This window comes from Mustela erminea, chromosome 9 (genome assembly GCF_009829155.1).
Source record: "Mustela erminea isolate mMusErm1 chromosome 9, mMusErm1.Pri, whole genome shotgun sequence".
In the NCBI taxonomy this organism is placed as follows: Eukaryota; Metazoa; Chordata; class Mammalia; order Carnivora; family Mustelidae; genus Mustela; species Mustela erminea.
This window is the reverse complement of record NC_045622.1, coordinates 103867978-103924254: the sequence shown is the minus strand read 5'-3', so window position 1 is coordinate 103924254 and position 56277 is coordinate 103867978. Positions and strand designations below refer to the sequence as shown.

The 56277-nt window shown below is 49.8% G+C and overlaps 1 long non-coding RNA gene across 1 annotated transcript; it reads left to right on the top strand.

The window, feature by feature from the left end:
* Positions 1–1586: 1586 nt before the first annotated feature.
* On the top strand, positions 1587–51469 carry LOC116599097. The gene is made up of 3 exons (XR_004289240.1): positions 1587–1720; positions 50009–50466; positions 51223–51469. It is a non-coding gene; the product is annotated as an uncharacterized LOC116599097 (long non-coding RNA).
* Positions 51470–56277: the final 4808 nt, after the last annotated feature.

Here is a 56277-nt window from a genome sequence, read left to right as displayed (position 1 = left end):
AGGTGGCTGGGTTTCTGCAAATTAGCTGGGGGACGGGGGTACCTAGCTCAGGGGAAGGGCTTCAGCCCCTGGGCCCTGGGCTGGGTTTGGTCCCTCTGCTCTCCAGGACGGGACAGACCCTGACCTGGGCTCCTTGGGGCTTTTCATAATGTGAGCCACACCAGGAGGCACACAATGGTTCAGAGACACCGAGCTGACTGTGAACAAGCGTGAAACCTGAAATGAGTGTCAAGGCCTCCCAGCCACACCCTTCTGACCCTCTGCAGCAGCTCTGGCTCCTGGGCCCAGCCTTCCCTGAGCATCCGGCTCCCCAGCATTCCACCCTGCCCCATCTTCCCTTGGGGGACTCCAGGTGCTTGCATCTGCTCACCAGAATGCAAGACTGGAGCCTGGATCAAAGACTGAGGACCTTGTGACAGCTGTCACTAGGGGCCCAGTGACCACCTCACAGGAGTAGGACACTGCGTTAGCATCAGCCTGTCCTCCAGGCCCTGCCCCCTGCCCTCACACCTGTCCTCCTGTCTTCGGACCCTGAAAATCCCAGACTTTAACATTTTTTTATTTTTTATTTTTTGGAGAGAGCACACATGCGTTTGAACAGGGGTGGGGAGGGGCAGAAGGAGGGAGAGGGAGAGAGAGGATCTTGAGCAGGCTCCCTGCCCAGCATGGAGCCCAACTCTGAGATTACGACCTGAGCCACAATTAGGAGGCCAACGCTTAACCCACTAAGCCACCCAGGCACCCCGGACTCCTAGACAAATTAACTCACTCATTCATCCGTTCAACAGAATTTTGCCCCATGCTAAGCGCCAGGGATGCCGATATGAAGGAGACAGACATGGGTCCCCTTTTGCTTACACTCCGAGGACCCCTCTGGATGATTTTTCTCTTACAGTCTCAGTGTTCAGCAAGTGTGTATTGGTCACACGAGCCCCGCGTGGCAAGTGGCCCTTCACAGGCCCGGTTCTCACTGGGTTTAGAGAGCTGTGCTGTGAGAGGGAGACGGCATTTTACCGAGCGCCTCGGCGAGCCCGGGGTGTGGCCTCTTTTATTTTTCCCAATCATCGCAGGCAGAGGGCGGCTTTCCATGTCCCTGAAGACACTGAGGCTCAGAAAGCAATGCACTTGGCCTCCGGAGGCCGAAACTAAGACTTGAACGCAGGTTACTCCCTCTCCCTGCCACTCCCCCCGCCCCCACAGACCCAAAGCAAAGAAAACAAACAGAAAATTTGGCTTTTTATGTGATCTCAAGTCTTCCTCACCAGCAAAGGTGGGGGTTCCAGTTTTTTGTTTTGTTTTGTTTTTGGAAAACTGAAGGCAGCTCAGGGCCTGGGGTCTTGGTCCCTGCCCTGTCCCACTGGAAGGGCACCTCCACCCAGGCCTTCCCCACTCCCCAGACCTGGTGGGCTCCCTCTTTGGCCTCATCCAGCCCTTCCTCCGGGTCCCATCCCCCTGGAGTCACCCCTCCCACCTCCAGGCTTGCTGTCCCCAGCTCAGGCCCCGGATCCCAGGCCAGAGTTTCCTGTTCTCATCACCACACTTTCCATGACACAAGAGGAAGTCAGCTGGGCTGGGGTTGGGTTTTCCAAGCAGCCCAGCAGCCGTGGGGCCAGAGGTGGGGGGCAGGGAGGGGGTGAGCCACCCCCAGGGCCCGGGCCTCAGTACCTTCTCGGCCTCTGTGAGAGAGGCACCTGCCTGCGCTGCCCTGGGCCCACACCAGGTAACCCCGGGTTGTGCGTGCGTCTGTCCGCTGGTCAGTCAGCCCCTCTGGGTTCTGTGACTCCCCAGTGTCCCCAGAATTGGCCCTCTTGCCAGTGCTAAGGGGCCACGGGGACAGATGCAGGGGGAAGGGGAGGAGCTGAGCACTGGGAGGCAGGGAGGACTGGAAGGAGGCCCAGAAATGTGACTGGTGCCTAGTAGGTCCTCAGTGTTTGTCGAATGAATGAAGGAATCTGGGGGATGGTCTGGTGGCCGGAGGAGAGGCCTCCGCTCTGTGAGTATTTGTTAAATGACTCAGTGACCTGAATCCTTGAGAACCTTGGAGAGGGGGGGCCCGCTGCGGGGAGCAAGCTTTGCAGAAGCACCCCGCCCCCCTCCATATCAGGAAGTGCATCCTTCCCCCAGCTGTGTTCCCGCTCAATCAGATCATTGGTGGGGGAGGGCTGGGGGGAGGAGGGAGAGCGTGGGACAGGATAGGATCGGATTCTGGTTCTGGATGGACAGTTCAGGGGCACGCAGGCATGGTGGAGGGGCTCTGGCCCAGGCAGGCACCTGCACGTGAACCCCAGCTCTGCCCCAGATGGCCAGGTGGATGCTCAGAGCCTCTAGATGACTTGTCCGCAAAATATGGGGTTGGATGATCCCGAGGTCCGTTCTCTTACTGTAGGAACCCTCTGGGGTTGCGTATCCGTTCTCTGTTCTGGGACCTGAAGGGTCTGACTTTTTCTCTTGTGTGAAAGGTGTCAAGTGCTGGGCTTTTGGTGAAGGGCCAAGGACTGAGGACGGGAGGTTGTGCAGATAGGGGTGTGCTGGCTCTGTGAGGTGGCTCGGTGTGTGCATTTCCCCCTGTCCCAGGTAGGTGGGGCTGCCCTCAAGGCCCTGTCCAGCCTGCAGGGACAGGTCAGGGCGCCTTTCCCCCAGTCTTTTTTTTTTTTTTTTCTTTAAGATTTTATTCATTTATTTGTCAGAGAGAGAGAGAGAGCGCCGTGGGTGAGCTCACAAAACAGCGGGGTGGGGGGCTGTGGGACAGCAGGCAGAGGGAGAAGCAGGCTCTCCACTGAGCAGGGAGCCCGATGTGGGGCTCCATCCCAGGACCCGGGGACTGTGACCTGGGCTGAAGGCAGATGCTTAGCCCACCCTACATCTCGCCCAGCCCCTCCTGGGAGCCTGGTTGTGCTCTCTGCTAATACTGGCCTCACACCCCGGTGGTGAAATCTTGGGGCCATGACTCAAGCAAGTTCCTGAGACTCCTTATCTATCAATCATGATGTTTTGAAGATGAAGTAGAATAAAACGTGCAAAGAGCAAAACGCACTCCTGATGCCTAAGAAGGCTTCTGGGAACCTTGATTATATTGTGGTGAACGTTTCGGGGGCGGGGAGTAGAGGGGTTTGGGGGATCTGAAAGCTGGCTTTCCCCTCTGACTAGGTGACTTTAGGCAGGTTGTTTTCCCTTTGGAAGGCTTCCTTTGTAAGATGGAGTAGGGAAGGAGCCCTGGTTCCCATCATAATGACAGGAAGGGTGTGTAAACCCTGGTGCATGCCCCTGAGTGTGAGGGCCGGTCAGCGGAGGTCTACACCAGCCAGCCCCAGGATCTCTTCACACTTCCTCACTGGGGCTGTGTGCGTGGAGGCCCAGCAGATGCCCTTGAACGGACTGATCTGGGCTTTCAACCCGGCCTCTGCCCCACACCCCCAGACCTGCAGCCGGCCTCCCCACGGCGGGTGTGTAAGAAACACGTCCCCAGCCCCTGGCCCACGGTGGGTGTGAATCATATATGTCAAGGACTCAGCATTCACGGTTTCTCTTCCATTGCTCCCGAAAATAAGAACGGACTTGTCACACCGTGGGGCACGAGTTCGGATTGAGAAAATAAGGCCACCTAGCAGAGAGAGTAGGACAAGTGTTAACCAAGCCCATTTTTCAGATGAAGTAATTGAGGATCAGAGAGGCATGGTGAATTCCCCAAGGCACACAGCCAACTGGCAGTGAGGTTTGGCCTGAACCCCCAGGTCTCCTGGGCCGTGGGCCACCCTTCCTGGGCACAGCCTCTCTGGCATCTTGGGCTGGGACCTCCCCTGGCCCCTGGGGACCAGAGGGTCCCACTGTGTTACAGTAGATTGTGGGGGTATGAGGGACCCACAGGTCAGCTGTGTGTCCTTGGCCCACAGCCTCTGCTCTCAGACACTCCCTTCTGATGGAGCATGGAGGAGGAGATAGGTCCAATCCAGCCTCTGGGAAAGTCAGGAAGGCTTCCTGGAGGGGGTGACATCCAAATGAGGCCTGAAGGGCAAGTCGGAGTTTGCCAGTTTGGCAAAGGGATGTTTTTCAGGCTGAGGGCAAAGGCTTCTGGGTCATGTTAGCACAGTAACTGTGTAACTACAAGTGAGAAGAGTTGAGAAGTTGGGGGGCCTGGGGGTCAGTCCTGACTCAGTCCCTCACTGGCTCTGTGTCTGGGGTGGAGTGTTTCCTCCAGGCCTCAATTTATTTATGAAATAAAGGGGCTGCACCAGATGGTCCCCAAGATTTCTTAATCTGTGAATTACGACTTGAGATCTTATTTCAAGGAATCTAAAAAATCGATACGGCCTTTTTTTGGGGGAAAGAGTATCAAAAGCCACAACATTAAAAAAACCCAAACCCTCATACACAGGGTTACCTTTAGAAAGCTCTCTTTTTCTCTCCCCCTGGGGGGGAAGGCAATACACACAAGAGGGTTTAGGTCACTTAGGGATCATGAAAACAGGGGAAAGCAGGGCAGCGGGCAAGTAAATCCCTTCCAAGTCCACTCTGGAGCAGGATACAGCAGGATACAGGAAGAGGACGTAGATCACAGTGTACCCACTCGGAGACACGGCCCTTCTGCTCAGGGAAAAGACTCACAATGTGCAAACTGCAATCTTACTTTCATAAAATAAAAATACAAGTGAAGTGAACAGCTGGACAAAATGTTTCTGTATGCACAGGAAAATGTTTTGTAGGACGTTCATCCAAATTATGATAACGGAGTAATTAATGGTCGGGGACAGGATTCGGTAGAGATGGGGGAAAGGCTGGGCTGGGCTTTCTTTTTTATTTTATGCACTTATGTATTGTTTAGCTGTTTTCAAAGAATGTATATTACGATTTTATGACAAATTAAAAAAATTATGTAAAAGGGATTTGCAGAAAAGTTTTTAAAGAACAAAGTCCCATGTGTGGTTATGTATCACATATCACATTTTCATATCATTTTCTGTTTTCCTTAAGAATAAAAATGTGTGTTTATTGAGAAAAATCAGCAAGTAAATAGAGTATAAAGAAAAAAATAAAACCACCTGAAATTTTACTGTTCAATATGACCACTGTTAATGTACTAGAGCATAGATTTGTATTATTTTTTCTGTTTATAATAAATATACTTTGTTTTAGGATTAGTATCACATATGTGATGAAAGTTTATATATATAAGATATGTATATAGGTATATTTTAAGATATATACACACAAAGATATATATATATAAAATATATATACACAAACATATGTATATATTTGTAACCTGCTTTTTTCTCTTATAGTATATTTTGAATGTCTTCTCATGTCATATACTTATATACCCTGATTTTTTAAAATGTTCTATACTAGCCAACGTATAAAAGTCCTGATGCTTATTTAACTAATCCCTATTAACTGGACATTTGTGCTGTTTACTTTTGTTTTCTACTATTAAAAATAAATCCATGATGAATATTTCTGCACAAGCATCTTTATTTTTTTTTTTAAAGATTTTATTAATTTATTTGAAGAGAGAGATCACAAGTAGGCAGAGAGGCAGGTGGGTTGGGGGGAAAGCAGGCTCCCCGCTGAGTGCAGAGCCCGGTGTGGGGCTTGATCCCAGAACCCTGGGCTCATGACCTGAGCCGAAGGCAGAGGCTTTAACCCCCTGAGCCACCCAGGCGCCCCTGAACAAACATCTTTAAAAAATATCCTTCCTTCCTTCCTTTAAGTAGAATTATTTGAATCAAAGATTATAGCCATTTTATTTATTTACTTATTTATTTATTTATATTTAAATTCCATTAATTCACATATCGCACATTATTAGTTTCAGAGCTGGAAGTCGGTGGTTCATCAGTTGCACAGGATGCCAGTGTTCGTTACATCACGTGCCCTCCTTAATGCCCATCCCCCACCCGCCTCTCCTCCAGCAACCTTGTGCGTTTCCTAGAGTTAAGAGTCTCTTATGATTTGTCTTCCTCTCTGATTTCATCTTGTTTTACTTTTCCCTCCCTTTGATTATGGCCATTCTAAGTACCAAAAGCCTTCGTATAAAACTGAATTAGTGACCCCCTTCACTCCCAGCTTAGTTCTAATAAATGCTCATTGACTGCATTAATTAACAAGGGTTGCACCCAGATAGGTAGACAGGTAGTAGGGTTTTCCTGTTCTGCATGTGGGCGCTCTGGGTACCTCCTGACAGTCTGTAGGAAGAGCCCAGGCACACCCCACGGGATGAATGTCAAATAATATTGGCACATTTTTGATGATTTACTGAGTGTTCAGAGCTCTCCTATGATGATTCCTGTGTGTCTAATGATCTGGGCCCATCCGGTGAGAGGTTGGGAGGGCTGGCTGTGATGTAGAGATGAGAGAGTGAAGCTCTCAGGGATGGGGGGTCAGGCCCGGGTGCAGACAGCCTTGACCTGCAGGAAGAGACAGGCCAACACAGGCCTCTGGAGAGAGACTCGCTCTGGCCTGGCAGAGAGAGTGGGAGGGTACAGCCTAGTGTTCTCTGTCCAGTGTGTACCCACATGGAGCCCTTACCTGGATGTCCATCTGAGCAGTCCCAGAACTGTCCTGAGTTCTTTAAGCTCTGCTGACGTCAGGGCCGTGTCGGGTTGGCCCCATGAGATGGATGGAAGCAAGTATTTACTGATTCTGTGTGTGGTGATAATGATGATGGTGATGGTGATGATGATGATGGTGGTAATGGTGTCAATAACAATGATGACAATGGTGAAGATGATGATGGTCATAGTGTTGGTGATGATATTGGTGATGATGGTGGTAATGACGGTGATGAGGTGGGTGATGATGATGGTGATAATGGTGAAGATGGTGATGGAGTTGGTGATGTTGGTGATGATGGTGAAGATGTTGGTGATGATGGTGATGATGACAATGATGAGGGTGATGTTGATGGTGATGACGATGAAGATGTTGGTGATGATGGGGATGGTGTTGGTGATGTTGGTCATGATGATGATGATGGGGGTAATGATGGGCACCACTTGCTAAGGGCCCTCACAGTCCTAGGAGCTCTGACTAACCCATTACCTTGGTTCTTCCCAGTGTGAATGTGCAGCCATCACTAAATTGGAGGATAATTGGAGGTGGCCCACAGATGACCATTTTTATCTTAATAATTATGTATTTAACATATGTCAATTGAATATATTAGAAGGTAGATAATTACCATACCAAATGCATGATTTTTGAGAGCAATATAAAATTTCACTTTTATGTTATTTAGCGAACACGGCTGAGTTCATTTAAAGGGAAAATACTAATACTTGGTGCTGGGATAAGGTCAATACGAAGGTGGAATTTAAATAGTTGACATTTAGGACCCTTAGAGGCAGAAACCACTGTTATCCCCATTTTGCAGAAGTCAGAGTGGAGAGAGTTTCACTGGCTGGAGGTCACACAATATGCAAATACTAGAGCTGGGTCTTGGCTCCTGATGCCGAATTTAGAAAATATTTTATTTAAATAAAGGAGACACACAGAAAAGGGCATGTATAGCTTCAGTGACTTCACAGATCGGACAAAGCCATGTAACCAGCCCCCAGAAGCCCCCCTCCGGGGCATCCTCCCAGCCCCTCACCACCTGCTCACCAGGGACCCACCAGCTGGACTTCCAACATTGCAGATTGCTTTTGCCCGTTCTTGAACTTTATCTAACTGGTATCACACAGTTTGGACTTTTTCTTGCCTCTGGCGATATTTTAGCCAACACCGTGCCAGAAGATTCATCTTTGTTAGGGCATATGGCGGGGGCTGGGTTTTCTTCCTTGCCATATAATATTCCACGGCCTGCTGTGGTCACAATTTTACCCCTTCTCCCACGACGGTCACTGGGGTTGTGCAAAGTATGAAGATCTCCTGCCCCACCCAGATACCTGCACACCACACAGTATACAGGACTTTCTCCAAGGAGCCAGAGACTAAGCAGGGTGTGAAACACACAAACCCACAATTATAGAACCGGTGCTTTCCGCAGTGCAGGTTGGCCTTGAGGTGGCCAGCGTGGTGAGTGGTTGGGACCATCATACTGCTTGTCTTGTGGCCTTGTACTTTATGAAGCGCTTTTCCCAGCAGCGCCTCGCAGCCCTGTCTGGTGGCGGGTGTCTGGGCTATAAATGAGGAAGGGGAGGCCAAACAAAGCGACTCCACCAGCACGTGGGGAAAAGGAAACAGAGCCCGGACCTGAGCTCAGATCTCCTGCCCCTAAATCCTTGGCTATCTGTACCTCCTCCCAGAGGCCTGCTACGTCTTGGCAGGGGGGTTGCTTACAAGGCCAGGGAGACCCCTGTGGCCCACGGGGGAGAGGGTTCCAACTGTTTTCTGAGAAGGATCTAAAACCAAACAGAGCCCCTGGCTTTTTGGAGTGAGAAGCTACCTTCCTTTGAGCCTGACTTCATTTCCTTTGCAAAATGGGGGGGGGGTGTCTGCCCCAACCTGGGAGGGCTGTGGTCACCAGGACCGACAATGCCTACGTGCCGCCCTCACTGAGCAGAGCCGTGAACTTTCACATTCGTTGTTGTAAGATCTCATAACCACCCTGGGAGGAAGGCAGGGCATGTCGCGTTTGCCCTGTATTTCAGAGGGGTAAAGTGACTCGCCCATAGTCACAGGGTCCTGGAAGGAGCCAACAGGGAGGGACTCAGGGCCCAGTGGGATACTCCCTTTTCTGCTATACTGGGCCTTGTCCTCTAGGGGAGCCCTGCTTTTAGGACCTAATCCGAACTGGGGCTTGGGGCCTGAAACACAGTGACGTGGGGGCCCAGTGAGGTGGGTGGTCTGCCTCGGGACACAGCATAAGAAGGGTCTGGCCAGCTGAGAACCCAAGGCTCCTGCATCCCACCGCCTGCAGGATGGGGCTGGGGTGGAAAGCCTGGAGCATGAGGGTCAGCAGAGAACCCCAAGACACATTGAGTCTAGGGTGGCCTGCCTGGTGGGGATAGGGGTTAAACGAGCTTCTAGAGCCCCTTTTTTTTTTTACTACCTGGAAAGCTCTGCCTGCTGAGTAAACTCAGTAAGATGAGAAAAAGAAAAGTATTTTCTGGATTGTCATGAGGATTAAATGAGTCAAGGCCCAGACCGGCCCCTAGCGCCGAGCACTCCCCCAGCCCAGCCCGCTAAGGAGGGCAGCTCAGGACGCGCATGCGCACGGCTGCCCTCTGTGCCCCCGTGAGGTTGGACTGATCGATGAGCAGGGCGGGCCCAGGCGCCCGATGAGGCAGGCTCTGGGGAGGAAGGGCTGGACCCAGGGCTGGGGCAGTGCACCCAGGGGTGAGGTCTGGGTGGTGCGTGGGAAGGAGTGTGGGGGCGGAAGGAAGCTGGAGCTGGTCCTGCCCCCACTTCTCCCCTCTGAAAGTCCCCACTTTCAGCTAGGTCTGGGGCCAAGGCTTCGTCCCCCAGGAAGCCCTCCTTGGTTTCCCTTCTGCAGTGCCCCATCTTCTTTTCGCCTCTCAGCTCCCTTCTGACTTCCCCTCTCTGATGAAGGGGCTGGAAAGAAAAGCCAAACATCGACAATTCTGTGAGCCCGAGAGCTCACCTCTTCCCAGGCTCTGCTAAACGCACGGTCAGTGTGGCCACAGGATGGACTGCGGGGTTTCTGGGTCAAATCCGGATCCCAGCTGGTGGAGAGAAGGGCATATTTAAAACACGAATGAGGATTTTTCTCAAGGGGTCCATTGTCAGCTCTGTGCCCTCCTGTGCCTGGTGCCTGTGTCCCTGAAGAGGGAGGCTACAGGCTGGGGGGGTGTGTGGGAAGGGGGGTGTCAGGGAGCAGAGGGGCTTCCGCATCATGTCGAGGTCCAGAATGCGGCAGGGCACAGAGCTGCCGTCTCTGTGGGTGGGGTCTTTCAGCCCGAGCTTTTGGGGATCCGGTTACCCACTGATTTCTAGTTGTAAGTGAATTTAAAGGGGGTTTTGGTGGCCAACTGAGGAACCCCCTTTTTCTGCCCGAGGGTTTGGGGGTCCTGGGAGAGGGGATGAGCCAGTCTGGGCGGTCAGGGCCCAGAGCTGGAGAAGAAGCTCTCAGCTTTGCACATCACAGAGAGCTTCCCGCCTCTAGCCTGGTGTCTGCCTCCTCTGGGGGGGGGGGGCGGCCCCAGGCTGGGGAGATTGTCCAGGGTGCCCTGAGCCCAGGGTGGGCGGGGGTCCTGACCACGGGGTCCACATTTGTACTTCAGGGTTCCACGAGCTGCCCAGTGTCATGGGTATTATTTGTGCATGGTTTTTGGGTTTTTGTTTGTTTGTTTTTTGTTTTGTTTTGTTTTGTTTTGTTTTGTTTTCCTGGGGAAAGGGCCACCCCTTGGGCCTTCATGCCTCCCTCGCACCTCACGAGGTCCCAGCGCCTCTGGTGCAGGACCAGGCGTGCACTATGGAAGTGTGGTTTCGTGCTTTGTTGGTTTGCTGGGTTTTGCTGCAGACAATGTGCCTTCTCTCCACTTGGCAAACCACGGCCGGAGGGCGCAGGCTTCGTGCTTTTTGTCTCTATTGCCGGGCTCTGTGGGCATCGATTGTTCTGTCCCAGATTACGGCTCAGCTTGTGCACGCACTTGTCCCCTCCCTGAATCCGGCCCGAGGAGCCTTTAGCACTGTTCTGGGCCTGGAAGTGAATTGAACCCGGGTGCACAGAGAAGGAAACTGAGGCCCCCACGGTCGGGTGGCCAGCACCTGTCCGGAATGGTGGCTGAGACTTCCTCTTCTGAGTCCTGGGTCCTTTTGTTCCAACATTTCCCAACCTCTCTGCCTTCCACATCGCCATGGCAACAAGAGACCCGGGGTGAGGGAGTTCGTATTTACTAGTACTTTCCATGCTCACCACAGCTCTGCAAGCAGCCTGGGATCTTGTCTCCGCTTCGTGGTCCCTGCCCAGTGTGGATGCATCAATAACCAGGCTTCGGTCCTGTTGTCTGGCCCTGGAGCCCCTGAGAGTCCCACAAAATCCAGCTGCTGCCTTGCATTTTTGTGACCTCCTCCTGCACCAGCACGGCCTTCTCACATGCCCAAGGGCAGCCCACTTGTTTCAAGCAAAATTCTATCTTCAGTGCCTCAGCATCGTGCAGACTGAGCAGGTCTGCTGCTGAGCCCAGTGCTCTGCGTTCCTGGTTGACAAACCACCTTCCCCTACTTTGTCTGATGCCCTGTGGGATCTGGGGGAGCTCGGGGATCGGAGCTGGAATCAGACAACAGAGCTCTGCCTGGTAGAGATGGAGGGGCCAAACCCCATGGGCGGGGGGAAGGGGCTCATGCCCCTTCCCATCATGGCCCTTTTGGAAGTTAAAAGGGGGGGGGTTGTTGTTATTTGTTTTTGTTCTTTTGCTTCTCTGCAACCTGTGGGTTTGACCAAGCTTGGAATGACTGGGCTGAGATCTGGAGGGGTCCTGGGGGGCCGGGTAGGGACAGCCACTCCCAGGTGCTCAGGGGGACAACGCTAAGGGGCAGAAATGGAATCATCTCTAATCAGCTACGTGGATCCTGATACATACATTCCTTTCCTATTTGCTCTCGTGGTGAAAAAACTCACAGACGTCTCATGGGGAGCTGGGAGAGAAAAAAGGGACACTTCCCAGTCCCGGTTAGCTGGCCTCATCTCCTGGTTGTGTTTGCAGCTGTGCTGTGTTCCAGGGTAGACGGGAGGACGGGGTCCAGCCCCCGCCTCAGGCTCAGCAGCCCCTGTGACTGTCCTCCTAACACTCAGCGCCACCCCCTCAGCTCCTCTCTGTCTGACTCAGTTTCCTCCCCCAATCGGTGTCAGGGAGCCTGCTATTCTTTTTAATTACGTGTGTGTGTGTGTGTGTGTGTGTGTGTGATAAGAAAAATTAAGACCTATTCAGTAGACACATGAAATACACAGAAAACAAATTTAAATCACCTCCCTGAACCCCATCACCCAGAGACGCAGGCTTAAATCTGACCTCCTGAGCACGGCCAGTTAAACTTAACATATTTCAGTGTCAACTCTTTGTTTTACAAGCATTTTTATTGTTGTAAAGTTTGCACGCTCACTGAGGAAAATTGGGGAAGCATGGAAAAAGGAGATTTTCTCGTTTCTTTAGCAAAGAAAGGAAACTCATAATCCCGCGACCCTGACGTGATCACTGCGTTTAGAATTGCTCCTAATCAGCTTTTGAACATTTTTTAGAGCGTATGCCCAAAGCGCATGTTTCCGCAGTTGCGAGGGTGTTATATAAAGGATTCTGGGTCCTGGTCCGTCCTGCAGTAGTGTGAATAACCATTTCCCATGTTAATAAAAATAGTGGCTTGTATGCTCTATTGTGTGCTGATGTTGCCCAGCCCTTTGCAGGCAACCGCTCGCTTAGTGTTCTCGTGACCTTTTGAGGCAGGGGCTGTTGTTCATTTCAGAGGAGGAAACTGAGGGGACCTTGTCTGAGGCTGGAGAGCTAGCCCTCCTGCCCCAAGGTCCGTGTTCTTAATCACTCCATTATGTCTCCTCCTCTGAATTTTTTTTTTTTTAAGATTTGTTTATTTACTTGACACAGAGAGAGAGAGATCACAAGTAGGCAAAGAGACAGGCAGAGAGAGAGGGGGAAGCAGGCTCCCCGCTGAGCGGAGAGCCCAATGCAATGTGGGGCTCTATCCCAGGACCCTGAGATCATGACCTGAGCTGAAGGCAGAGGCTTTAACCCACTGAGCCACCCAGGTGCCCTGTTCCTCTGAATTTTTAATAAGGTTTCTAGTTCCATAGAAAAGCAGCAAATGATCATCATTAACAATTCAGAAATTTCTGAACAACGTAAAAATATCCAGGACCCGTTGCACTGTGATGTTTATTTCTGACCTCTGTCAGCATTTTGTGCATATATCCTCCCCGTTTATTTAGAGTCTATATTATCCTAGCTGACTAGTTTTGAAATTTTTTTTTTTTTTTAAATCTTGTATCTTCGGTAGTTCCCAAGTCACCAGACCCTCTCAGAAAAAGCTGATTTTTATTGGTGATTCATCAGTTCATCGAGTGGGGGGGGGTCTTCAGTGGGTGTAATCACTTCCCAGGGGCTGGACTTTTAGGTTGGGTGATTTTTCTGAATTTATAGAGAGCCCAGAGATAATTAACTTGCTGCATAAAACTGTTCTGTATTTCTATTTTTTTTTTAAAGGATATATTTCCAGGAACTCAATCACCAGGCCAAGGGTTTTTGTTTCTCTTAATTTCTAGGCCCAATTATTTTACAAATGGTTGGTAACTCTGTTCTTGAATTAGCAGTGTTCACTTTACTCCTGAATAGATGGATATAAACTATGTTTTTTGTTTAATTTGCATTCCTTTTATTCCTAATGAAATTGAATTTTTAAATGTGCTTTTTAGCCACTTGTATATCTTCTTTTGTGAATTGTCCAAGCGCTTTGCAATCAAACTTTTTTTTTAAAAAGATTTTATTTATTTATTTGGCAGAGAGAGAAATCACAAGTAGGCAGAGAGGCAGGCAGAGAGAGAGGAGGAAGCAGGCTCCCTGCCAAGCAGAGAGTCTGATGTGGGGCTCGATCCCAAGACCCTGGAATCATGACCTGAGCTGAGGGCAGAGGCTTAACCCACTGAGTCACCCAGGTGCCCCTGCAATCAAACTTTTAATGAGGATAGGAATGATCTGTATCTAGAGTGTCCAATAGGGCAGCCACTCACCAAATGTGGTTATTGAGACTTGAGATGTGGCTAGCTTGACTGAGAAACTGAATTTTCAATTTAACTTAATCTAAATATAGATTTAATTTAGTTTGAGGATTTAATTTAAACCTAAATTTATAAATATAAATTTAAATGACCACTTGTGGCTGTTGGCTCCCGTATTGGATAGCACAGGTCTAAACCTTTCCCCAATTATATTCTGCAGTCTCAGTGGGTGTTTTTTATTGATTTGTATGAGCTCTTTATGTAGTACAGCTCTTAATCTTACATTACAGCTATTAATCTCTTATTGTATTTGTTGCAGATAATTTCCCCAGGTTGCTACTTGACCTTTACTTTTGTGTTCATGTTGTTTACAGAGTATCAAAATTAGGTAGCCAGATCTCGTGATCTTCTCTTTTGTGGTTTCTCCCATCGCTTTAGGCTTAGAAAGTCCTCCCCCTCACAAAGGTTTGATAAATTCTCTCATCAAGTTTATTCGAGTCTTTCTGTGATTTTTTTTCCCCTTTAGCTCTTTAATACACCCAGAATAATTTAGCTTTGTGTTATGTGGTATGGCATGTCTTAGTCATCTCGGTGCCCAGGGTAGAATAGATGTTCAATACATTTTATCTCAGATGGGATGCTTTGGTGCCTGTGGGTTAGGTTGGGTGGGGGGTAGTAGGTAAGCTGGGTGAAATTGAATAGTGAATAAAATACCACTACTTAAAGCAATTGTGATGTTTGTGAAGGAGTTAATGAATAGGAAAATGCCTCTAATACGGTGTTATTTTCCAGGAAAGATAAAAATCATACCTACAATGGACTATCAACTCCAATTTATTTATTTATTTATTTAATCTATTTGACAGACAGAGATCACAAGTAGGCAGAGAGAGAGGGGGGGGGAAGCAGACTCCCTGCTAAGTGGAGAAGCTGATGTGGAGCTCGATCCCAGGACCCTGGGATCATGACCTGAGCTGACGGCAGTGGCTTTAACCCACTGAGCCACCCAGGCACCTCGTCAACTCAGTTTTAAAAAGGTGGTGAAAATATTGGAAAAAATGTTCCAAAATATTAATAGTAACTACTGGTGGTCGGTATTTTTTTTCTTCCTGCTTCTTAGCATTTCCATACCAAGTACTGACTCCAGTATATGAACGATCAGAAATGTTAAGTGTTAAATACAGCTACAACGTGTTAGTACTGACTCCCACAGCCGTGGGGCCACGCTGTGGTCCAGGACCAGAGGGCTGCGGTGGGGAAGGGTCTTTTCTGGCTTTTGGTTTGGGCAAGCTGAGACTGAGTTCCTTCTTAACATTCATAGCATGTGAGTGTCTCCAGCAATTGACATAACCAGGGACTGTTTTCTTATCTCTAGAATAAAATTACTAGCGATTTTGTGTGTGTGTGGGGGGGCTTGTGAGTACAATTTTGCTGTTAATTTCTTTCTCTCTCTCTCTCTCTCACACACACACACACACACAGTATATATATGTACAAAGTCACATGTATCACTGAAACAAAGAGCCTCAACATAAATTTATTCTACAAAATGGGATTATAATCTACTTCTTACTATAAAATTGCTCCCCCCACCTGCCCACCGTGAATTGTGACTTTTCACGGCAGGACACAGGGATTATATCATTCTTTGTAACACCTGCCCATCACCCACGTTACAAATGTGCCATGATTTCTCTTATCTTTCTCTTTGTCAACATGTATCTGGTTCCTTGTTACAAGGAGAGCACAGCAAACAGCCTTCAGGCAGGTGTGTTTAGTTATCTTTTAGGATATGTTTCCAGAGGTGGTATTGCTTTGTGCCCAGATGCATTTACAGTTTTGGAAGGCGATGCCAAATGGTTCTTCTAAGACAGCTGAACAGGTGGACAGGATCACTGTCCAGATAGGAACTCTCCATGCCCCCGATGTCCTCAATTCTGGGTGCTGTTGGTAGTTTCAACTTTGATCACTATGATGAGTGTAAAACATCTTATTGTGTTTTAAATTTTAATTTATTTAATTTTCAGGGAAGGTGAACCCTATTTCATATGCTTTGTGGACATTATATTTTTTTCATTGGTTATTTATCTATTCTTTGCCTGGTTTTCTTCCGGGTTGTCTGTCTCATCCTTATTGATTCATAGAAGCTCTTTCATGGAATGGATGTGAATTATTTGTCTATTACACATGTTGCAAGTATTTTGTCCCAGCCTGCTCTTTTGTTTCCGACAATTTCTTTTTATGGTGTCTTTCACTATTCCTAAGTTTTAAATTTGTATGTGATCAGAATTCTTTTTCTTTCTTTTTACGGCGTCTGGTTTTTATATCAGGCTTAGAAAGAGCTTTTTCACACTGAAAATACAGAAATTTTCCTCTGTATTTCCTTTTAGTACTTTTGCTGTTTTGTTTTATTACACAGACACCTTTAACCCCCCTGCCTGGTTTTTGAGTCTGAGTGTGAGATGTGGCCCATATTAATTATTTAAAATTATCTTTAAAGTTTTTGCATTTTAATTCTTTTCCTCCCAAAAGGAAAGCATTTGCTTCAACATTGCTATTTGAAAACTGCATGTCTCCCCCCTTCTGATTAGAAACACTACCACACTATTGAATTTCCTTATACATTTGGGTGGGTTTTTTTTTTTTTTGGATTCTTTCTTATTTTCCGTAAATTAACCTGTTCCCCAAAATGATACACACAGTTTCAGTTCCTATAAATCTGTAGACTTAACTATTCTCTTGATAGGTGGAAGGATATTATTCTTCTTCTCAAACATTTCTTTATTCTCACTCATTTTCAGATAAATTTGTCAAGTCTCCCACCCTTGAAATCCCACTAGGTTTAAATCTCAATGAATGTACAGATGGATTTGCAGTAGAATTGACGTGGTAACAATGTGGGACTTGCCCAGTTGAGGCTCTCTTGCTAGATGAAGTGAAATTTATACACCGGGCCTCAGTTTCTCCATTTGTAGAGAGAAGATTGGATCAGACGTGAAGTGTCCTTTAGGTTCTATAACTGAAAATAACAGTAATACTAGCATTATGGACCTGAAACACCGTGCTGGGGACTAGGGTACAGATAGAGGGGACAAAATCCTGATGCACCAAGGGCTTTTCATGTAAGGGGAGATTCAACATGTGTATGAAATTATGGCCAGATGTCATGGACATTATGGTCAGATTCATGGACAAAAGTCGATAAAAAAATAAAAAATAAATACGTGGTTGGAGGGAGCTGTCATTGTCCACCAGCCAACGACAACATCCTTGGCAATGTTTTGTCCGTGGCACGAATGTTCACTATCTTTAGTGAAATTTCAGGTGAAACAATTAGCAATGGTTCCTGTATCTAAACTTCCGGACACCTGCCCACCATTTTGGGCATCTCTCTTCTTTTGGTAACCAGCTAGCTTGCAAGTGGCTGTTTTTCCTCAGACTTAGTCAGAATGTGTCCTGGCTTGGCCACTCAGAGCTTTTCAGGGTTGGATAGAAAACTCAGAGCGCCGAATCTTGATCGTGTTGAACAGGAAAATGAGGTCCAGAGAGGGGAAGGGACCTGCCCAAAGTCCCACAGCGAGTTGGAGCCAGGAGGATTCCGGAGGGCTCTGTGGGTGCCTTGTGGTTGATCCTCTTTCCCTCAGGGTCCTGGGGGCTTGAGGGCACAACCCTCCCTCAGTGCAAGGCGGCCGCAGCCCTGCACCCTCCCTCCAGACCGGGGAAGGCAGAGAAGCTGTGAGCCAACGGCTACGGGAGCAGAGACGGGTGTTAGTGGGGGTTGCCCCTACGGGCCAGCAGATCCCACATGCTCCTGACTCAGGCCTCTTGGGAAGCACTGACTTTTATCTAGAAAACTCTCCACAGGCTCTGGGGTGCTGGCTGCTGATCCCGGCGGGGATCCTGACCTGGGCACGTCTCTCTCGGGGCAGAAAGGCCGCTGCAGCTGGTGGTTCTGGATCCCCCACTGGCATCTGAGTCCTTCAGCTTCTCTGTCACACGTTGGTTCCATGGCCCTAGGAATCCGTCCTGCTGCTCTGAGTGTGACCACGGCAGGCTGTGTGTGCTGGGGATGATGGCGGGCCGCGAACAAAGCGGTGTCAGCATGTTGGTGACAGCTGGGGGTGGGGAGGCTCCCTGAGAAGCCATCTGGTTGTGCCAAGTGGCCTAACTCCCGCCGGCACTAAGCTCCTGGGATCTGCCTCTTTGATTCCCAGCACAGGGAAAGACTACCTGGGCTCAGTCCCTGTCCCCTTCCACCCCAGGCAAGGATCCCCAGGAAGCTTGACAGCCCTCACCCCCAAGTCTGGGCTGAAAAGCCCGGAGTCTCCATCGGGTGGGTGGACGCCTACGGAGAATGAGGCTTGGGCCTAGTTATCCTGAACCCGTGTGGACTGGCCTCACCCGCAAAAGGCAGGAAGCTGAGGCCCAGCCCGTCATTGTCACTTCCCTCCTGGGGGACTGCCCCAGGTGAGGCCCCACTTCTTCCCAGAAGCTGACTCCCCCTCCCCCTCCACGGTGGGGTAGGTAAAGTCCTCTGCCCCATCTCTGTAACCAGGCGCCCTATGACTCCAGATCTGGGTTCTTACTTCTCTCTGTCTTTCAAAACAGCTTTATTCCCCTCAGGATGGAGATGCGCTTCTAACCTGGAGAAGCTCATGAACGGAGATGTTGATGTTCAAAGCAGTGCTCTGGCTTATCTTTGCGAATGGCTCCCTCCATTCATTCACACCTTCATTCATATCTTCATTCATACCCTCGCTGATAAGCAGGCACCAAGCCCTTGGCCTGTGTTGGGCACCCCACCTACCGAGATGGGTAGAGCACAGTCAGATTCACCAGTTCTGATCCAACCAGGATGAATACCTTTCCCTTCGTGGCAGAAGTAGGGGTGGGGTCAGCTCCCCCGAAGCTGCTGGGGACAAGCCCAAGTGTTCCTTGTTGCTGGACAGGATCCCACCGGAGGCTCTGATGTAGGAGAGGCTCGGGAGACCCGTGGGGGATCCCACTGTCTGTGGCCTGGTGCTTACTCTTGCTTTGGAGCATATTCCCTACAACAGGGTCAGGCTCAGCGTTCCCCCGGGGCCCCGAGTGCTGTGACCGGGCTAGCCTGTGGCTGGCCCAGGCCCCCGCGGGGTCTGCACTGCTCCATGCGTCAGGGTGGCCCCCATTTGCTGAGCGAGCCTCTGGTTCTCACTAAGGTGGGCCACCCTCCCCCCCCCCCCCAGCGGCCACCCACGCCAGCTCCGCAGGAAGTGGTTCTTCGCTTTCTGCTTCCCCTCTTCAGTCTCACACAGGGCCTTGAGGCCACGGGCAGGAGAGGCCGGGCCCGTGGGCCAGGGGCTCTGCCTTGATTGCTCTGGAAGGGTGGGCGGCAGGGGCGACGCTGGGCCCTTGGGAAAGCCTTCGGAGTGTTTAGTGTTTTTTCCCTAAAATAGATGCACGTTTTGTGCCTTATTTACTAAGAATATTGATAGATGCTAATTGTAAATTATTCGTAGACTACAGAAAAGAATTTTTAAGAAAAGTAGGTTTCCCCCTGGGCTCACTAACTAGGGACCACCACTGTGGTCTTTCTAGACACTTTTCTGTGTAGATGTTCCCACCCTTTGAGACAGCAAGGACGGGCTCACACAGTACATGGCTTCCCGCTTCATGTCACGGCCGCCTCCCCGAGTTAGGACATGGCTTCTGGGAAGTCCTGATGCATGGGTCCCGGGCCCCTGCCACCGACACCCGGACGGTCATTGTTTGGTCTTTCCAGCACTGCTGGAACGGACACCCTGTACACAGCCATCAGGTGATAGCCTTGTGACAAATGTCTAGCTGTGGGGTTATAGGGTCACAAGGATGCACATTTGGAAAAAGGCCGGGGTGTGGCTTCCCACGTCTGGATCAGCGTCTGCTTTAGGTTGGCAGGAAACTAGTTCCCTGGGGTCCCCCAGACCTGCTTGAGCCCCCTCCTTCCTTCGGCACCCCCTCGCAGGAGCTGGTGTCCCCGTTTCTGGTTGACTTGTCCTTCCCCTGTGGCCAGAGCTGGTTTGCCTGTCCTTTGCCCTGCATGGCCTCTGGTCTCCCCGGCTATTTGCTTTTGCTGTTCTGGAAAAAGCAGGGGGCAGGGACAGGGCGACCGAGTGAGGGCTCTGCTGGGGTCGGCATGAGCGGCCCTCCTACCTTCTCCAATGTGTGTTGTTGGACCTTCTTCACCTGGGTCTCCTGGCCTAGCGACAGGGTGGCTGGAATCTTGCTCAGGGTTCATGCGTGGGTTCTGCTGACACCCAGAGCTCTTTGTAACTTGCAAAAGGCAGGACAGATGTGAGGGGGACGAGAAGGCAAGGGGCATCTTGGAGGTTGAATGAGGGCAATAGGGAGAGCCATGGGAGCCGAGGGGACACGGGAACCTGCTGGAGACACACAGCACACCACTGCTCTGCCCCAAGTGTGGGTAGGGAGAGGCCAGGGGGAAGGAAAGCCCCTGCAGCCGAGGCTGTGGCCCCAGATGGAGGTCGCTGAGCCTAGATTCATTCATTTATCCAACAAGTTTTCCAACAAGAGTGCCTCCTGTGGGCTAGACACTATTGGGGTTGGGGATACAGCCAAGAACAAAATGGAGCAAAGGCACCCCTGCCCTCATGCTCCCCAACATTCTCATTTGGGGAGACAGATGACAACACACAATATAAATGAAAACGTTATGTGTCAGTTGGTGATTAATACTGCAGAGGGGAATTGGGAGGGCCGCACACCTAAGACGAGAGAGGGAGTCCTGCGGATCCTGGGGGGGAACAGCTTTCCAGGCAGAGGGATTGGGCAAAGGCCCTGAGGCAGTAGTTATCTAGGGTTTGATGGCAGGAAGGCCATGTGGTAGAAACAGTGTGAGCAGGGTGGAACAGGCGTGGGATTGGAGACTTACAGGGGCCTTGGTACAGGATCATTCAGGGAGCCATGCGGCAAATGCCCCGAAGGGAGTAAGGGCAGGAAGTGGGGACCCGGCTAGGAGGTGAGACATGATGGTGGCTTGGACCAGCCCAGTTGCCATGGCAGTGATGGAAGTGGTCAGAGTTTGGCTACTTGTTGAACTGGAAGAAGCAGGATGTCTGGGTGGCTCGTGTGTGGGAGGTAAGAGAAAGAAGTAGCCAGGAATGACACTGTAGTTTTTGGCCAGGGTTCCTAGAAGAATAGAGGAGCCCTGTCCCGAGACCGGGCCTCTCTGGGGTCTGCTTTCGGTCCTGCAATGCTTGAGATGCCACGATGCATCCAAGTGGGGTGGCCGGGTGGGCAGTGGGAAGTGGGGATATGAGTCTGGGGCCTCAAAGAGGTCCATGGGAGGGACACGCTGGTGTCATCGCTGCAGATGTGGGGGGTGGGGCGGGGAAAGTGGTCATGTGAAGTCATGGCCCGGCCTTTCTCGGCCCCTCCGACCAGAGAGCCCGAAGTCCCACCCGGAGCCTGCCGTGCTGGGCCCGTGAGCCGCCCCTCACCCACCACTTCTCCTTTCGCAGGCACCCGCTGTCTCTGCGTGGGCTGTGGAGGGCTTTGCTATTTCGGGCTCCCTCCACCCCCACTGAATGGAGGAAAGAGGTTTGGAGGACAATCATGCCAGACCCAGCTCGCTCCAGAGCCAGGTCAGTCTGGAGCCCGGGGCCTCCACGCCATGTCTGTCTTTGATCCAAGATGCGTGGGGCCCGGCTCCCAGCTGGTGCCATCTGGGCCACACACGGCTCTGGTTACCTCCCTGGAGCTCAGAAAGCAGGTTCCGAGCATCAGCCATGGGAAGCGGCCTTGTGTTCACTGCGTCTCTGTGGCCAGATGGCCGGCCTTGCTCCGCCACAGGAGCGGGAGAGCTGCGTGCGGTGATTCTTGGTGTCATGTTTCACAGGAAGGACCCAGACTCAGCCAAACTGTCTCTGGCTGAGCCTTTTCATCTTTTGATCAAGCATGTAGCATCTATTGGGTTAGCACTGAAACAGATGGGTGAACAGACACTGCTAACGATTTTCAAGAAAGCTTAGAGTGGGACGTAACACACACATACACAACTCACACGTGCACATGCACACACATCCATGGTCCCACTGCTCTGCTCGGGAGAGTGTTTCCATCCCTCCTGGGAGGCTGTTCGGTGCCTCTTGCCCACCGTAGCCCCCTCCCACCAAGAGCACAGCCCTGTCCTGACTTCCATCACTAACGATGAGCTTTGCCTCTGCTGGAGCGTTCTGCCAGTGGAACCAGAGGAGTTCATCCGTGGTTTTGAGTTCAACGCTGGTTTCTGCTCGTGCGTCGCTGTGTTGCTTTCCATTGGGTGAGCACCGATGTTATTTGGTGTCAGTGATTTTGCTCTAAGCAATGTGAAGACCTAGATACTGTGTTGCTTTCAACATTGTATCCACAGAGCCTGGCATGAGCCCTGCGCAAAGTTTGCCCAAAAAACAAATGAATCCTCCTTCTTCAGTGGACATTAGCCAGGTCTGGACTCGAGGCGCAAGGTCACCTCATCCGTGGACGGCCTCATAGCCACGCTGGGTGGTCTACCAAAGACCAAGCAGTTGCTCTGGAAAAACCTCTGGGGAGGACCCAGCAGCCCCAATCCTTGTCCCTCCCCCTCCTCTGTGGAGGGCATATCCTCTCGTCCATCTGGGTCATAGCAGATCACCACCTTGTTATAATCCTGGTTCTGGGGTTGCATGAGCCTCTGATGTGACCCCTTGGTCCCCACCTTGGGGACAGGGGTGGGGACATCCTTACATCAAGTAGGCTGAAGCAGTGCATGCTACAGGGGTGACATGCCCAAGCCAGGGTGAAGAGACTGGCTGCTAGAGCCTTGCTGTGTGACTGTGGTCACACGACTACCCTCTCTGGGCCTTGCTTCCCTCGTCCGTGCCGGTAGTCTGGCTTTGTCTCACTCTGTCCACTGTTGCGACAGTTGGCTGCGGGACCAACCAAGTGGGACAAGTGGGGATGTTTCACAGTGTGCCTTCTCTGTAGGCTGCTGGGGTCCAAAGCTGCCACGCCAGAAACCTCTCCGGGTGGAAAGCCGCCGTTCAGCCTGGCATGCTGCCGATAAGACCGCTCTCCCGGCCCTGCCCTGGCCCTCGTCTTTGATGGTGAAATGTGAAATCAGGAAGCGGCTAGCTCTTGAGTGAAGTTGTATCGAAATGAATCCATCAAGGGAAATGGGATCTTGATTTTTTTCCGTTCCGTGGTCGCCGTTTCCTGAGTGGAAACCTGAAAGATGACAGGGTGCTTTCATTAGAAAACAAATCCTCGGTGGGCCGTTACGGCCAGACTCTCTCTGTGGGGAGGCGGGCTCCTCCGGCAGACCCTGGATCTTCTACCTCTGTGCTCTGAGGCTGGGTCTGCACAAGCCTGAGCATCGGGGGGCCCCTGCACGAGGAGGCCAGATATCCCGTCCACACCGGTAGCAAGGGCACAGCACACACGGGACCACTCTGGAAATGGGGCATCTAGGGTCTTGGGACATCGAAGGTGGGAACTTGGAGAAGGGAGAGGGGGAAAGTTGGAGGGCTCGACCCCCCGCCTCATTTCATTCTATTGGAGCCAGCCGGAGGTTCAAAGACAAGTACCAGTGAGGCCAACAACACAATGACATGCCTCTTGTGTCTGTAGGTCGCTTTGCAGTGTGCGAGCTGCTCGCCCAGAGAGCGACAGCGTGCTCCTCCTACCCTGAAAAGTATAGGTGTCCTCATGTTAAAGGTGAGGAAAAAGACACAGAGAGGTTCAGTGATGTACAGGGAGTCACACAGCCAAGAATGGCCCAGATCGTCCCATGGGACCCCCGTGACCCTCCCACTGCCAAATGAAATGTCCTCATTGATCCCTTAGTCATCGATTCCTTTTCTGCTTCTTGCCCAACCACGTCGCCAGCACGTCTGCCTGCCGCCAGCTGCTGACTGGGTCCCAACTGAGCTCGTTAATGACGTATATAAGATGGAGATAGATTCTGGATCCTAGACCTTTATCTGATGAGACACTTACAAATCTAGGAAATGAACTGAGGGTTGTTGGAGGGGAGGGGGGCAAGGGGATGGAGTAGCTGGGTGATGGGCGGCTAGGAGGGCACCTGTGATGAGGACTGGGTGTTACATGCAACCGACGAGTCACTGACCTCCACCCCCGGAACTAATAATTAACATACACTGTATGTTAATTAATTGAATTTAAATTAAGAAAAGAGAAGAAAGAAGGTAAGATGGAGATATATTTTGTCTGTCTCATTGGCCATTCCGTGGGGCTCAGCGCCATCCCTCTCCTTATGGGAAATGGCTTTAGGTCATCCCCTCCACGCCCCCCTCCCCACAGACGTCCTGACATGGCTTCCTTGCTTACGTGATGCTTCACGTTGAAAATGGAGCAGGCAAGAGAGGTTTTGGACGTGGGAGTGAAGTTAGTTCGTTAAGCACGCCGCCGTATTTACTGCCGTAGGGCCTTCGCGTTAACTCCCCAGAGCGTCTTCCTTCTTTTCCCTTTAGACTCTGAGTTATCATGGTGGGTGCTCTGTGGATCAGGCTTCCATCTGGGAATGGATTGCTTTCTAAGTGAGACGTACATCCTGAGCCCCCAGGGAGAAAAGGGAGAAAAGATTTTTCTGCAAATCCAATCCCCAGAGAAGTTCAGTAGAGGGACGGGGCCCCTCTTTATGCCTCTGCCAAACTGGATCCTGCGTGGGGTACTGGGCTCCGAATCGGCGGCCTCCCTCCCATCATGTGTTCTGTCCAGTCTTCCCCAGAGCCACTGGAGTGCTCCCTGAACGACAGAAATCTGGTCACGCCACCTGAGCCCTCCCCCCATTTAAAACTCTTTACTAAGCAATTTGGCCCCTCCCCCAGCATGCAGGTAATGCCAGGCAGCGGAGACATCAGGGAGTGGGGGGCACTGCAGTGAATTGGGACGAGGAGGGTGGCTACACCCCTCCTAAGGAGATCCATTCCTACCCTCTTGCCATAGAAGAGTATAGGCTTCATGTTCCCAGGTCCTGATTTTTCAACAAGGAAATCTGGGTTTTTATATGAAACTTTGCCCCTGACTTTTTTTTTTGAAGTAGGCTCCTTACCCAGTGTGGAGCCCAACACAGGGCTTGAACTCATGACCCTGGGATCAAGACCTGAGCTGAGATCAGGAGCTGAATGCCTAACCAACTGAGCCACCCAGGCACCCCTGAAATCTAATTTCAAATGTTGGTTTATAATTTTCACAAGGTGCCACATGGGCCACCCATAAAACATTTCTGTGGGCCAGATACCCACATGCTATGACCTTGACCCTGTGCTATATGTTCTCAAGATGTTGGTGGCTCTCCCCAGATGCCAAGCGATCCCCAAACATTCTGATCTGTACACTGTTGTGGTAGGTCAACTTGTCTTCTTGTCCTCATGCTGGATGGGTGACTTTGGGCCAGTTCCTTGACGTCTTGGGGCCTCCGTTCCCTCCTCCATAAAGTGAAAGTATCATGGAAGTCATCTCAACAGTTGATGACTGTTGAGTCAATCGGGAAGACTGCATGACTTGATGAACACGAAGTTGTACTGTGGGTACTAAGCCAGCATCAGCCAACGTTGTCACTGTCATTAACATATCATCCTTCTCTTGGTTGCCACCTGCCCTGATACATCTTCATAGATTCCTTAAGATCAGACATCCCCACCCTGCTGGATCCCCCTTCCCAGCCCCGACTCTCTGCATTGATTTTTGGTTGGCCTGTCCATCTCCCCCAGGCTGTGAGCCCCCTGAGTGGATGAACTATCTTTCTATAACACAACTTCTGGCAAAGCTTGGCCCAGCCAGAAGAGACCTCCGGAGTGCCTCACTGAATGGATGGTCCTGGAATCAGCGGTGGGGCTGGACGCCTGATGCTGCTTGATTTTTCCAGCCTGGCCAGGGATGCATGTCTTCTAGCACCCATTCCTCCCAGTAGCTCCTCTCGCTGGCGGGAGGAAGCCAGGAGACAGGAAGTGAAATTGACAGACACTGACCAACTCGGTTTCACTTTGGCTGTGAATGAAAGGAACTGAGCCCCCCGGGGGTGGGGATCGGGGTTTGGGAGTGGGGCGGGCCAGGGCGTCATGGTGTGTCATTGAGATTTTTTTGGATGTGTCTTTCAATTTCAAAAGCGTGAACCAGTCATACCATGGGTTGAGAACTTGGAGCGTCAGATGACTGTGTCCCCAAAAGGACATTGCTATCTGTGTCTGGTAAAGTACCTGGGAGTTTTCACTGTTCCCAGCTGTGGGGCCTTACAGTGATGTTATGATCCCATATAGTAGTGTTCCTGAACCTCTGAGGCCTGACTCATTCTTTTGCCCTTGAGCTGGTGTTTAAAAAAGAAAAAAAAAAAAAAAAACTCTGTGGTCGCAACCAAGATGTGATGATGATAGACTTTGAGCCCCGAGAGTCTCGCCCAGCCCACTCTGGCACGTTTCGGGGACGCTGTGAAACTCAGCCGAGCTGCCTGTCATCGTGAGAGAAGCAAGCAAGTGGGGGTAAGACATTCAGATCAGCACGAGTTCTGTTTCTCGCTACTCATACAAACAGGCCCTTGCCGGAAGCCGCCTCAGTGGGAAGGAGGTAGAGCTCTGTGAGGGCGCTGTCAAGTCTACGCTGGGAATGATGGAGGTTTTTCCGTTTTCTCATTTTCCATTACTCTAATACGGTTATGACCTGGGACTTTTTGTGTGTGGGGTCCCAGCTGAATGTTTGTGATATTCAGGAGTTCTGGGGTTCAGGGAGGAGTTGGCTGAGGTGTGGAAACTTGCCCCAAGTTCGTGTCCCGTTCATCGCTGCCAGTCACCCGCATCGTGTGGGAAGCGTGTGCTCAAGAGACGTGTGTTGTGGCTGAACGATTGTGGGATGTGGGGTCTGGTTCTTCCTGGACCACTTGGATGGACACGTTCCTCTCCCTCTCAGAGACCGAGTCTGTGTCTTTAATAATGCATTTGTGATATGGGACCAGCGGGAAGAAACTCAAGGGCCAATGTGCACACAGGTCCTGGAGCAGAGAGGGTGCCCTTCTGCCCCCTCCATGCCTCAGGTGGACCAGCCTTGGGACTGCTCGCTTGCCAGGATTCTCCACGGCCCTTTATCTATCTGTATTCGTGTCCTATTGGATCCTTTTCAAAGAAGACCCCCCGAGACTATATAAGCTATAGGCTCCACAAAGCCTGGGTCCATCCCGGAATATATATTGTGAATAATGAAAAACCAGGTCTATGGACTAAGAATCTTGGCTTAAGAGGCGCCTGGGCGGCTCAGTCAGTGAAGCGTCTTCCTTTGGCTCATGTCAGACCGCAGGGTCCTGGGATCAAGCCCCGCATCGGGCTCCCTGCTCAGCGGGGAGTCTGCTTCTCTTCTTCCTCTGCCTGCCGCTCTGCCTGCTTGTGCTCCCTCTATCTCTGTCAAATAAGTCAATAAATATCTTAAAAAACAAAAAGAATCTTGGCTTCATCTGTAGATAGGATCCAACTGTTGACATATTTATTCATCTTGTTTATTGTCATTATGAAAAGTATTTACTTAATACCCCAAACGAATGAGAATCAGACCCCTGGGACCATTCAGCCCATGCAGATAATAACTACGGATAGTCCTTGCTGGAAAACGACAGACTGGACGTGATATCCCTTTGAATTAGCTCAGTGGTAGAGAGCGTAGTCAGTGTGAAGGGCTTGGGTCTCCGTGAGGAGTTTCTCAGTTGACAGTGACTATTAACCCAGACATGGTCCCCTGCAAGATCTCACACGTAGGGTTTCAATGGGCTGTGAGTGGGGCAGGACAGGGGTCATTATCCCCTTTAAGCAGGTGCATAGACTCAAATCAGTCACGGAGCTCAGTCAAGGTCACATGGCCACTGAGAGGCATAGTCTGGGTCCAGATCCATTACTGAAACTCTAAATTCAGAGCTTTCAACCACTGCCGTGTTGCTTCGGCAAGAAGCTTCACATGAGAAAGACAGAGAGGATTTGCTTTTTATAAAGAGTGGATTTGCTCTTTGTAGAGAGTGACCCCACCTTTACTCTACCTGCTGTGGGTGGGTGAGTGCGGAAGTGACCGGAGGGGCTCGTGCCCAGTGGAGTTTCCAAGGCCTCTCAGTCCTGCCACATGCTGATGTGATGACCCTTTGATTTTGTGACTCTATTTTTCCCAGCGGCAGTTGACTTAACCACTCGGTATGGCGATGAGAGGCGATTATCTTGTATCTGGATTAAGGCTGCCCATGACCTAATAGGTCAAAGTTGGACATTCGCTGCCCCTTACCTGCCTATAGAGCTTCTGTTGGAATAGATATCATGCTAGAGACCCAGGCGAGGAAGCACCCCAGAGTGTCAGGACCGAAAGGGACTTCTAGAGGTGTCCAGTCGAGGGGTTGCAAGCTCAGATACCCACCGAGGACGGGCAGGTGACCAAGTCATGTGAATCAGGCCAGAGATAAGCCAACGGGGAGGGGCTGGACTGTGGCGCTCACATTCAAACGCTTCAGCGCTCTGGGCTGACCATCAGAGCTGTCCGACGAGCAAACTTGGCTCACTCGCGGTTTGCCTGCAGCTCGGATGTGGTCAGGCCTCCTCCCTCCACCACCAGGGGAACCAAGGTCCTGAGTGGCGGTGAATTCCCATTGTCCCGTGAGACCAAGGATACGACCACGAGTCTCTGCGTTGTCACTGGAAATTAACCAAACAAGACACCTTCCCTGCGCATGAGGTTTTAGAGTTTATGAAGCATGGTCGCACAGATTATTTCAGTGGGTCTTTATAATGTCCCCACTCTAAAAATGAGGTGACGGAGGGACAGAGCAGCCACCTTCCGTCCCATGTTGGGTGACCATTATGTCCTGCTGGCCTGGGACAGTCCTGATCTTTATCAACTGTCCCACTTTTGTTACTAATAGCCCCTTTCATCCCCAAAATGCCCTGACTCGGGGGGCTAAATCACACACCAGCTAGAAGGTCCCCAAGGGCTCTGGACTTGGCCGTTTTCCCTGACCTTCCGAGGCAGCGCTGCTAGCCACTGGCCGAGCGGCTCTGTCTCTTGTCTGGGACTCCCCGCCCTGCTGTCCCTTTAGGGGAAGGACAGCCATGTGGGAGCTGGTGTGAACCCTGGGGAGACGTGGGACTATGCAGCTGGTATGAAGGGCACAGGCTCTGGTGTCTGTCTGTCTCGGGTTCAAATCCAGCCGCTGCCCCTTAGCTGCCCCAGTTTCCGTATCTGTAAAACGCAGCTAAAAATAGCAGCGATGTCATTGCCTAGGGTTGAGGATCGACTGTCAGAATGCTCAGAGACCATGTAGCACACGGCTTGCATCGACATGGGTCATGACCACGGGGCTGTCAATGAGCATTTGAGGCTGTTCACGGCTGATATCATCACTGCTCCGGGGTGATGAGCAATGGCCTGACCCGCTTTCAGGGCTTGAAGCCCTGAGCTGAGCCACGTGCTCGGGAGTGAGGGTACCACGTGCCCCGGCTGTGTGGGAGCTGGGTGCTGTGGGGGTGGGAAGGGCCCCGCTGCAGATCCCTGTGACTCTGTGCCGGTCCCACGAGGGAGGTGGGGTCGGACTTGCTTTGCGAGAGTGGGAGGTGGCGAGTTGACTGGGACGTGGCGAGTTGACTGGGACGTGCTCCAGGAGCCGGCTATAATGTGTTTTCCCAAGAATTGCTGTGGCTGTCAGGGTACAGACGGGACGGGGGGCAAGGAAAGCTTGAAGCAGGTGAGCTTGCCGCGGTCACAGAACCCTTGGGACACGTGGGTTTGAGGGTGATCTCCAAAGAGTCCAGGGAAAAGCACCCGGAATGGGGCCAAGCTGCCAAGGAGCGGGAAATCCAGCCTGGCTTCCTTTAGGGCTCCCTTTAGGATCTCCTGGGGAGCTTAAAAAATTCCTCTGTCCAGGCTGTACCCCAGACCGGCTGAGTCAGGATTCCTGGGGTGACCACAGACATCAGGGTTCAGAGTGCTCTGAGCTCAGCTCCCATTCCACAAATTAGGGTCAAACCCATTTGTCACTGTGACTATGAATTCTTCCTGGGAGCAAACAGGGATGATGCTGGGAAAACACTGCATAAGCCATCAGGGGCGTGCGGACATAAGGTCAAACCGCCATGCGGGCACGGGGACTGTGGGGCAGCACTCGGCTGACAAATGAGTCCCAGCCATGACCGACCTCTGTATCTACTCTTCAGAGAGCCTGTGTCCCGTGTCTGGTCACACGTGGGGGTCATGAACATTGATGAGATGAGGAAAAGCACTTTTGGGGTCTTCATGGTGCTGGTCTCGGGTTTGGGGTTTGCACTGTCGAACTTGCAGCCAGTGGGGTGATGGCTGGTTTCATGTGGTCCACAACTCTGGGCTGGTGGGCCAGGTCTGTCAGCCTCCAGCCACGTGACTTCCCCACTCCGGGCCTCAGTTTCCTCCTCTGTGCTTAGGGACCCGTGTGCCTGCCAGCAGAGTGTTGCAAGCTTTCTGCTCCGTAATGCACTTTGCAGCTTCTGAGCTGAACGCATCTGAAGCCTTCGTGTCAGGCTGGGGCTTCTCAATTTTTATCACCTTTGGCACAGAGAGCTCACCATGATCTGCTGACATCTGGATCTTTCTCTATTTGCATTTCTATTTGCATTTCTGCTCCCCTGTATTATTTGGTGCTGCTCGTTCTCAGACTTCTGCAGAAGTACCTGGGCACACATTTGAAAATGCGAGTTGCCCGTTTCAGCCAGTTGGGGGTGGGGAGGGCCCAGGAACCTGCATGTTCACAAGTGTTCTCGGTGATTTCTATCGCTCAGTGTAGGTGGGGGAGGTGAGCAGAGCCTCTTGCCCTCCGTCCCTTCCTATCCTAGTTATCCCGATTCCCATCACTTAGCCATCGCTTGGGGGCACCTATTCTTGACCTTTGCTGAAGACAGAGCAGGTTTATCTCCTGCTTGGCTGTGTACTAGCGTGAAATACAGGACAAGGCGTCCCGTCCCTCTGAACCTCCTTGACTGTAAAACAGGGGGACCACTCGGGGGTAGTGCCCACTAGCCGATGTTAATTTCTCTGTGCCTTCCTGGGCTCTGGGCCACTCAACCTGCGTCTGCTCCCTGGTTCCAGACTGGCCCTGGCCCCCCAACCCCCTCCCAGGGACTCCTCCCTGCCCCCTGCCAGGGGCTTTGAGGCTGATCCCACATGGCCAGTGCTTGGGGAATGGGAAACATCCCTGTGACAGGCAGAGAGCCTGGATCTGGGCTGTTGTGTGGCTGTGAGGAAGCTCGGGTGAAAGACGGAGTCTAATCCAAAGCCCAAGGGACTGGACAGACGGCCATGAGCTGCAGAAGGGACACTGTGGGGATGTGGACTTACTTGTCTCCAGCCCTGTTCTTGGGGGGCTCCTCTGAGCTAGTGGTATAGTGATAACTAGGATAAGGTCGTGATGAGATGCTGGTGACTGAGCACACGGCCATTAGTGAGGCACGTGCTAGGCGACTTTCATCTTCACCTCATTTCTTCTCTGCATCAGCCCCGTGAAACTGTCACCCTCCTAGTTCTAGAGATGAAGGAGTGAGGCCCAGCCCGTGAGCACTAGCACTCGGCCCCCGTGTGCTGTGTGGTTGCACACTACTCGGCTGTGGTCTTATTAATCACAGGACTGGCATCTCTGGAGCACATTACGGTTTTCAAAACACTTTTTGTTCACGGTCTCTGACTTGAATCCTTACCATCTAACGCTATTCTTCAGGTGCTTTTTAAAAAGAGCTTTATTGCCGTATTACTCACGTAGCATAAAATTCACTGTGTTAATTGCACAACTTAATGATCTTCAGTGAATTTACAAAGCTGCGGGGCCATCGCCCCAATCCACTTTCCTGATGTTACCATCACCCCCCAAAGACCCTTTGTGTCGACCGGTCGCCTCCATTCCTACCCCAGCTCCAGCACCCCAGCCCGATCTCACCAACAGTAGTCGGGCTGTTACCGTGACATTTTATGGCAGAAGAACCTGCGTGCCAAGAGTTGTGACTGTCCCAGTCTCACAGCTGAAATCGTGTTGGTTAATCTACTAGGAAGTGTCAGAGCTGGTCTTGAACCCTGCCAGCCCAATTCTATGGTTCCCTAAAGCCCCTCTCTTCAGCCGCAAGCCTGGACAGCTCTTTTCCCATCTGAGTTTCAACATCTCCCCTCCCCCCCTCCCCCCACCCCTCCCCCCTCCCCCTCGCTGTCTCCTCTTCTCCTCCAGCTTTGCCACAAGGGAGAGACATGGCCAGGCTAGCCATTTCCTGCGGTGGCTGAGGCCTAGAAATCAAATTCCATTGACTGGTGGCTCCCTCTCTCCGGAGGGACAGGTGTGTTCATTTCCTGCAGCGGGAGGGGGGACAGGGATGTGTGGCTGGGGCCTGACCCAGCTTCCCTAGGTAGGTGAGCCAGCAGAGCACAGAACACTGCGTCTCTTGGGTGGTCATCTGTGAAGCTCTCAGGTGCCAAGGAACTAAACCCAGAAGCCAGACGCTCTGGGGCACGTAGACGGCATTTTCTGGTCTTGTTTCCCCCTCCATGGTGTTGGGAGATGATGATGGCCATGCCATGGACTGACTGGCTGTTCGCTCTAGCAACGTGCCTGGAACATCTACCTACCTGGGTCTCCGGCCCCCAGAGTAGGAACCCTTCGGGCTCCAGGGATTAAGCACTGGCAAGGAAGGGGTCCCCATCTGGGGATCTACCACTTAGCCCAGATCCCTATGGTCATGGAGGGGGCAAAGACTAGGCTCACATTATCTCCCCAGGTTTGGAAGATCTGTTCTGGGGGGCAGAGCTGGGTGGCAACAAGAGCCGCGTAGAGCCACTCCAGGACGACCTATGGTAAAATGTGGGGTTCAGGCTGTCATATGTGGGTACTGGCTTTTCCAGCCTTGGGTGGGAGGGCTCTGGTCAGGATCAGAGGGATGGGTGTGCTGAGGGTTCCCAACCCCTGACCCCCGGCACTGGCTGCCCTGAGCTCTGGCTCAAAGCTGCCCTCTTGGGAGGACATTTATCTCGTCATGGGGTAGGGAGGGCCCTGGACAGGGACTTGGCCAGAACTGGTGGGATCCTTGCTCTGTCATTGTCTGTGTGACCCTAGTCCGAGCATTTCTCCATTCCCAACCTCAGTGTCCACATCTGTAAAATGGGCACCAATACCTGCCATGCTTCCTGCTGAGCGTGTTTCAAACACCGTGCAGCCTGATCCTGAGAAGTCCCGTGGCTGCTGTGTGGCCCTGCCTGGGCCTCTCATTTTGGGGGGGGGACTCCTTCTCAGGCCCCAGGAAATGGTAACGGTGGGTGCCCGCAGGGCCTGGAGCAGGAGGAGGGTAGTTCTGCCTAAGCACTCGGAGTTGTAATGTTCATTCTTTCCTCTAGGGATGATTAGTTCATTTTAACTGGTGATTTTAAATCAAAGGTCCAAATGTGCAGAAGCCCACGGTAGTAAAGGTTTTAATGAGGCCAAAGGAAGCCTGGGTGAGAAGTGGCCTTTTTTAGGGGCTGGAACTAGGGATCTCTGTGATTCTCTTACCTTGGCTATATCTTTATGGCATTGAGATGAGCAGCTAGTTCTGTTAAAAATAAGAGATCCCGGGGAGAGAGGGGATGGCCATTAAAAGCCATGTGACAGCCCAGAGCGATGGGACCCACGGCGGACACGGTACGATGTGACACTCTCAGGCTAGGCCTGCGGATTTACACTGTGATCATGGCATCATATGTTTTAAGTTGTAATTTATGACTGTATTTTGAATTTATAAAATGTTAAGTATATAACATGCATAGAATTTAAATTTTTAAAATATCAGCTGCTAATCATTCACTAAAGTGGATGTTTATACTTAAATAGCTCCTATCTAGTGGGCCCTCCCTGTGTGCCGGATGCTCTAAACAGCTTGTTGTGTCTTATCTTATAGAATCTTCACAGTCTTGTGAGGCAAGTCCTCTTCTACCCATTGCACAGATGAGGTAGTGAGGTTTTAAGAAGGTTGAATGATATGCCCAAGGTCGCATGGCTAGAACTTGAAGGAGCCAGAGCAGTGGTACCGAGTCTCTGTGACTCTAGCTGCTCTGATCTTCATGTTGTCCTGTAGACACACATGTCATATATGTTGATGCAGAAAGGGGATGGGAAGGCTAGAAAAAGCAATGCCTAAGTGGGAGCACTGATTGTCTCAGGGGTGGAGACAATGGGCAATTCAATTCTTTTTTAGATATTTGTGCATTTTCTAAAATGTCAACATATCACTATGTAGGTGAGGTAAAAAAAAAAAACAAAAACCCAAACCAAAGTACCCTCTTAGGTTCAGTGCCAGAGGCATGTGAATCAAAATGATAAAAGAAAGGCTAATAGGAGAAAAAGTTTATTTTCATGAATATGAGGGCTTCATAGGAAAGAAGTAAAAACCCAAAGAAGTTAGACTCAGGAGCTTATATGCCATTTTGACAAAAGGTGATCAATTGTGGAGAAGTAACTAGACAAAGGAAGAGGGGTTGGGCTCCTAGAGGCGGTCTCTTGTGGGAAGGTAAGCATGCGAGGGAAAAGAATGGAAATGAAATGTTATTTAGTAAGGTCTATAGTGCCAGGTCAAGTTGGTGCCTTTGCCATTGGTAAGAGTCATCTCCAGTGATTAAGAGGTGTCCTCTTTCCTGTGTGGGGATGGAGACAACTTTACCAGTGAGAATTTATGGTACATTTACAACAGGAAATGTATGCCCTGCTTTCCGATGGAAAAGTGGGGGGCAGAGAGAGTTGCTTTCAGTTCAAAACAATCCTTACGCCAAATGGCCTACTTTGGGGTGGCGTGCTCTGATCTACCTTAACTATGTGTGTGTGTATGTATGTATATGTGTGTGTGTGTTTGTGTATACACACACATATATTGTAATGAAAACAGAGACAAAAGACAAAGCCGGCTTTCTTACCGATCGGTTGCAGCGACCCGTTGACCAGTTGTCTGGTGGCCTTGAAGGGGAGATCTCACTGGGGCCTCCAAATGTAATGCCAATAGAGTATTACCCCCACCTTAAAAGACCACCAGAGACGTGAGTCAAAGCCAAACAGCAAGGGTCGTTTATTGCAGGTTCGAACCTGGACCTCTGTGGCGCTCGTTGCCGATAACGCCGAGAGGTCCAGAGCTGGGTTGGTGCAGGATTTTTATAGACAGATACAAACAAGTTTCGGGTGGGGCTGAGCTGATTGATTGATAGTTTGAACAGGCATACTTGGCGTCAGTGGATTGGGTCAGGGGACCCCCGCGCGAAAGCAGACAAAGCAATCTTAACAGAAGCAGAACTGGCCGGTTAGCCCACTCATGCAAAAAAGCACTACCAGGATATTGAAGGCCTGGTTACTTATCAAGTAAAGACAGTTGGGAGTCTCCTGGTGGAATGTTACATTCCTGCTATCAAGCATCCTTGTTAATGAGATTTAGGTTTAGAAGAAATTTAACTTTATTTACTTTTCCTTCTACCTCCGCCTCCTTCCGTTTTCATGGAGGGGAGGGTGACATTAGGGCTTGAGGAACTGAGTTCTGTGTCCCTGGAAATTGGGCTATTGATAAGGTAACTTCTTTGTTGTAAATCTCAAGGACATTTGCAAACCAAGGGAGACTCCTACCTTGCAGGACTGTGATCTCTGCAAGTTAACTATTTATCGTTTTATGGCAGTCAGGGGTGCCTGAGGAATGCTACACATATGGAGGGGAGCTGGTGAAGGGAGGTGGTGCAAGGCGCCAGCCTTTGCTTTGTCCTCAGCCAGCCTCCTGCTCCTTCAATATATTTATATTTATATATTTCAAACCTTTATTTAATTCTAGTTGGTTAACATACCGTGCAATGTTGGCTTTAGGAGTAGAATTCCTTTAACTATATATTACATTTAAATCAGGATACGTGTGGTTACATTTCTTGTTTTAAATGTGCTAACTTGGGGCGCCTGGGTGGCTCAGTTGGTTGAGCGACTGCCTTCAGTTCAGGTCATGATCCTGGAGTCCTTGGATAGAGTCCTGAATCAGGCTCCCTGCTCAGCGGCGAGTCCGCTTCTCCCTCTGACCCTCTCCCCTCTCCTGCTCGCTCTCTCAAGTAAATAAATAAGATCTTTAAAAAAAAGAGAGAGAGAGAGAGAAAATGTGCTAACTTTAAGGAAACAATCTAAGGGAGAAGATCTCTGTGTTGAGACATCCACCGTGGACTTGACCCCTGGATAGGAAGCTGATGGGACACCTCACACATGACTAAGGGAAGACCCAAAAAGCCACTCAGATTGAGCAGCCATCAGAAATGTCTGGCTGGGGACACCTGGGTGGCTCAGTCTGTGAAGCATCTGACTCCTGATTTCAGCTCAGATCGTGATCCCAGGGTCATGACCTCAAGCCCCACGGCGGGCTCCACCCTCAGCCAGGAGTCTGCTTGTCCCACTCCCTCTGCCCCTCCCCCCACTTGTGCATGCATGCGCTCTCTCTCTCTCTCATAAATAAATAAATAAAAACTTGAAACAAAAACAAACGCGCGCTGGGAGTCTGTAGAGCTGCCTGGGGCAGGTTCTGGGATGTGACAGGAGGTGACATAAGGCAGAACTGAGTGAGGCCATATGGGGAAACAGAGTCAGAGAAAGCAGGACCAGAGGGCCAGGCTCAGGGCCCAGTGGCCCTTAGGGATAGAGAGCAGGCTCCAGGAGGCTTCTTTCCACTCTGGACCTGTGCCTGTCATCACTGTGTCCCACACGGTGGTAGAACCTAGAAGAGCCCCAGTCAGTTCATTTTGAAAAGGACAACAGAGAAAATCCAATGGAATGAATGATTTTCCATCACAAAGCCTTGTTTCCTGACCCAATGAGAAAGAATAGAAAAGCAAATCATCCTCTTCCCCCCCCCCTCCCCCCCGGGATGAAACCGGTGTGGCAAACAGCAACGTGTGTGCGTGTGCAAAACAGGCGTCAAGGGCTTTGAAAACTTCGAAGTAGTCCTAAGCCCAGAGCACAGACAGCGAGGGTTTACTGAGCACTTACTATCTGCCGGGCGCTGAGCTGCGAGCCCTCTCAGAGATGGCCGCATGGTCACAGGCATTTTGATGGTGACGAGGATCGTAACCGTGTCATCCTTGGGAGCGGGTGTGGGTTGTTCGAAGTGCCTCTCCCACTTTGGCTCGCTTCGAATCACCGCCCCCAGGGAGAGGAGGAAGCTGAAGGGAAGGGAAGTCAACGCCAGTGAGTCACGTGAGGTGGGCGCCAGGGTTACCTGCGGTCCAGGCTAGGAAGTCAGGCCCAGTGATAGTTTAAGGTCAAAGGTGCGGCCACAGTGACTCAGTGGGATGAGAGAATGAGTGTGCCCCTGGGTACACGGGGTACACTGAGGAGCATTTCTTTTTCTTTCCTTTCTTTTTTATTTTTAAAGATTTTATTTATTTATTTGACACAGACAGAGATCACAAGTAGGCAGAGAGGCAGGCAGAGAGAGGGGGGGAAGCAGGCTCCCCACCGAGCAGAGAGCCCCACGCAGGGCTTGACCCCAGGACCCCAGGATCAGGACCCGAGCCGAAGGCAGAAGCCCAACCCACTGAGTCACCCCGGCGCCCCTAGGAGCATTTCTTTAGAAGTGTTGTTTGGTCATGCTTGGCTGGGTGCCGGGGTTTCTCTTCATCTGGACCCCCCTGTAGACCCTACGGCGTAGAGAACTTGCCATCTCTCTCTGCCAAGGCCAGGCCTTCAGGACAGCTTTGAAATTCAGTTACAAAGGAAAGGTTGCAACCCGCCAAGCAGGTAGCTTTCTGTGATGTCACTTCAAACCCTGCTGGCATTTTAAGATCCGGAAGCAGCTTGGGTTCCAAATAAGGGGCGCCCCCTCCCCAGCCCGGCCTGGAGGTGGGGTGGGGAGCAGAGGGGCACCTGCTGTGAATTTCTGGCTGTGTCTCTGCAACAGCATGGGAGTCCTAGAGTGAAAGGCTTTGTGGCTTTGGCTTTGTGTTTTTTAATCAAGACTTCTTCTCAGTCACCTTAGAACCAGGTAGGCGGCTAATGCAGAGCTCTGGATTCCTGGCGGGGACGCGGCAGGGCACTTTCAAGGGCAATTTTAATTTCCCGACTTTGTTGCCTTACCTGGTGGGCAAGGAAAACAGGTCTGTTTTGATGGTTGAAGATGTGAAAAGAGGCCGGTGGTGTGCTTTGTTGTGGAGTTAGGGACTAGAGGTGACTCAGATCCGCTTGTGACTGAGCAAAGTGACTCCTCCTCTTCCTCAGGTGACCCAGTCATGGAACATGGGGAAGGGGCTGGGAGTCCGGGGACCTCGGCCCCGCCTCTGACTTCTAGGGTTTAGTCACTTCCCTTGTTCTGCCAAGGATCTAAAGCGGCAGTGGATAAGAGGGGACAGGATAAAAGCTTAGAAAATCTGCCTGATAGGAAACTAAGGACAGAACGTAAGATGATTTTGGGGTGAGGTTGTCCACGTGACACACTGTGCCACAGGGTCTGTCCATTTCATAGGTGGTGAAACCCCGGTTTGTTTCTGAGTTACCCGGTGGCCAAAACAAAAAATCCAGGGGCCTGAGGACACTCTCTTCTATCTGGAGAGACATTCTCGTCCTCAGTGTGAACAATCAACAGCAGGTTTCATGGGGCTTTTTCTTATGAAATCCCTCAATGCCTACAAGTCTGCCCCAAAGTACAATTCAGTGAAAGCAATTCTTTAGGGACCAAACCAAATTAATTCCTATGGAAGAGGCCTTAATTATGGTCCCAGGAAAGATTCACATGTTAGACAGAGGACTGAGTCTTTCTAAGCCTGGTTTCTAGCATCAGAAACACTATGTTAAGCTGGGGTTCTTTTTTTTTTTTTTTTTTTTTTAAATTTAAAGACTGATTTATTTGAGAGGGTAGGCAAAGGACAGAGGGCGAGGGAGAGTTTCCCCTACTGAGTTTCCCTACTGTTTCCCTACTGAGCGTGGAGCCCAGTGCAGGATTCGATCTCATGACCCTGAGATCATGACCTGAGCCAAAATCAAGAGTTGGACACAACTGACTGAGCCATCCTGGAGCTCCTGAAACTGGGATTCTGGATGAGGGTTTTCCCTGAGCACCCCAGGAACTGCCAAGCCTCAGAAATAAAGTGACGCCTGAGCTGTGCTTAGAACAGTGTCTCACACATAGTAGGTGCTCAGTTAGGTTGTATTGTGGTTGCTGTGGGGTCAGTGCCATCGCGCCCAGCGGGCCACTCTCGTGTTTGCTCTACAACATCCGAAGCTCTTTGCAAAGGAGAGGCCCGTCTCGGGAGTCTCTGCAGCGGCTGTCGTGCTGCTAGTAGGGGGATCACTAGGAGACTTGCTGCAGAGCCAACACAGAACTCAAGGCATCCTAGGGCATGTGTGTTTCAGGCTCAAGGAAAGATGCGGGGAAGGAGGGCAGGACCAAGGGCTGGGTGTCGGTGACTGGGTGGGCAGCAGGGGACCGAATCACCCCCACACCACTCCTGGGGATGCTGCCTGGTTGCAGACAGAGCTGCCTTCCCAAGTGTTTATGGCCCAAGACGGCCTGGGAAGGCACTTTCCAGCCACCCTCCAGATCAGGAAGTAAGCGTGGCAGAGAGCTGGGGCCTTTTGCGGTGTCGTTTATCAGACGAGCACTATTTTTAGCGGTGCCATTTACTCTGAATTGCACCAAGCACTTCATGTTCTTGAAAAATCAGCCTCCACCTCAAGAACTCAGGGATTGCTGCAGCTGGAGGCATCTCGGAGCTCACGTGACATCCTCTGCGTCCTCATCTCGCAAAGGAGGAGGACTGAGGACATGATGGGAATAGTGAATTAGCAGTAGATACGGCAGCTAGCTGGAAGGCTGACTTCCCGGCCGGCTCACTTTCTGATAACGTTACTTACTGCGTGAAATATTGCAAACAATTTGTGCGCCTCGGTAGGGGATTAGTTAAATAAATAATGGTCCATCCACCCCCAAGATGTGTGAGTGGAAATATTATAATGCCGGTCATTAAAAAATAATGAGGTCAATTGACTTTTATTGATATGGAAGGATGTCCATGACATACTAATGAGTGAAAGGAACAATTTGCCAAACAGCATTTGTGTGTGTGTGTGTGTGTGTGTGTGTGTGTGTATCTGTGTGTCTGTAATATTTATTATTGTACAACCAAATGTTAGAGGTGAGTCTCTCCAGGTGGCAGGATTTTAGATTGTTTAAATTTTCTTCTATATATTTTAAGCAGCATTTAGCCTTTTCTCTTTCAATGAGTATGGATTTGTTATAACAAAAGTGTATTAATTTTGAAAACCACTAATGGCTCATTTAAAACAGGTTTTAAGGAGGGCCTGGGTGGCTCCATGGGTTAAGCCTCTGTCTTCGGCTCAGGTCATGATCTCAGGGTTCTGGGATCGAGCCCCAAATTGGGCTCTCTCCTCGGAGGGGAGCCTTCTTCCTCCTCTCTCTCTCTGCCTGCCTCTCTGCCTACTTGTGATCTCTCTCTGTCAACTAAATAAATAAAATCTTAAATAAATAAATAAATAAATAAAACAGGTTTTAAAAACCATAAAAAATCATATACTATTTTTTTAAAGATTATTTATTTGACACAGAGAGAGAGATCACAAGTAGGCAGAGAGGCAGGCAGAGAGAGGGGGAAGCAGGCTCCCACCGAGCAGAGAGCCCAATGCGGGGTTTGATCTCAAGACCCTGAGATCACGACCTGAGCCGAAGGCAGAGGCTTAACCCACTAAGCCACCCAGGTGCCCCGGAAAACTATTTTTTTTTAATAGAAAGAAAAAAGAAATCCATCCAGCCGCACCACCATTGTTCGTTTACTGGAATTTATAGAAACGGACACTTCTGAAAACCCCCTAAAATTCTATCTGATCCACATTCCAGAATTCACTGAATTCATTTTCCTAGATGCCGGGCACCTATTTCTAGTTTTCCTTTGCTCCAGATGCTGGAGGACATGCTTGTGCGTACATGTTCATACACTTTATGTTCTTAGCAGTTCCTAAACTTGGGTCTCCTGATCAGAGACGCAGGCATTGCTAGCTTCAGCAAATATTCCCCAATTGCTTTAAAAAGCAGTCTATCAATTTATATTCCAATGCAGCAACTGTCTTTTCAAAATATTTGCTAAATGAACCCATCATCTTGAAGCTGTTGGAGCTATGTCACGCAGAAAATTGGGAGGCTGGTGCGTAGTTCCGGGGTGCCTTGGCACCTACTGTTGGCTTCATGACGTCTTATATCCCATCTGGTTCAAGCCAACAGACATCTAAAGGGTGTGAAGGGAGGGTTGGTAGAAAGGCATCCTGACATATTGGATGGAAAGACCAAATATCATACCCTAGAGGTTAAAGACAATTCTCCCCAAACCCATATGGTATCGATGTGTGTGTGATGGGCAGGAGGGTGGATTTAAGTAATTTTCAGGTTCACCCAAAGGATAGACTCATGAGAATTACCAGGACATTTTCGAAAAAAATGGGAATGGTAAAAGAAAGCTTGCCTTTCCAGCTATTAAAATTCTAGCGTTTTATGAGAAGAGAAGTAGAGACTAATATAGGCTTATGTTTTTCTGATGGAAGGATGAAGAAAGGAGTTTTTCTTTTTTGTTAGCATTGCACACCACTTTTTCATTTCATGTTTTCATTGCACTCCATTTCTTTCAATAATGGGGAAAAAAAAACACAAAAAGAAAGCGGAAGTAGATTTTAAAGTTCCGTAAGTAAATAAGCTTCGCGAGCAAAAATGTCAGCTATTCCATACCTAAGCACGTACCTGCATCATAGAACGGGAATGCGAACTGGTGCAGCCATGGTGGAGAACACTACGGAGTCCCTCAGAGAATTAACAAGGGAAGTACCCCATGAGCCAGCAATCCCACTTTTGGGCATGTATCCAGAGAAAATGAAAATGTTATACACGGTAGGACACGTGCACCCCTGTGATTCACTGCAGGATTATCTGCAATAACCAAGATGTGGAAACAATCTGTGTCATCAGTGGGTGAGCAGATAAAGAAATCACACACCCACACACACACACAGGGACATATTATTTTGCCATCGAAGAGAATGAAATCTGGCCATTTGTGACAACATGGATGGACCTTCTACATGGAGGGTAGGGGTGGGGTGGAACGGGTGAAGGGAATCAAAAAAGAAAAATGGTAGGTGGAGACATTTTTTTTTAATTTTTACTTTTTTTATTAACATATAATGTATTATTAGCCCCAGGGGTACAGGTCTGTGAATTGCCAGGTTTACATACTTCATATGTCCATAGCCCAATCACCCTCTTCCTACCCACTTCCCCCGACCACCCTCAGTTTGTTTTGTGAGATTGAGAGTCTCTTATGGTTTTTCTCCCTCCCAATCGCATCTTGTTTCATTTATTCCCTTTCTACCTCCCAACGTCCCCACGTTGCCTCTCAACTTCCTCATATCAGGGAGATCGTATGATAATTGTCTTTCTCTGATTGATTTATTTCATTCAGAATAACACCCTCTAGTTCCGTCCACATCATTGCAAATGGCAAGATTTCATTTCTTTTGATGGCTGCGTAGTATTCCATTGTGTATATATACCACATCTTCTTTATCCATTCATCTGTTGATGGGCATCTAGGTTCTTTCCGTAGTTTGGCTATTGTGGACATTGCTGCTATAAACATTTGGGTGCACGTGCCCCTTCGGATCACTACCTTTGTGTCTTTAGGGTAAATACCCAGTAGTGCAATTGCTGGGTCATGGGGTAGGTCTATTTTCAACTTCTTGAGGAACCTCCATACTGTTTTCCAGAGAGGTTGCACCAGCTTGCAAGGTGGAGACATTCTGTACAAGTCTTATACTTTCATAGATGATGAAATTTCGATTAAAATAAGATTGCTCCCTATAGTCTCATCTTTTAAAATATTGCTTTTAAAATATTGCTATAGAGCTAATTATGTGTCAGATATTGTGTTAGAAAATGGTGTGAAATGCTAACAAGAAATCATTTCTTCAGTACACTGTATTAGAGTTAATCATAGGGTACCTGGGTGGCTCAGTTGCTTAAGTGTCAGACTCTCGGTTTTGGCTTGGATCCTGATCTCAGGGCTGGGGGATCAAGCCTGCATCAGGCTCCACACTCAGCGGGGAATCTGCCTGAGATTCTCTGCTTCTCCCTGTGCCCCCCTTCCTGCTATCTCCCTCTCAAAATAAGTAAATAAATCTTTTTAAAATTAAAAATTTTTTTTTAATTTTTTAAAGATTTTATTTATTTATTTGACAGACAGAGATCACAAGTAAGCAGAGAGGAAGGCAGAGAGAGAGGGGGAAGCAGGCTCCCTGCTGAGCAGAAAGCCTGATGCGGGGCTTGATCCCAGGACCCTGGGACCATGACCTGAGGTGAAGGCAGAGGCTTTGGCCCACTGAGCCACCCAGACGCCCCAATAAATCTTTTTAAAAAGTAACATCGCACCCATGTTTTCCTGCTGTTTACACTGTATACTGGTGATCCAAGAGGCTATTCATGGGGAAAGCCTTATGAAGGGCCCACAGGAACTCAATTCTGGCGGTTAACTGTCAATCTATTTCAAAATAAAAAAGGTAATGTAAACAAAGTATACAAAAAGCATCATGAACAAAAATTTAAGCCATTTAAAAAAAAACCACTTCTCTAGTAATCATGAACATGCAAGGTAAGTCAACAACGAGGGGATGGACAGGTGGCTCAGTCGTTAAGCGTCTGCCTTCAGCTCAGGTCATGATCCCCGGGTCTTGGGATTGAGCCCTGTGTGGGGCTCCCTGATCAGCTGAGGGCCTGGGTCTCCCTCTCCCTCTGCCCCTCCCCCCAGCTTGTGCTCTCTCTCTTGTTCACTCTCTCAAATAAATGATAAAAAAACTTCACCAAAAAAAAAAAAAAAGAAAAAAAAAAGAATGAAGGAAGGAAGAAAGGGTCTTGTCCAAAGTTCTTAACATTTGCATAGTAGTTTAATAAATTAAGGTGCATTTGTACATGAACTACTAAGTAGACATTAAAAACCTTATTTTCTAAGGAGTTTTAATGACATATTACTAAGTGAAAAAAAGGATGTAAAATCCTGTGAATTTTTAAATTCTATATGTTTAAAAGTACTGTGTTCCTGTATGTGTAAGAATGGAAAGAGCTGAAAAGGCAAATTTTGACAAAGTGCACAGCAGTTTGTTGACTTTGAGGAAGACCTCTTACTTCTATTTTAAAACCAGTATTCTGGGGTGCCTGGGTGGCTCAATGGGTTGAGCCTCTGCCTTCGGCTCAGGTCATGATCTCAGGGTCCTGGGATTGAGTCCTGCATCGGGCTCTCTGCTCGGCGGGGAGCCTGCTTCCTCCTCTTTCTCTCTGCCTACTTGTGATCTCTCTCTGTCAAATAAATAAATAAGATCTTTTAAAAAATGCAAAAAAAAAAAAATAAAACCAATATTTTATTTCTGAATTTCTTCTAGGAGGAGGTAATGCTTTTGTAAATGAGGAACTACATTAGGAAGTTAACAAAGTACAATTAGCATCATGAGACCCACACAGCCGTCTAGCAAAACACACAAGAAAGAATTCTAGCATGTTGATGATTAGGATTTTGAACCATCCTTTTATTCTCTGATATGTTTTCTGAATTTTCTACAAAATAAGTGCAGCTCTCATGGCCAGGAAGTAAACCACAGCCTAAAATGTCCAGGTGAGCCCCCAAGTTATTTTTGCATGCTCGGGGTGTTGGAAATCTCAGGATACAGTCTAAGCTTATTTTAGACCAATGTTAGTTACATTTCCTTCAGCCCTCTAGATGCTTTTTCACGTGAAGGGTCCCTACATCTGAAGTAACGTGTCCAATTGCTAATCTGAAAAAAATAAAATAAAATAAAACCAAACGCTATTTCATGTGCATTTCTAGACTTTCTGGACACTGTTGCCCTGGAGGATAAAGAAAAACATCAAGCACGGCATTTGTAAATTTAACGTGTTGTTTAAAAATGAGTTTAGCGGGCGGAAATATAAACGTGGTACAGCCACTTTGGAAAACAGTTTGGCCGTGTTTGGTACAGTTAAACATGCATCTACCATAAAACACGATAACTCCACTTTTAAGTATTTACCGGAGAGAAATGAAAGTGTATGTCCAGACGCAGCTCATACAAATTTTTTTGCAGCAGCAATGCTCGTAATAGCTTCAAACTGGAAACTTCCTAGACGCCCACCCATAAGTAGAGGGATAAACTGTGATATATTCATGTATCATCACAAAACAATACAAAAGAACAAACAATGATAACACAGTGGCACAATGAACCTCGGAACAGGGCACCGTGGGAAGAAGGCAGAAGCAGGAGTGTGTACTGCACATTCTATTCTTGGAGAAGTCTGGCAAGGACAAGGTCAGCTATAGTGCCAGAAAGCCGGTCCGTGTTTGCCTGGGGCTGGGATGCAGGGGCATGTCTGGGTGGAGCAGGAGAGAACTTTCTGGGGTGATGGAGATGTTCTCCGTCTTGATTGTGGTGGTGGTGACATTGAGACATGTTCGTGAAAATTTCTTCACCTCTCTATTTAAAATGGATGCACTTTGTCGTATGTAAATTATACCTCCGCAAAAATGATCTTTTTTCTTTTTATTTTTTTTTAATGTTTTATTTATTTATTTGACAGAGAGAGAGAGAGAGATCACAAGTAGGCAGAGAGGCAGGCAGAGAGAGAGGAGGAAGCAGGCTCCCCTCTGAGCAGAGAGCCCAATGCGGGGCTCGATCCCAGGACCCTGAGATCATGAGCCGAGCCGAAGGCAGAGGCTTTAACCCACTGAGCCACCCAGGTGCCCCCAAAATGATTCTTTTTAAAAAGATTTTATTTATTTATTTGAGAGAGAGCAGGGAGGGGCAGAAGGAGAGGGAGAAAGAATGCAAAGCGGACTCCACACTGAGCTCAGAGCCCGAAGCAGGGCTCGATCCCACAACCACGAGATCATGACCCGGCCTGCAACCAAGAGTCGGACACTTAACCGACTGAGCCACCCAGGCATCCCAGTTAGCAGGGAGCCTGCTTGTCCTCTCTGCCTGCTTAGCAGGGAGCCTGCTTCCTCCTCTCTGCCTGCCTCTCTGCCTACCTGTGATCTCTCTCTCTCTGTGAAATAAATAAAAAATCTTAAAAAAAATTAAAAAAAAATCCTTTCCAGTGTCACTGGCCAGCCTGTGGGTCTATTTTTCAAGTGAGTTTATTCTATGCACCGCCACTACGGAATTAAGAATTATGAATCTGGTATCAGAACATTAAACCACGCACAGAGACTTTCAGAGTTCAGGGCCCGGCGCAGGTCCTACACCCATGATGAGTACCTGGGTTCTGTTTCCTGACTTTTCAGATACTCTTGTGCGTGTGTGTGTGTGTGTGTATGTGTGAGAGAGAGAGAAACACACACACACTACTTTACATAAATGGGATCACACTACAAATGCTGTTTTTAATTTTATTTTTTTCCTCAAAAATATGCTGAGGTCTTCTCTCTGAACCAGTAAATCCGGCTGGACGTGGTTCTCCAGAGAACACTGCACGGTGGGCCGTGCACTTGTAAATGAGTAAGCAGTCTCCTTTTGATAGCGTTAGGATGTTTTCTGTTTTTCGTGGTACCAGCACCCACCCCCACTGTATGGGGCTCTGTGCACAGAAATTTCTCGGCCCTTTCCCAGCAGCCCGGCCCCTCCCCGCCAAGGCACCCTCTCTGATGTGCCTCAAGATTGTTTGCCTTTCACATTTCCCTTCCCACTTTCTTTTTCTTTTGAGCTTTAGAGGGGGTAGGTCTCTGTAATCAACTTTACCTCATAGGATTCTGACACCACAAGGTGAGGACCGCAAGGCTCGACGTTGTGCAAGAGGGGCCCCTCAGGGTCAAGCAGCCTGCGGCCCTGTGAGTAGGGGCCCTAGGAAGTGTACCGAGCCTCAGGATTTCCAGAATCTACCATGAGAGGATGGCCTTGTACCCCCACAGAGAAGGGACCCTGCTACATTTCAAAAGAAGGGAGGTGTTGACTTACATTTTTACCGTACACAGCTTGATGCTGGCTTTCCACGCCCAGAACAGTCTCTCGGGCCTCTTGGGCTGCTGGCTTCAGAGTGGGCCGAGCTCACGGCTGTGCGCGGTGTGAGGGACTCCGAGCTGCCCTCTGTCAGTCAGGCAAACATTTAGTTGGGTCAGGCCACGCAGCACCATTTACAACCAGCGGGGTGGTTCGAAATGGAAGAGCCTGGTGACCTCTGACTAGTTCTGTGGCCTTGGGAACGTCCCCTGGTCCCCTCAGCTTCCACTTTCACTATACAATGTGACCCGGGCACTTAGATGGTCTTTCATGGTCTTTAGGGTTTCTTCCAGTCCCCCGATATGAGGGTCCTGTCTCTCCTACCCCCAGACAGGAGTGGCTTTTCTAGGCTTGGCGGGACTGGGCTGTGTTGTCTCTGAAGGAGTCTGCCCTGGGCTCCCCAGAGGACCAGCAAGTCACTCCTGGGCTAACCGAGGAGAGGCCGGGGAGGAGGGGGACCCCCAGGGAGCCAGGATGGGGAGGAGAGTCCAGTGTCAGCCGAGCTGCACTGCCGTTCTCACAGGCTACCAGGTCATCTCAAGAGGGGATGGGGGTGTTGGGAGAGGCCACTAGGGGTGGGGGGCTGGAGCAGAGTCAGGAAGTGAAAAATGACAAAAAGCAGGTGAGAAGGGTTGGTGAATGTCAAAGCGATCAGGTCACCCAGTGTATGCTAAGTGGCATTCATCAAAGTTAGGATTCTACCTTGAGACAGGGAGGCAGAGGTCTCATCCTTCCTGACAATGGCATTCAGAGGAACGGCTCTCACTCAGGTCCTTGAGAGACACAACCCTGGTTGGAAGGAGATGCATGTACAGTTCAGAGGGACAGAGAAAAGATTTATAATTTTAAGGTGGTTTTTTTTTTTTTTCCCCAATAAATCCTCCATGGAAAGTGAGCTAGCCTTGGGTGTTTTCTGGAACAAATGGTAAATTCTTTTGGCCACCTGGAGCTTTTGCAGACAGGAGCTCGGGGGACTGGGTCACCCCAAGGATGTGGCCATGGGCTGCTGGGAGCCATGAGAGCTTGGTCAGTCCCCTCGTGCAGGGGCTTGGACTGGAAAGTTCATGCGGAGCATTTCTGCAGCTCTGAGCTCTCCGGCCTTTCTTCATCTTTCTACCAGGCTGCTGGTCTTCAGATGGGAAGGGGCCCCAGGAGTCTTCAGGGACTCTATTTTTAGCAACCTCTGTCCTCCTCCCAGACCACGCCCTTTCATGCTCTCTCATAATTTTCCCTCTTCCCCTTACCGAAACCGTGCAGACCTAACCCACCCCCCAAAAAACTACTGGAACACCCACAAAGGGACGATTTGAAGTGTCGGCCCTGGTGACGAGGAATTAAATGACTCCAAGAGAAGAAGTTGTTTTGCAAGTGGGATGGGTTCTGGTTTTTATCTTCAACAGAATCTTGAAAATCGAGAAGTAATTTGATGCTAGATTACTCTGTGGGGTTTGGCCTCTAAATTGGACACAGTTGGAAAAAATCAAGCAGCATCACTACTAAAAAAATCCCTTCCTGGGGCGCCTAGGTGGCTCAGTGGGTTAAAGCCTCTCCCTTCGGCTTGGGTCATGATCCCAGGGTCCTGGGATCGAGCCCCACATTGAGGCCCACATCGGGCTCTCTGCTTAGCAGGGAGCCTGCTTCCTCCTCTCTCTCTGCCTGCCTCTCTGCCTACCTGTGATCTCTCTCTCTCTGTGAAATAAATAAAAAATCTTAAAAAAAATAATAAAAAAAATCCTTTCCAGTGTCACTGGCCAGCCTGTGGGTCTATAAAAAATGAAAAACAGGATGCTAATGCCCGTCTTGTTTTAGCAAAAAATAATACCCTTCCACGGATACAGTAACTAAATGAGGGGGAAAAGATCTTGACACCCAATTCAGAGAGAGATACATTTCCAATAAAATGTAACCTTTGTAGCTAATAATCATTCATCAAAATTATAACACCTCTGTTATTTTCATTTGTGTGCTAAGGATAATTGTAACTACAATTGTGGTCAAGGAGGGGAATTTTACCCAAGCCTTCTGACCTCTGGAAATGGTAAAGTTCTAATATTTTAATTTATATATATTTTTGTTTCAAAACATGATAGGATGATTATTACAGACATAAAAGTGTGAGAATATATGAGGATAACATTCTATGGAAGGAGCAGAATAAGTGTTCGAGGAGGAAAAGGAATGATGTGGAAACACTAACTGGTAAAGAAGAGCTTGCTCATGTACAATCGATTCTTGCCCAACACGGGTGTGGACTGAACGAATCCACTTACACTCAGATTTTTTCCCATCAGTATATGAACAGCACTGTAAATGTATTTTCCCTTTCTTATGATTTTCTTAGTAATATTTTCTTTTTTCTAGTTTACTTTGTTGCAAGGATACAGTATATAATACATACAACATAGAAAATACTTGTTGATCGGCTGTTTATGTTATTGACAAATCTTGGGGTCAATAGGAGGCTACTGGTAGTCAAATCTTAGTGGGGGTCCAAAGTCAAAAGCAGATTTCCAACCGTGAGGGGGCAGGGCGAGCGGGTTTGCCACCACTTCCCCCGTGTTATTCAAGGGTCAACTGTATTTTTAAAACATATGAGGTTATCATCCCAGGGTCGTGGGATCGAGCCCCACGTTGGGCTCTCTGCTCAGCAGGGAGCCTGCTTCCTCCTCTCTTTCTCTGCCTGCCTCTCTGCCTACTTGTGATCTCTGCCTGTCAAATAAATAAATAAAATCTTATTAAAAAAAAAAAAAGATGATGGTTGTACACTGTCCAAGAGGCAATTTTTTTTTAAAGATTTTATTTTATTTTATTTTTTAAAGATTTTATTTATTTATTTATTTGACAGAGAGAAATCACAAGTAGATGGAGAGGCAGGCAGAGAGAGACAAAGGGAAGCAGGCTCCCCGCTGAGCAGAGAGCCCGATGCGGGGCTCGATCCCAGCACCCCGAGATCATGACCTGAGCCGAAGGCAGCGGCTTAACCCACTGAGCCACCCAGGCGCCCCTAAAGATTTTATTTTTAAGCGATCTCTACACCCAACGTGGGGCTTGGACCTGCAACCTCCAGATCAAGAGTGAGCCAGCCAGATGCCCCAGGGAAGGCATCGTGGGTTTCTGGGTGGGCCTGACAAACGGACATAAAACGGATTAGTTAGCAGGAGAAAAGCACCACATTCACCAAAGTTACATGCCCAGAAGCCCTTGTGAAGCCCCAAAGATGTCATGAAACCTGCTTGATTCCACAGCGGGCTGAACAAAGGGGGAAGTTGTTGGGGAGAATCTAAACCATAGGAGAGGCTAAAGGAAGATAATTATTTCAACAAAGTCTATTCATACAGAATTTTCTCCATCTCAACTTCTGGTCCTTGATGATAAGAATGCTACTTCGCTTCTGGTGTGGTAAGGAAGACGTCTTCTCATATGGGGATTTCATCTCCTGCTTTTAAGAAAAAGAAAGAAGGTCAAAGCGTTTTTCTCGTATTTGCTGTTTTCCCCGTATCTTTCACTCAACATAATCCTTATGCCAGGCTGGTTTTTTTTTTTTTTTTTTTTTTTAATCCCTCCAACACCCCTGTTCCTGGCAGCACTAGTCATCACAACGAAATGTAGAAGCGACCCTTTGACAGACGTGAACGGGTGAGATGTGGCCTACACCTCCATGCGATTCGGCCTCAAAGGTTCAGGACAAAGGAAGGGGTTTCTGACACCCGCTATGTGGACGGACCTGGAGGAGGTTATGGAAAGTGAAATGAGCCAGTTGCAAGAAATTAAATCCTGCAAATTCCACTCATGTGAGGTACTTAGAGGGGTCGAAATCACTGAGACGGAGAGTCTGATGGGGACTCCCGGGGACTGGGGAGTGGGGAGGAGAGTGCATGTTTAGTGGGGATGGAGTTTCAGTTCTACAAGAAGAAACAGGCTGTGCAGATGGACAGTGGGATTAGCTACACGTTATGAATGTATTTAATATACCGAACTGTGCCCTTAAACATAGTCAAGACGTTAAATTTTGTGTCGTATAAGTTTTACCACCAGATAAATAAATAAATTAAATTAATAAATAAATAAAAATATTTGGAAGGAACATAGGAGGACGGTGGATATCAAAGTTCTCTTCCACGAGGTTCATTTAAAAGGATGATGGCAACAGTGTTCTTTTAAAATGTCGGTGTTTAAAATAGGACACTGAGTAAGAAATGCGAATCACATCCTGCTTCATCAGACTCTTGGTGCAACATTTTAGAAAACAAGCAAAGAAGATACGAGGGCGTCTGATGTAGCTTTTCTGAAACCCTTACCTGGGAGGGAGGGCCGTGGGGGGGCGGGCGGCAAGCCAACTCGTGCCCTCGGGCTGTCCGGCCTGGGGCTTGGTTGCTGATGGCCTGCAAGTTAAGAATGGTTTTAACATTTTTAAATAAAATAAGCACAAGGAAGAGCATTTCGCGACACATAAAAATGGTATGAAATTCAAATTTCCGTGCCCATAAATAGAGTTTGTCTGGAACTGCACCAACCTCATTCATTCCTGTCTCGTCTCTGGCTGCTTTCCCAGAACTCTGGAAGAATTGAGTGGTTGTGACACGGACCATATGGCCAGCAAAGCCTGGAGTAATCGCTCTCCGGCCCTTCGCAGAAGCCGTGTGCCTATCCCAGACTAAGGAAAACCGCCTCGTGGTTCTGGCTCTGCTCCTCACCGTGGACAAATCATCCCACCTTGCTGGGACTCGGGCTTCCCATCTGAAAAAGATGTGCTGTTTGGATACAGTGGTGTTGGAGTCCTCTACCGTCTCTAAAAATCAGGCGAGTCTGGGAAAGCAGTTCGTACTCGGGTCCTAATGGTCAATACTTCCCAGGAGTACTCGCTTTTATAAAAATGACCCCTGTGGGGGGTGCCCAGATGGCTCAGTTGGTTGAGCACCCGACTCTTTGTTTTGGCTCAGCTCATGATCTCGGGGTCCTGGGATGGAGCCCGTGTCAGGCTCCGCGCTCAGCGCAGAGACCGGCCTTGGCTTGGTGCCCACAGTTTTGGTGAGGGGGACTCTTTCCAGCGTCAGTCTCAGCGTTTGTGGTGAGCAAGGGTTTGAACAAACTGTCCGGTGACAGATATCCAGCAGCATCCCTAGAGGCCATCCCAGTTCACTCCCAGCCCACGGACTTCCCGTGGCCGCCTCAGGGAAGCCCAGGCGCAGAACGGACCTGAAACTGGCGCTGAGCTCGAGCAGGACGGGGCAGGTGCTTCTCACCCCCACCGTCTCCGTCTACGGAGAGCTGGCTTTCGTGTCGGGCTTGCAGGGAGGGCAGATGGGCCCTGTGAGTTACAGGTTGACTAGGGACAGGCCCTGCTGCCTCAGGTCCCCTGGAAGGCTGCAATGCCCCACCCACTATGTAGGGGGTGGGGGGTGGCGCTGAGCCCTGGGGTCTCAGAGGGAAGCACAAGAAACAGAAGGAAGGGAGAGGTGGGCGGTCAGGGTCTCCCTTGAACTTGCCGCAGCTTCCCCAGCCAGGGTATCAGCATGTTCTGTTTCCCCATGGGTCCAGTGTGGCCCACCTGGCTTTCCTGGAGGGACAGGCCTTGGGCAGTGGGGCAGGGGTGACCAACCCAGTGCCAACAGGGTCCTAGTCTGGGTGGCAAGCAGCCCTGTCTCATCTCAAAAGGTCTCCTCTCTGGCCACCAAGCTAGCTTCAATGAGCCCAAACATAGGTCAAGCTTGGGCTCCAGGCTGCAGGATGGAGGCATTTGAGAAGACAAAGCCTAAGTCTGGACTCTGGAGCCAGGATGGGCCTCTGCTCTGGTGCTGCACGTGTGGCCAGCAGGTCTGTCACTTGAGGTCCCCAGAGCATCAATGTCCTCCTTTCCCAGGTGGGACCTTCATCACCCACCTGGCAGGCATCCTCACAAATGTCCCTCTTCTTTGGGACTTGGAAACGGGCAGTGTCTCCTGATGATAAGAGAAATGAAGTTGGGGCCGGTTATCTGGTGGGTGGGAGGCGCGGCCCACCTCTCCATTTCTGGATGCTTCTGGAAGGGCGGGCGGGACTTACCGGCTAACTGCTTCATTTTGCCCTTTTAGGCACTGCCTTGTGGGCCCTCCACCCACCCGAGGAAGCCTCTCAGACGGGAGATGCTTAGATCCCACTGATCGAGACCCTGGGGAGGGGGCGGCGGCTCAGATGGCTCTGATAACATTGTTGTCTCCCGCCACTGTTTTCCGGTTTTCACGTGGGCGTTCTCCCCTTACAGGAAGATTAGCTATGGGTCCACCATGACTTCCCCGCTGTGGGCTGTGACCGTGGCCGTGATCGTGACTAGCATGAGACCATCCTCACAGGTACAGCCGGTCAGGGAGGTGGCAGCCCGCCGGCCCTCCGCCCCACGGATCTGGGTTTGAATCCCGCTCTCTGGCAGGCCTGCGTTGTTCCATCCGCACGAAGGAGAGACAGGAGCGGAGGCTGTGGCAGAGGGCTGTCAGGATCCCTCAGGCCCCTCGGGTGCCCAGGGCAGAGCACGTCTCTGAGGAAGAGCAGGTTAAAACCGGAATGAAAGCAAACGGAACGAGCGAGAGAGAACATTGGTTCTAAACCCCAGCTATGAGAGAATTACTTCTCTCTGCGTTTGGAGCTTGTTCTGATCCTCACCGCCACGCCCCAAAGGCTTGTTCTCTAATTCTGTTTTATCTTTCCGTCTTGCTTAATTAAGGAGTACTACACGCAGGGACTTTGGTGTTCAGAGGCCGGGCTCACGTTTCTTGCTGGGCTCTGTGCCTGCATGGGGGTGGGGGTCTTCTAGCCACCACCGCCCGCCCCCCCACCCCAGATGGGGCCTGGGCTCCTACAGCTTGGGGCTCAGTGACAGTGAAGAACGACCTTGGGGTGGGTCTGGGACCTTCAGGAAACCGGGCGTGTCCCACAAAGGCGGCATGATGAGGGGGTTGGGGGGGCCAGCGGAGCAGGAGAGGAGCAAGGCTGAGCCCTTTCATTGCTTTAAATTGCGGCAGAAATGAGGGATGGCAGTGACAACCATTGACAACTTAAAAAAAAACCCTTTTGGGGACACAGATGTTCAGGTTGTAGCGCTATCTATTTATAGAAACACACCTCAAAGGAACAAGCCTGCTTCTCAATGTAGAGACAATTGAGCAGAGACCTCCGATGCTGGGTGAAATCTACAGAATGTGTTTCTCCAGGGCTCCTGAGCCCGTTTCACCTGACTCAGTCCAGTGAGGACCTCTTCGTCCCATCCCTTCTCGGCGATAGGGAGAAATCGTGACATGGGCTGGCAAGCGGGACCTCAGGGCCAGTTGCAAGGGTTTTCCCGAGAGCTTCTCACAGCCAGGGGGGCAGACGGTTTCTATTTTGCCTTCCCTGCACCGGATGACCGACCTGGTCGCTTCTTCTCTCTGCAACTGACCCCTTTCCATTCTCCATTCATTTGCTAGAATGATGCTTACAGTGGATCAACATAAGGGCACAGGCAAACCCCTGGAGGTGGATAGAGGCAGTAGGAGTTCTAATTCTCATTCATCTACTGACAGGAGTGGTTCAAGTGCGGCACCAAGACGGCACACGTCTAGACTAGACGTGTCTATGTGTGAGGAGCCAGGAGTAAGGGTCTGAAAGGCAGTCGGACAGAAGTTGAGGACTGCTCCCCTCTCCTCCTCCTTCCGTCAGTTCCTCCCTCCTATTCTCCTCCCCCCCTTCTCTCCCTCGATCTCTCCCTCCTTCCCTTCCTCAAACACTTACTGAGCATCTACTATACGCCAGACTGTGCTCTGGGTGCTACGGATACAGCAGTAAACACAGTAGGCAAAAATCCCCGCCGGCATGAGCTGAAGCTCCGTCCCTCTCTTTCTTCCGTGGTCCTCTGCTTGTGATCTGGAAGTCTTGTGGTGCTGGGCAGGAGCCAAGATCTTCCGTTTGATGTTCAAAGAGTATTTACTGGCAACGGGAGCAACTGGGGAGTCAACACCCTATTCTAGTCATCTCTGCATTCCTAGAGATGAGAGGAGAAAGTGGCTCATAGCTGACGCTCATAAATGTGTTCGTTACATTGTTTCTGCTTGCGGACATGCAGCTAGACATTGGTGTGTGGGGAGGTTGAGGGCAGAAAACAAACCCCCAAAATGCTCAGACTTTGCCTTTGAGAAGCATGAAAATGTTTAGATGAAAAATCTAAGAAGGGAAAATAACATAGAGAATCAAACAAATAAGGAAATGGGTAGCAGATGGGGGAAACAGCTTCCTGCTGCTGGATGGACGAGAGGGTTTGAATGACCCCATGGTACTAGACTAGAGTTGGGGGCATTTGCATGAGCCCATGTTTATTTTCACATGCGGACAGGCGGCAGTGTTGGAAGTGTTCACGGACTTTTTGATACACACTGGTGAGCCCACATACATGTATTTCTTGCTCTGTTAGCCGGGAGGACATAGAAAAAGACTCGCCCTATTTCCGAGGTGGAGGTTGCACACAGAGACTCCCTTCCAGAGAGTGCGGTGTAGAAAGAGGGAAAGAAGGACTGTTGGGTGTGGAGGCGTGACAGGTACTGCCGCGGCCATCTCCACATTGTCAGGGGTAAGTCATGGTCATAGATGTACCACTGATGGCTTCGGGTGAGAAGGGCATGTCACCTCTGGTCTTTCTCCCGCAGACCCGTAACACCAGGGTAAGGTCAAGACGAACATCAGACAGATCATAATCGAGGGTCATTTTACAACATACCTAAACGGTACTTATCCAAACTGTCATTGTCATCAAGAACAAAGTCTGAGAAACAGTGATAGCCAAGAGAGATCTAAGAAGACTCATAATATGTAATGTGGCATCCTGGGTGGGACGCTGGGCAGAAAAGGATGTTAGTAGAGATTAAAGAAATCCAAAGAGTGTATAAACATTCGTTCCTAGTAATGTATCAACACGGGCTCATTAATTGTGATCAATACGCCATTCTAACGGAAGATGTTAGTAGTGGGGGAAATGGGATGGAGTGTAGAACTCTACTGTCTATGTAATGTTTTCTGTAAATCTAAATTACCTTGTAAAGATTTATTTATTTATTTATGTGAGAGAGAGAGAGAGAGAGAGAGCATGGGAGGGGAGAAGGTCAGAGGGAGAATCAGTCTCCCCAGGGAGCTGGGAGCCCGATGCGGAACTGGATCCCCGGACTCCAGGATCATGACCTGAGCCTAGGGCAGTTGCTTAACCCACTGAGCTACCCATGTGCCCAAATCTAAACTACTTTTTTAAAAAATATTTTATTTATTTATGTGACAGATGAGATCACAAGTAGGCAGAGAGGCAGATAGAGAGAGAGAGAGAGAAAGAGAGGAGGTAGCAGGCTCCCTGCTGAGCAGAGAGCCTCATTCGGGGCTCGATCCCAGGACCCTGGGATCATGACCTGAGCCGAAGGCAGAGGCTTTAACCCACTGAGCCACCCAGGCGCCCCTCTAAACGACTTTGAAACAAGAAAGTTACTTTTTAGAAATGAGATATGTCATCAGAAAAGTTGGGGGGGAAGCCTCCCTTGCCATCCGAGGAGGGAGCAGCACGGGTGTGGGGTAATGGGGGGAGTCAAACAAGACATTAAAGACTGAGTCGACTCGGTTTGCT